The sequence below is a fragment of the Anomaloglossus baeobatrachus genome, unplaced genomic scaffold, assembly GCF_048569485.1.
Source record: "Anomaloglossus baeobatrachus isolate aAnoBae1 unplaced genomic scaffold, aAnoBae1.hap1 Scaffold_165, whole genome shotgun sequence".
Taxonomy (NCBI): domain Eukaryota; kingdom Metazoa; phylum Chordata; class Amphibia; order Anura; family Aromobatidae; genus Anomaloglossus; species Anomaloglossus baeobatrachus.
Genome location: NW_027441935.1, coordinates 328,441 through 400,529, shown reverse-complemented (window position 1 = coordinate 400,529; position 72,089 = coordinate 328,441). Strand labels below are relative to the sequence as shown.

Genomic DNA, 72,089 nt, shown 5'->3' with positions numbered 1-72,089 from the left:
ACAATAAAAGAGTTCTCGACTATGCCACTTGCGGTGTGCGGCCAGGTTATTGAGGCCGCCGCTGCAGGGTCCCGCTGGGGCTGATGGAGTAGTGCAGCTTAGGTGTTTTGGGCCCTCCGCAAGCAGGGACAGGCCCCAGCAGTGGATGATGAAGGGACAATGGTGGGGGACAGTCAGTATATGTGTGCAGAGGCGAGAAGGAAACAGTCCACACTGGTATTGCAGTTTCAACTTGCCTTTACTTGAGGCTGCTACCTGGAGACTCTGGTGCCAGTTACAGGTGTTCCCGCTCCCCTTGTTCTTTGTGCCAGCTGGGACCTGGGTTGGCTGTCCTCCATGCACACTTGGTGGTGGTGGGCTCCCGTGGCCTAGAGCTTCTGAGGAGCCCCTCTGTTTCAGTTTTATAGGCAGCCTGGACTATTTAAGGGGTTCAATCCCCGGTTCCCTATTTGCTGCTGATGCTTCAGACTCTTTGGATTAGTGAAGGACCCTGGAGATTCCCTCACATAGCAGAATTAACAGTTGACCATAAAGTGTCCTGCTGTCCTAGGGTCTGCACCCCGCCTTGTGCTGAGTCCTGTGAGCCTTGGTTCCAGACTTCCACAGGCATCCCACGGTTCCTGAAATATTACACTTCCAAAGGTAACCCACAGTTCCTGGAGTCCTGGTTCCTTACTCCACAGTCCATCACTCCTGTTACAGCAGTCCGTTCTCACTGCAGGTCTTTTTCTTTCTTTCTGTACTTTCACTCTCAACTCTCTACTTCCACCTCTCCTCTCCTTGACTTCTTCCTCCACACTCCTTGACGTCTTCCTCCACATCCCGCCAACTGACCACTGGGCCCTCCCCCTCGCTGGGTCTCTCCCTACAGATTGGGTGGTAACTAGCCAATAAGTGCCCATCCATTTTACCTGTTGCTAGGCAGTCTCCCAGTCTGGAATTGGAGTTGTGTATGTGGCCTGAGGGTGCTGGTGTGTTGACTGGCACGGATATTCCGGGGTTTGGGTTTCAACGGGTTACATTTTGTGGCACCTGATACTTCAGGGGTGCTACAATTAATAATAATAATAATTATTATTATTATTATTACTATTATTATTATTATTATTATGCCATTCATTCCATGGCGCTTTACATGTGAAAAGGGGGAAACATACATAGACAAGTAAATTAATCATGAACAGTACAAGGCATAGACCGGTACAGGAAAAAGGACCCTGCCAGCAAGGGCTCACAGTCTACAGGGGATGGGTGAGGATACAGGAGGAGAGAGGACCCTGCCCACAATGGCTCACAGTCTACAGGGGATGGGTGAGGATAAAGGAGGAGAGAGGACCCTGCCCACGAGGGCTCACAGTCTACAGGGGATGGGTGAGGATACAAGAGGAGAGAGGACCCTGCCCACGAGGGCTCACAATCTACAGGGGATGGGTGAGGATACAGGAGGAGAGAGGACCCTGCTCGCAAGGGCTCACAGTCTACAGGGGATGGGTGAGGATAAAGGAGGAGAGAGGACTCTGCCCACGAGGGCTCACAGTCTACAGGGGATGGGTGAGGATACAAGAGGAGAGAGGGCCCTGCTCGCAAGGGCTCGCTGTCTACAGGGGATGTGTGAGGATACAGTAGGTGAGAGGACCCTGCCCACGAGGGCTCACAGTCTACAGGGGATGGGTGAGGATACAGGAGGTGATGGGACAGCTGGTTGGGTAGTGGTATAGTGGTCTGAGGGTTATTGCAAGTTGTAGGAGTGTTGAAAGAGGTGGGTCTTCAAGTTTCTTTTGAAGGTTTCCACGGTAGGCGAGAGTCTGATATATTGTGATAGAGAGTCCCAGAGTATGGGGGAGACACAGGAGAAATCTAGTACTGTATGTGGTTGTGGGTAAAGGAGAGAAGAGGGTAGGAGAGAGGGAAATCTTGTGAAGATCAAAGGTTATGTGCAGGTAGGTAATGGGAAACTATGTCACAGATGTATGGAGGAGATAGGTTGTGGATAGGTTTGCAGATAATGATTAGTGTTTTGAAACAGAGTCTTTGGGCAATGGGAAGCCAGTGAAGGGATTGGCATAGTGGCAAGGCTGGGGAATAGCGAGGGGAGAGGTGGACTAATCAGGCTGCAGAGTTTAGGATAGATTGTAGGGGTGCAAGAATTTTAGAAGGGAGGACAAAGTGCAGGAGGCTGCAGTATTCGAGCCGGGAGATAATAATGGCATGCACTAGAGTTAGATGGGGGAAAGATAATGAAATCTGTTTTGTCTATGTTCAGTTTTAGAAATCGAGCAGAGAAGAGGATGAACTAGCAGAGGCTTTTGGTTAGTAAGGAGGTGATATCGGGTCCAGAGAGGAAGATCTGTATATCATCAGCATAAAGATGATACTGGAAGTCATGGGACTCTATCAGTTGTCCCAGGCTAAAGGTGTGAATACAAAAGAGGAGGGGTCCAAGAACTGAACACTTGGGATCACCGACAGACAGGGGGCGAGATGAGGAGGTAGTTTGAGAGTGGGAGATGCTGAAAGTCCGGTCTGTTAGATAGGAAGTGATCCAGGATAGGACCAAGTCTGTGATACCAAGAGCTGAGAGAATCTGTAGCAAGAGGGAATGGTCCACTGTGTAAAACGTAGAAGACAGGTCCAGGAGGAGGAGGACAGAGTAGTGTCATTTGGCTATAGCGGTTAGTAAGTCATTGATAACTTTAGTTAGGCGGGCTTTGCACACTGCGACATCGCAGGTGCGATGTCGGTGGGGTCAAATTGAAAATGACGCACTTCCGGCATCGCATGCGACATCGCAGTGTGTAAAGCCTAGATGATACGATTAACGAGCGCAAAAGCGTCGTTATCGTATCATCGGTGCAGCGTCGGCGTAATCCATGATTACGCTGACGCGACGGTCCGATGTTGTTCCTCGCTCCTGCGGCAGCACACATCGCTGTGTGTGAAGCCGCAGGAGCGAGGAACATCTCCTACCGGCCTCACTGCGGCTTCCGTAGGATATGCGGAAGGAAAGAGATGGGCAGGATGTTTACATCCTGCTCATCTCCGCCCCTCCGCTCCGATTGGCCGCCTGCCGTGTGACGTCACAGTGACGCCGCACGACCCGCCCCCTTAACAAGGAGGCGGGCCGCCGGCCACAGGGACGTCGCACGGCAGGTGAGTGTGTGTGTGAAGCTGGCGTAGCGATAATTTTCGCTACGCCAGCTATCACCACATATCGCTGCTGTGACGGGGGCGGGCACTATCGCACTCGGCATCGCAGCATCGGGCTGCGATGTCGCAGTGTGCAAAGCCCGCCTTAGGGCAGTTTTAGTGGAATGATGGGATCATCCATTGGGAATAGAGACTGAACTTTAGGCCTCGCTCACACTTGCGATTAAAAACAGCCAATGCAGTCTGATAAAAAAAAAATCACATTGCCCTCCCAACAATGTTATTTAATGAGGCAGTGTTCATTTGCAAGTTTTTCTTCAGCTGAAATAGGACTGAAGAAAGAAACTGCAGCATGGTGTGCACGGTCATGTATTTCGAACAAGACTTGCCAATGCAAGACAATGGGTGCGAGAACAAAAATGGACGCTAGACGGACCATCCTTATGCCATCTGTTTTTTTTCTCACACACATCTCAAAGGAAAAAAAAAGAATATAAAGCTATAGATAGGTGACAAAAAGATATTAGATAGATAGAAGATAGATATCCTGCAGCTATATATTGACACAACCCCCGACACATTATCAACTTTCATGTGGCACTAAAGGGTGTTTAGCCTGGTTTAACCTAATAAATAAATACTTGGAAAAAAACACCGACATGGAATCCCCCTATATTTAATAACCAGAAAAGGTAAAGCAGACAGCTGGGGGCTGATATTATCAGGCTGGAAAGGTCCATGGTTATTGGGCCCTTCCCAGCCTAATAATAACAGTCTGCAACCGCCCAAAGAAGTGACGCATCCATTAGAGGGCCCAATTCTGGCCCTTTGACTCTGCTCATCCTGATTTGACTCGCCCACCCCAGGGCTATGGGACACCCGGTGCCGGGCCGGACTAGTCCGGGGGTCGTCAGTGGTGGCGGGGCCCGACTCCATGACCCTGGTGGGTGTCAATTAAAGTGGCTTCAGTGGGGGTGATTGTTGGAGTTTATAATTGTCGTTACGCCACCTGTGGTTTGCGGCTATTAAGCCGCTGCTGCTGTATGAGGCCTCCGGGGCTGGTGATAGGGCAGCTTGGGTGGTCCTGCTCCCCACAGGTGGAGCGGTACCCCGGGGCACAGTTAGTGCTCGTAAGAGTCTATGGTGTGATGGAAGTCTATGCAGATGAAATAACAGAAGCAACACCAGGGACTGCAGTTTCAAGATGTTTACTCAGTTAGTTATCTGACACGGCAGCTGTCCGGTTGCCCACTGGTGTGCTGGAATCCCCTGTCAGGGACCTCCGCCGATCCAGGGTAGATCTGGGGGTAAATGCCAGTGCACCCCTCTATGTGTTCCTTTCTCAGCTGACTTCTCAAGCCTTGCCCTTGTTGGCTGAACCTGGCTCAGCCTCCACTGCAGCCTCTGGGCTGGGAGCTCGCCTGTCGGTTATTTGCCCCTTTTCTAGAGGTTCTGCTGTGGGCTGTGGTCCGGGGAGCATGCAGCTTCCCAGGACCTCGGTTGTTAACCTTTGGAGCTGACTTCGCCTCCTCCAGTGACTAGGGACCGTCCCCTGGATGCAGCTTGATCCCTTCACCGATGTTCCTGTGGAACAGGCCACCAGCTCAAAAGCTATCTGTGGCCCTGGAATCCTTTCGTTCCCTGCTTGGTGTCACCTGGACCCTCTGAGTCCCAGGGTCTTCACCAGGAAGCGTCACTTTCTTCTCCTTAGCTCCTGACTGACTAGAGCTTTCTTTCTCTCTCTCCTTCTCCTCTGTCTCCCGCAGACCTCGTCCTCCTTCTCCCCTCTCTCTCAGACTGCCCAAACTTGACCTTCCTTTCTCTGTCTGCTCTCTGGTGGCTCCTCCCACCTCCCCAGTTGCTAAGCTAACACCCAATCGGATAGGGGATGGGACTTACCGGCCCTCCGAGGCGAGCCAGCCACGAGGGTTGCTGCCACAGTCCCCTGTCCCTGTGTGTGCCTACCAATGGGTGCAGTGCAGGTTTACCTGGGAACTGGCATGTACCTCTTTCCCTACCCAGGATGGGACATCACATCTCTGGATGGGGTGCAATGTCTCTGTGGCGACGGAAGCCTCAGGGGCGCCACACTCCCCCACAGCGAATCCCAGCACATCCTCGGGCTGAAACAACAAAACAATGGTGGAAACTGCAAAAACATTTTTGTTATGCATAACATTAAAACAATAAAAATTTTCTTCCCTTTATGGGAGGTGCTTTCTCTTTAACGTTGCAAACATTCTTATAAAGAAAATTCCAAATGTGTACTTCCAGTCCATTGCACGGTTTGGCACTTCTACCATAATTCTGGTAGGGGGCACAACAGGTGCAACTATTTACATGGGGATCTTCTGACCACACAGTCCAGTGGCCCAAAACGTCTTTTAACTTTCTTAACTTAGGGGGGTTGCAAAGAAAACGAACCAGCCACTAAGTCCAGTGGCCTGGTAACACAGGACACATAACACACTCACATTCACCGGGGACCACATTCCAGTCCGGTGGCCCGGTAACATATAAACAAGGGGGGGTGACATCATCAAAAAGCACAGGGGGGCAGTAAGGCAGGAAAGGGTGTCATCTTCAAAAAGAACGTAAGGGCAAAACAAAGGGGACGTCTTCACAAAGGGGTAAGGGGCAGACAGGGCTATTTACAGTTCAGTTCTTCTTCCTTTTCATTCTTACTTGCGGGGATAGATGCGGGGGTCCCACTCCGGCATTGCCTCAGGCAACAAGTAGGCCGAGGAGATCAGGGTTTGGGTCTCCTGGGTGTTGGTGGCCAGCCTGCTGCGGGGCGCTGCAGCCTGGGTTGGAGTGGGGCTGCTCGCCGAAGTGGGGCTGCTGGGTTGCAGAGGGTTACTGGCTGGCGCAGGGCTGCTGGCCTGCAAGGGGTTACCGGCGGTACGGCGCCACTCTGGCTCCTCCAGGGATGTTTCTTCCCGCACGATATGGATGCCCAGGGCATACCAGCCACGGCTCCCCATCAGCCTGGTGTACTCCAGCACATCACCCGGCTTCACATCACGCCCTGGGTGGCCTTTAGTGAGGTGCTCTTCTATGTCGCGGCGCGCGACAAAGACGTTCTTTCCTAGCCCGGACTGATGAACCCCCAACCTTCCTTCATTTTAAACTCAATCACCTGGCCTCTCCGCACTGGGCCCTGGTGTTCCTTGCGGAACCGCTGGATCCGGGCCTTAGCAGCCAGGTTGGACGCCTCCTCCGTACGGCGTCTCTCCTCCCGTCTTTCCCGCTCCTGCTGGTATTCCTCCAGCATTTTCTGGCAGGCCACTTCAGTGGCCATCTGGGTCTCCTTGGGGCGCAGGGGCTGCTGCAGTCTCCTGCTGTCGATGGGCGCAGCGTCCTATTTCACTTCCGGTGATGTGGCTCCCAGGAGGCTAACAGGGGGACTCGGAAGGGGGCCCACCAGCGGCTCAGGGCCCAAGTCGCACCAGGCGCCATCTTCGGGGCCCTCTGGAAGGGTTCCGGTGCCCCTTGGAGTGTCAGCGGGGCTGGTGAGGAAGCCCAGCAGGGCTGTGGAGGGGCTGGGCGCTGGCGCTTGGTAGGGCCGGGGGTCTGGACGGGTCAGATTAGTGCTTTGCTCACCCGGGTACTGCTCCGCGGCCTCCATCCTGTGGCCCACGTACTCAGGTGCCGTCCGGTTTCCTCCCCGCCAGTCCACCTCCATCTGCAGCGCGCTCAGCCTCCGGGCGAGGTATCCCATTTCTTCCCGGATCAGGTGCATTTCGGTGTCCATCTCTCGGGTCCCTGGTGTGCTTGGCCGCTGCTTCTCCGACATGCTGCCTTCCTGGGGAATGCTCGCTGCTGCACTGGTCGGGTGCTCGACCACGCCACTCGGCTGCACCCTTTCCATTCTTGGAGGCGGGGCCGGGGGCTGCAGCAGCATCTGGCGCCAGACTGGCGCCCAGCCCATCATGGCCGGCATCACTCCCCTTACTATCAGGTACATTCTTGCACTTGTCTGGTCTGGCATTTAGACTCGTTCTGCCAGCCAGCTTTTCTAGGCGCCATGTCTTCTTCTTCCGCTTTCCATAGCGGGCACCGCTTCGCGCTTCTTGGACAAGACCAAGGGGGCGGGGCTTCTTTTTGCACCCTTTCTTCTGGCACGCCCCCCTTCTTCGCGCGCTTTGCTAGCTGTAATGACTGCGGTTTTCACAATAACACAGTCTTTTAAGCACAATTCTTCAGGCGCACAGTACCCGGTGGGATCGGGCATGAAATCCTGTTCATGACGCCAAAGTTGACTCACCCACCCCAGGGCTATGGGACACCCGGTGCCGGGCCGGACAAGTCCGGGGGTCGTCAGTGGTGGCGGGGCCTGACTCCGTGACCCTGGTGGGTGACAATTACAGTGGCTTCAGTGGGGGTGATTGTTAGAGTTTATAATTGTCGTGACGCCACCTGTGGTTTGCGGCTATTAAGCCGCTGCTGCTGTATGAGGCCTCCAGGGCTGGAGATAGGGCAGCTTGGGTGGTCCTGCTCCCCACAGGTGGAGCGGTACCCCGGGGCACAGTGGTGCTCGTAGGAGTCTATGGTGTGATGGAAGTCTATGCAGATGAAATAACAGAAGCAACACCAGGGACTGCAGTTTCAAGATGTTTACTCAGTTAGTTATCTGACACGGCAGCTGTCCGGTTGCCCACTGGTGTGCTGGAATCCCCTGTCAGGGACCTCCGCCAATCCCGGGTAGATCTGGGGGTAAATGCCAGTGCACCCCTCTATGTGTTCCTTTCTCAGCTGACTTCTCAAGCCTTGCCCTTGTTGGCTGAACGTGGCTCGGCCTCCACTGCAGCCTCTGGGCTGGGAGCTCGCCTGTCGGCTATTTGCCCCTTTTCTAGAGGTTCTGCTGTGGGCTGTGGTCCGGGGAGCATGCAGCTTCCCAGGACCTCGGTTGTTACCTTTGGAGTTGACTTCGCCTCCTCCAGTGACTAGGAACCGTCCCCTGGATGCAGCTTGATCCCTCCACCGATGTTCCTGTGGAACAGGCCACCAGCTCAAAAGCTATCTGTGGCCCTGGAATCCTTTCGTTCCCTGCTTGGTGTCACCTGGACCCTCTGAGTCCCAGGGTCTTCACCAGGAAGCGTCACTTTCTTCTCCTTAGCTCCTGACTGACTAGAGCTTTCTTTCTCTCTCTCCTTCTCCTATGCCTCCCGCAGACCTCGTCCTCCTTCTCCCCTCTCTCTCAGACTGCCCAAACTTGACCTTCCTTTCTCTGTCTGCTCTCTGGTGGCTCCTCCCACCTCCCCAGTTGCTAAGCTAACACCCAATCGGATAGGGGATGGGACTTACCGGCCCTCCAAGGCGAGCCAGCCACGAGGGTTGCTGCCACAGTCCCCTGTCCCTGTGTGTGCCTACCAATGGGTGCAGTGCAGGTTTACCTGGGAACTGGCATGTACCTCTTTCCCTACCCAGGATGGGACATCACACCTCTGGATGGGGTGCAATGTCTCTGTGGCGATGGAAGCCTCAGGGGCGCCACAGATTTTCCTGGTGCAATTAGGGTAATGTTTTTTAGAGTTGATGTCAGCGGTGTCCAAAAACATAGCTGTCATCAAACCCAGGGGTTAGTAATGGATAGGCGTCTATCAGACAATTCCATTACTAACTCAAAAAGTGAAAAGAAAAAAACACATTGTTTTAAAAAACACTCCCCGACTCTTTTCCTGGTTCACTAATTTATTGAATAAAAAAGCCATGCAGGGCAAAATTGTTGAACATTAACCGACCAAACTACTTTAAACTTCATAAGTGAAATACATTTTTTTAGAAATATTTTCCAAAATTGTTCAGAAATGTATTGGGCAGTGGAATTACCATATTACAGGAAAATGTTCCCTAATCAGTGTAGCTTTTGACGAATGGTTCCTGACCATATGTCTTACCAGGAGATCACTTTCCTCTCCCTGCAAAGTCAACACTTCTCCATTTGCGCGATCCTTGTGAAGAGCAGGTTAGAAAGGGAAAAATTGTTATTAAACTAAATTTTTGAAACTTCTTAAATAAAATTTTTGGAAAAAAATAAATCATTTTTTACATAAATATTAAAGTGATTGTCTACTACATGGACGACCATTTCTCATTCCATATGACTGACCCTATTAAAATAATAACACTTAAGGGTGCTTTAAACGCTGCGACATCGCTAATGATCTCGTTAGCGATGTGACACGCCAGATCGCAGATGCGATCTACCGACATCGCACATGTGACCGGCGCTATAGAAACGACCTATGTGCGATCTCGGCAGCTCACATCTGCGATCTGGCGTGTCACATCGCTAACAAGCTAGCGATGTCGCAGCGTGTAAAGCACCCTTTACACTCGCTGATCATCTACAATTCCCCTTGGGTTTAAATTCTCTCATTTTCCTTGGCCTTGTGCTGGTGATATCTAGTTCCTTCACAAGCTCTGGATGCAAGCAGGTGGAATCTGTGGGATGGTTGCTGTTATTTGCTGAACTTCTTCCTGAGGCATCTGTAGATAAGTTGCTCATGGGCTTTCACCCTATGTGTGCTCCGTGTGTCTTCTATAGTTGTTTAGTGGGGTTAATGAAGAGCTCATCCCACCCATTTCTTCTCTAGGGCCCAGCTCTAGGGTCATCTTAGGGTCAGGTATCCAGCTCAGCGCATAGCTGCAGAACCTATCTAGGGTGTTGAGGGACCCAAGGAGCCAGTGGTAGGTTTGGTCAGTGGTCACCATCTTCCCCTTCCCTAGACGCAGGGTTTCCCTTCCCTTACCTTTCACCTTTGCTTGGTACTTAACCCATACTTTGCATTACAGAAGCCAGCATTGATTGGCTGCAGTGATGTCACGCGAGTCCTGGAATTTCCTCCATTCATCTCCCTTATACTTCCATGTTATTTTCTCTGTTGCTTATTTTATTTTTGTTTTTTTGGGGGTTTTTTTCAACTCATATCATTTTTTTTCTATTTTCAATTTTTTTTCATTTTGATCTCACTTGTCTTATTTTCATTTCTTCTTCTTGTTCTTTCATTCTTCCATTTTTTCATTTTTCTAATTTTGTTTTATCCCTCCTTTTTTCATTTCATTAATTTTTTTATTTTTTCTCTTTTTTCATTTCTCTCATTTTTTCATTTATGCCATTTGATACTTAATTTTTTTCCACATTTTTCTTTCTTTCGCATTTTTTATTTCATCAATTTTTTTATATTTTTTTTCTAGAAAAATAACTTTTTCCTATCTTCAATCTTTTGATCTCAGATACTCAAGCAGCATATTTTAATTACTAAACTACTTGCTTTATTTTGATGAATTATATATTGTGTACATATATAATTTGTTATATGATGACAATAAGAATCATGTTTTTATTTCTTTATTGCTATATTTGTTTTAATTTTAATCATGCTATTACAGTTGTTCTCAAAAGTTTACATACCACGGCAGATTTTTTGCTTTCTTGTCCTTTTTACAGAGAATATGAATGATAGCACAAAAACATTTTTCCCACTAATGGTTAGTGGTTGGGTGAAGCCATTTATTGTCAAACTACTGTGTTTTCTCTTTTTAAATCAAAATGACAACCAAAAAACATCCAAATGACCCTGATGAAAAGTTCACACACCCTGGTGATTTTGGCCTGATAACATGGGCAGAAGATGACACAAATGGGTTTGAATGGCTAATAAAGGTAACATCCTCACCTGTGACCTGTTTGGTTGTAATCAGTGTGTGTATAAAAGCTGAGTGAGTTTCTGGAATCCAGACAGACTCTTCCATCTTTCATCCAGCCACTGTGATTGCTGGATTATGAGTCATGGGGAAAGCAAAATAATTATCAACGAATATTTGGGACAAGATAGTTGAACAGTATAAAACTGGAAAGGGATACAAAAAGATAATGCCAGTCAGCAGTGTTCACACTGTGATTATCAAATGGAAAATCAGGGGCTCTGTAAAAACCAAACCATGATCAGGTAAACTAGCAAAAATTTCAGCCACAACTGCCAGGAAAATTGTTCTGGATACAAAGAAGAACCTGTTGTGAATACATTTGGACTAGGTTCCAGTTTGGGGCTCCTTCTTGTGGTCAGTGCTGGTAGTGAAGTTTGCTTGCTGAATAGAAACCAGACAGCTGGGGATGATTGGCAATCAGGTTATTCTGATAGGGCCTATATAACTGAGTAGTGTTCTCTTGTTCCTGGCCGGTGCTCAATGTTGTTTCCTCTGTGCTAAGGACATTCTGAAGCCAGCCCTTGCTTCTGTGTCTACCAGAACTCCTTTCAGATAAGTTTGGTCTTTGTACCTCTCCTGGTGTTTTCTACCTTCTTGTTGTTTTTTCTGTTTAGGTACTAAGTCTTATTTTCTATTTTCCCTGTGTGGAGTTCTGGGAGGAGTTGGATCATTCCCTGCTGGGAATGTCTGTGTACTTTGCTCCATATTCTGCTATGTATTTTGTTTTGTCATGCTTGGTACTAATTTCAGTTCCTCCACTATATGCGTTTTGTTTGGATCCCAGTAATACCGAAGTACTGATATAGTGGGGGAGAGTCCATGTGGGCTCAGTATTTTTCCATATCAGGCGTGTTGTTTTTTTTTCTAGGGTATTGCACGGCTGCAGGCAGTGTGCTTTTCTGTCCTTTCCTATTTAGAGATTTTGGGCCTCATCTTTGCTGAATCTGTTTTCCTGTGTATAGTGTTTTCTTACATCACAGTTATCTATATATGTGAGAGGCTATCTATATCTTTGGGAACTGCTCCGAGGCAAATTAGCCTTTCCTGTATTTCTCTCTGTAGAAATAATTAGTTCTCCGGCTGTGTCAAGGCGAGAAGGTCATCGTAGGCACGTCCTAAGGCTACTTCTAGTTGTGTGTTAGTGTTACGTCTGCAGTTTGCTGAGATTCCAACCACTCTTGTAACATTCTGGGTTTCCTAGTTTTTGTCCTTTTTCGGATCCTTTTCGGTCACTGAATCATAACAAGAACCCACAAATAACATTAGTTGAAATACAGGACTCACTGAAAACTAGCGGTGTGGTGCACTTGAAGAAAAAGGGCTGCATGGTGGAATCACCAGAAGAAAGCCATTACTGTGCAAATACAACAAAGTATCCACCTACATTATGCCAAACAGCTCAGAGACAAGCCTCCAAACTTCTGGAACAAGAAAATTTACTTCTGGAACAAGGTAATTTGGAGTGATGAGACAAAAATTGAACTTTTTCACCAAAACCATAAACGTTAAGCCCGCTACACACGCTTCAATATATCTCACAAGCCGTCGTTAGGGTCAAGTTGTAAGTGACGCACATCGGGCATCGTTTGTGAGGTATCTGCGTGTGACATCTACATGCGATCAGGATTGAACGCAAAACTGTTGATCGCAAACACATCGTATCTTTGTCTAGAATTGAGCGTTTTGTTGCACGAACCTAGTGAATTGTAACGTGTGACATCCCTCATACGATTTTGATGTCTGAGGCTATGTGCGCAGGTGTGCGCTCTGCACCGCAGCTTAAAAAAGGTCCGCTTCACAGCGCAGCTGAAAAGCTGCGTTCTGAAGCGCCTCACAATGTCTGTCATTCACTAATCTCTGTCAGTCGGTCACTATCTCTGTCCCTCACTCTCTGTCCATGTCAGTCTATCCCCCTCTCATATACTCACCGATCCCTGGCGCTGCACGGCGTTCACACTGCTCCAGCGGCTTTTACTGTTTTGAAAAAGTCGGCCGCCCATTAAACAATCTCGTATTCCCTGCTATCCCCGCCCACCGGCGCCTATGATTGGTTACAGTGAGACACGCCCCCACGCTGAGTGACAGGTGTCACACTGCACCCAATCACAGCAGCCGGTGGGCGTGTCTATACTGTGTAGTGAAATAAATAATGAAATTATTAAAAAAAACGGCGTGCGGTCCCCCCCAATTTTAAAACCAGCCAGATAAAGCCATACGGCTGAAGGCTGGTATTCTCAGGATGGGGAGCGCCACGTTATGGGAAGCCCCCCAGCCTAACAATATCAGCCAATGGCCGCCCAGAATTGCCGCATACATTAGATGCGACAGTTCTGGGACTGTACCCGGCTCTTCCCGATTTGCCCTGGTGCGTTGGCAAATCGCGGTAATAAGGAGTTATTGGCAGCCCATAGCTGACAATAAGTCCTAGATTAATCATGTCAGGCGTCTATGAGACACCCTCCATGATTAATCTGTAAATTACAGTAAATAAACACACACACACCCGAAAAAATCCTTTATTAGAAATAAAAAACACAAACATATGCCCTGGTTAACCACTTTAATCAGCCCCAAAAAAGCCCTCCATGTCCGGCGTAATCCAGGATGCTCCAGCGTCGCTTCCAACGCTGCTGCATGGAGGTGACCGGAGCTGCAGAAGACACCGCCGCTCCTGTCACCTCCACACAGCAACTGAAGACAGCCGTGCGATCAGCTGAGCTGTCATTGAGGTTACCTGCTGTCACTGGATCCAGCGGTGGCCGCGGGTAACCTCAGTGACAGCTCAGCTGATCGCGCTACTCACCTCAGTTGCTGCGTGGAGGTGAGAGGAGCGGCGGTGAGTAGCGCGATCAGCTGAGCTGTCACTGAGGTTACCCGCGGCCACCACTGGATCCAGTGACAGCGGGTAACCTCAGTGACAGCTCAGCCGATCGCGCGGCTGTCTTCAGTTGCTGTGTGGAAGTGACCGGAGCGGCTGTGTATTCTGCAGCTCCGGTCAACTCCATGCAGCAGCGCTGGAAGCGACGCTGGACCATCCTGGATTACGCCGGACATGGAGGGCTTTTTTGGGCTGATTAAAGTGGTTAACCAGGGTATATGTTTGTGTTTTTTATTTCTAATAAAGGATTTTTTCGGGTGTGTGTGTGTTTATTTACTGTAATTTACAGATTAATCATGGAGGGTGTCTCATAGACGCCTGACATGATTAATCTAGGACTTATTGTCAGCTATGGGCTTCCAAAAACTCCTTATTACCCCGATTTGCCAACGCACCAGGGCAAATCGGGAAGAGCCGGGTACAGTCCCAGAACTGTCGCATCTAATGTATGCGACAATTCTGGGCGGCTGTTGGCTGATATTGTTAGGCTGGGGGGGCTCCCCATAACGTGGAGCTCCCCATCCTGAGAATACCAGCCTTCAGCCGTATGGCTTTATCTGGCTGGTTTTAAAATTGGGGGGGGGGACTGCACGCCGTTTTTTTTAATTATTTAATTATTTATTTCACTACACAGTATAGACACGCCCACCGGCTGCTGTGATTGGGTGCAGTGTGACACCTGTCACTCAGCATGGGGGCGTGTCTCACTGTAACCAATCATAGGCGCCGGTGGGCGGGGAAAGCAGGGAATACGAGATTGTTTAATGGGCGGCCGGCTTTTTCAAAATAGTAAAAGCCGCCGGAGCAGTGTGAACGCCGTGCAGCGCCGGGGATCGGGGATCGGTGAGTATATGAGAGAGGGCCTCTCAATTCAGTTACTCAGGAGTTTAGCGGTCACCGGTGAGTCCTTCAGGGGTGACCGCTAATCAGGACGCGACACAGACAGAGCCGCAGCATGACAATGAAGTCGGGTGAAGTTCACCCGAGTTCATTCTGACAGTGCGGCTCTGTCTGTGTCTGCTGTCATCTGCCATTCAGCTCTGCTGCATGGCTGTCTGTGTCTGCTGTCAGCGGCCATGTAGCAGAGCTGAATGGCAGATGACATAGTAAAAACGCATCCCTACACATTACACACGCTTGTCAAGTCAATAAATAAAAAAAAAAAAGGTGCCCAATGCATACGTCACAGAACACATGATCTAAAGTATCGCACACAAAATTGATCAATTTAACATAGACTACTAACGCACGTGTGACAGCAAATGAACGACCTACGTGCAATCTCATAGGATCCCGTATGCAACCTGGGCGTGTCACATCGCAAATGCGATTGTACAACTAATTGCAACGTGTAAAGCAGGCTTTACATTTGGAGAGGTGTCAACAAGGCCTATGACGAAAGGAACACCATTTCTACTGTAAAGCACGGAGGTGGATCGCTGATGATGTGGGGATGTGTGAGCTACAAAGGAACAGGAAACTTAACCAAAGATGAAGGAAAGATGAATGCAGCACGTTATCAGCAAATACTGGCGACAAATTTGCTCTCATCAGCCCGGAAGCTGCGCATGGGAGGTACTTGGACGTTCCAACATGACAACGATCCAAAACACAAGGCCAAGTTGACCTGTCATTGTCTACAGCAGAACAAAGTGAAGGTTCTGGAGTGGCATCTCAGTCTCCTGACCGCATCAGTGAGCCACTCTGGGGAGAACTCAAGCACGCAGTTCATGCACGAAAGCCAAAGAATTTACAGGAACTGGAGGCTCTTTCTATTTTCTAGGCCATGAACAAGGTTTGTGTACCAAAATGTTGGCCTCTTTACCTATACACATATACTGCAGCTTTTGTTTCAATAAATGCCATATTTCATGCATCTGAGTGTCGTGATAACCTACTTATCCCATCGCGAGTCCTGAGACTTTACTGGAATGGCCCTGGCATTAGGGGTGAGTATAAGTGTTATTATTGTAATGGCGCACATATAGGGTTGAGAAGGGTTGTCTGAGTAGTGGACAACACCTTTAAGAATTTTTTGGGGCTGTGGAATCGACATATTAACAGGTAAATATGAGTTTTCTAATTGGTGAAGTTCTTGCACAGTGGACGGTTGCCGATTGCATGGATGACCGGGTAATTACTATCTGCTTCCTTTAGAGTTAACATTTCCCCAAGTACCATAGTTTTCGTTTCATAAGACGCACTGTATTATAAGACGCACCCCAAATTTAGAGGAGGAATATAGGAAAAAATAATTTTTAATGTTGAAATGAGGGTCCGTCTTATAATCCTAGTGCGTCTTAATCCCAATGCTCACCAAGGGGGACAAGCGGTGGTGGAGCGGCTCAGGAAGATCACAGAAGGCTGGGTAGGCGATGCTGAAGTTCAGGAGGGTCAGCGATACTGCGGGCTCGGGGGGTAGTGGCGGGCACAATTGTATAACCCGGGTATGAATTACCAGGGCGACGGTGGTGGAGCTGGGTCATTGGAGGCAGATTACAGGACACGCTCAGGGGTGTCGTGGTGGGCGCCATTGATCTGCAGGTGGGCAGTCTGTGGAGGTGTCACAGCACAGGGTCTCTCGGTGGCGGGTGCATTGATTAGCGGTTGGGCGGACTGTGAGGGTGTCTCGGTGGCAGGCGCTTTGAGCTCACTGCTGGCTCCATTGAATCACCCGCGGTTGACAAGATGGACTTCAAGAAAATGGCTGCGGAGTCCTATCTGAGCACGCGCCGCCTCCACGGCCATTTTCTTGCAGTTCATCACGTCAACCGAGGGCGATTCAATTGAGCAGGGAGTCAGCTCAATGCACTTGCCAGCAAGACAGCCTCGCAGACCACCCGTAGATCAACACACCCGCCGCCGAGAAACCGTTGTAGCCCACCCACCTGCAGATCAATGCCGCCTGCTGCAATACCCCTAATTGCGTCCTGAGAGCTTATCTCCTATGACGCCACTCGATCATTGCCATGCCAGTAAGCCATATCCATTTTGGAAGACGCACCCCCATTTTATCCCTAGTTTTGGGGAAAAAAGTGTGTGGCGCCACAGGGTACTGCACCCGCATTAGGGTGTAGTACTTTTCTTGGGTTCTGGGAAGGTCAGTACCGGTTTTCACCCACACAAACATACAGTAACACTGGGTTGTCCTCCCCAATGGGGACCAGGCCAGGGTGGGATCACAGTAGAGGGTTACTACAGCAGTGGGTTTACAGGACGCCACCGCACCAGGCGCTCCCCAGATCCACTGGACTGGGGACTCAGGGACAGGGAGAAGCAACCATCAGGGAGAGTCAGGAGCACACAGTGGGAAGAGCAGGTTGACCTAGTGAGAGTAGTGAACCAGCCGGTGGCAGCGACTGGGGGCAATAGCTTGGAACACACAACACAACAACCAGAGAGTAGAACAGCTTCAGACACAGAGCAGAGTGGATGTGACACAAGCGGCTCTGTGGGCCAAGGCGTTCAACACAGTCGCTGGGGAGAAGCAGGGAAGCTGCTTCCACAGGACCGGTGCTGTCGGGATACAGAATCCTAGGGCAGGCATACTTCACGTTGCCTACCAACTCTGCAAGGGTCACGGGGAATGGCTAGAACAGTTACTGGACCCGTCCCACGAGTTCTGCAGCAAATAGCATATAGGATCTGGGGTTGAGGACCGGCCCCATAACGGAACCATGCTATCAGCATACAGAATGGGACACTTTACTGACACCGGATCCCTCAAGGGCTTCATGCCAAGGGGGTCCAATACTTAGCGCATCAAAGGAGGAAAGGGCTCACAGGCTGACACACACACACCGGACCTGACCTTTCACGGATCCAGGATCGGCTGGAGCCCATCGTGGCAGAGAACAGTACCCTGGGTAGCATCTGAAAGACTTGTGAGTAAAAAGACCTGAAACTGCAGCCCCTGTCTCTGCCTCTCCTTTTTCGGCGTCGTTGCCCAGCGCTGCGGCACCAACGGGGACTAACACCACCCCGCCATCCTCCCCAGGGTAATCCTGCTCCGCCTGTGGACAGCGACACCATCCCGGCTGGACCCCAACATCTGCCCCAGTGACAGATCCTGGAGCGGTGGCCCATCCCTGGCCGCGTACCACAGGTGGCGTCACGATCATCCTAAAAAGACTTTCCTAACAGTCACTACCACCCCCATCCTCCATTACTGCCTCCTGTCCACCGCCATCTTTCCCTTCCTGAACGCCTTGGGGCAACGGAACCAGGCCAAGGCCCCCGTCACGACGCAGAGGATCTGCACCCCCAGCCCGGCTGAGAGTAGGTTAAAACACCTGCCCCGTGGGGCTCTACAAGTGTGTCTTACAAAGCGAAAAATACGGTATTTATCAAAAAAAAAGCAACAAAAAGAGGAATATAATTTCCCCCAAAAATTCAACAATTACTTACAGAAACAAGAGGGCAACAGTTTTAACCTTCCCAGGCCAAAGGATTTAATGTACTGACAGGATGCAGCAAAGCCCCCAATTAAGATATAGATATCACAGGTGCAAAACACTAATAAAGTAACCACACACACTGCCAATGCATGGAGGTGGGGGTTGCTTCTGGATAAAATTGCACACAAATGGCTTGTATAGACTGCTGTTTACATATGTAGGTGCACAGTGCGTGGCTTACAGCCTATTGATGATGCCCATACTATTAGACTAGGTGGGATGCCCAGCACTATATAAGTGTGTACCGCTACGTAGCAGCAGCCGAGCCACTTGGATCCGGAGTCGCGGTGGCTCGAGGGGTCTCTGGACCCGTGGGGTCCACGCGGACACTCGAATCAAAAAGTGGGGGGGTATATATGTCGCGGGCGGGGAGGAGGGTGTCAGCACACCACGCTCACCCCTTCTGCTCGGGTCCGGCAGCTGCTCAGTGGTGGCTCGAGCCGTAGGCCGGATCCCGGGGGTTTTTCTCGAGCGGCACTCCTCGCCCGTGAGTGAAAGGGGGGTTTGGGATGTTGGGATAATGTCCGTGACGCCACCCACGGTTGTGGTGATGTGTAGCACCACCGCTGCTTAATGCGGGGATCCCGGGGATGGTGATGGGGAGCAGCCAGGTGTTGTGTTGCCCCTCCGTGGGTAGGGGTTGGTGATCCCGGGGCCCGGTGATGGCTTGGGAGGTGCAGGGCTTGGTGGGCGCAGGGACGCGGGGACAGCGCTGTGCCTTGCGGCACTGTGGTACTCACTCAGCCTGAGACGTGGACACAGTTTGTACGGTAAACCAAACGGCTGGTAGGACGGTCCCACAGACGGCTGCTTCGCTTCCCCGGTAGGTGACGGTAATGTCCCTCTTCCTTGCACCTGTATGTACGGTTGGTTGCGATGGGTCCCCACCGGTAACCCGCTCCCCGGCTTCAAGCTGGGCCGGAGGAGCACTACACTTTGCCCGCAGGCGCTGGCCCTCAGAGACTGGTGCCCTGGCGGTGGCGGTGCCTCTGTTCTACGGGTTGGGCTGTTGCCTTCAATCGGGACTTGGTTGTTGGGGGAATCTACGTCCCCTTCACTGACGGATTCGGCAAATTGGGCGACTCCTAGCCTTTCCGGGGTCCGAGAGGCCCCTGCCCTGGTGCTGACTGTCCTTCGGAACACTGCTCCAGACCACCGGGCACACAGCCAACGGGGTCCTTCCAGGAACTTCCAAATGGTCCCCCTCCGGACAGTCACCGCCGTCGCTGACCTTGCTGTTCTGGCCCTACACAAAGCTGGGCTCTCAGGCTTTGCACACTCTCTGCTCTGTCACCACTTCTTGCTTTCCTCCTTTTCAACTTTTCTTTCCTTCACTTTCACTTCTCTTATCTGCTCCTCACTCAACTCCGTTGTTCACTCTTGCCCTACCCGGGCTAAACTGCCTGGTTTTCCCACCTCCAGAGTTGTGAGCTCATCGGTGGGCGGAGCCAACCGCCTGGCCCACCCCCTGGTGTGCATCATCAGACTCCTGGAGGAAGGCAACAAGGATTTTTGGTTCAGCTTAGGTGTGCCTACCTGGGGTGTGGGGTGTGGTGGTGTTGTGACCTGTGACCCCTGGCTTGCCCAGGGCGATACATTCCCCCTTAGCAAAATGCAGACCGTCCGCGGGCTGCCGTCTTACACCGGTTTTATTTTTCTGTAAAAAGGGGATAACAGGGTTAAACAAACATAAATAACATTTTTAATAACTTCTTCCCAAGACGGGAGGCACATTTACTTTTAACGTTGCAACGGTTTACGGTCACGGTTTCCGCTCTCTCCCACCCAAGTAACCTGGCCCTGATGCTGCCCCTAAAACCCAGGCAGCACCCCTTGACCCACAGTCCAGCACACGGTACCCGAGCGGGATCTGTCCTTTCCCTCCAGAGGGTAGCCACCGGTTCCTTTGGTGGCTGGGCCCTGGCCTGCTCTGCTCAGGGCCCTCCCTCCAACCTGCCTCTCCGGAGGCGGCACTGCGGAAAACGGTAACGGTAACCAACATATTTACAAGCCACTAACGTCTGTGGTTGCCCTGCAAGTTCACGGGCTTGTCCATGGATAGTTCCCATGCATTTTAAACGGTCCCCACAGGGACAACGGTGCCGGCTCCAGCCGGTTGCAAATCACACGGTGAATCAGGTGAACTTCGGATCATTTTCACTTATCATTTTCAACTTCAGTAGAACTTTCAAACAAACAACAACTCCTTCACATTTGCGGACCCCTTTTACTCATAGAACGGTCTCCCTGTACCTAAGTGGGGGTCTACCTAGGTTAGAACGGGTGGACCTTCGGGGCCCGGTGTCAGTGTTGCTAGACAGTGGGGTAGAGGTAACAAGCGGTTCCTCCTCCCTGCTATAGTGTGGAGCAGGCGGAGGTGTAGGGGGGCTGGGTACAGGTTCATCCCTGGGCACTGGCACTGGTTCTGGCTCACGGTTAACCGCTTCCACTACTTCTTCATCCACGGGTTGTGGGAACAGTATCACTGGAAGTATCACCGCGCCGTTCTGTGTAGGCCAGTTTGCTGGGAAGTCACCCATTACAGTGTGGATTACCTCTGCTGCCTTCTCCACGGGTGGAGGAACCGGTACTTCAGCCTCTGCCTTCAACGCTGGGGGGCATTTTTTTAGATGGTCCCGGGAAACTGTGGCCAGGGTGCCCCCTTGGTCACGACTGATCTGATAGGTCTTCCCATCTCCCCATTCTGTGGGTTGTATGACGTAAGGGACTTGCTCCCACTGATCATCCAGCTTGTGGGCTTTTCTCTTCCGTTTCAGCACCACATCTCCTGGCTGGAAAGGACCTGCGGGCGCCTTCTGATTGAACCGGTGCTCTTGCTGTTCTCGACTTCAACTGAGGTTTTTCTCCACATACTCCTGGATTTGCCGGTACTGTGCCCTCCTCCGACTTTCCCACTCTGCCGTTGAAGGGAGTGCTTCCGGGGCCTCCAACCCCATCTCCAGATCCACCGGCAGGCGGCCAGGCCGAGCCCTCATCAGATACGCTGGGGTGCACTTCGTCGAGCTGGACGGGATATTATTGTACATGTCGACCAAGTCGGGCAACTTTTCCGGCCACATGTTCCGTTCTTCCAGCGGCAGCGTCTTGAGGAGCCCCAGGACCAAGTGATTCATTTTCTCGCACATGCCGTTGGTTTGGGCGTGGTATGGAGTGGTCCGGATCTTCTTGCAGCCGTACAACTGACAGAATTCGTGAAACACTTCTGCTTCAAAAGCCGGGCCTTGGTCAGTCAGTACCTTCTTGGGGTACCCATGGGGTCGGCAAAAATAAGCCTGGAACGCTCGAGCAGCGGTTCGACCAGTCAGGTCCTTAACGGGGACTACCACCATAAATCTTGAGTAGTGGTCTACCATGGTCAATGCGTAGGTGTACCCACTTCGGCTAGGGGTAAGCTTGACATGGTCTAGGGCGACCAGCTCCAGCGGCTGATGGGTGACTATGGGATGTAACGGTGCCCTCTGGCTAGTCTCGTCCTTTCTCCTCAGCGTACAAGGACCGCACTCTCGGCACCAGGCTTCCACCGATTCACGCATCCCACTCCAATAGAACCGCTCCCTCAACAGCATCTCCAGCTTCTTCCACCCGAAGTGGCCAGCACCATCATGGTATGCCCGCAGTACAGTAGCGACATCAGCTTGAGGAACGATTAACTGGCATATTTTCTCATGGGTCTTCGGGTTGATCAGCTCACGGTACAGCCTCCCTTGGTGTAGGTAAAGCCGTTTCCGTTCTTTCCACAAGCGTTGGGCTTCGGCTGGAGCGGCAGGGTCTATTCCCATAGCACCTTGTTCCACCAGAGTCTTGACAAGGCGGACAGCCGGTGCTTGGTCCTGGGCGTCCTGCCACTCTTGACTGGGCCGCGGGTCCAGATCCACCCTTTGCTGACATACTTGTACCCTCTCAGTAGGCGGCTGGTGAAACGCAGGCAACTCGATCTCCTCGAGGTCGTCGTCCTCGCACCCCTCTTCTGACAAATGGGGCATCTGGGAGAGTGCATCAGCATTTATGTTGACACGACCAGCTCGGTACTTTATGGTGAAATCATAGTTGGCTAGCCGGGCTACCCACCGCTGCTCCAGCGCGCCCAACTTGGCCGTGTTTAGGTGAGTCAGCGGATTGTTGTCCGTAAACGCGGTGAATTTTGCCGCCGCCAAATAGTGGCGGAACCGCTCCGTGATAGCCCACACCAACGCCAATAGCTCGAGCTTGAAGGAGCTATAGTTCTCAGGGTTCCTTTCGGTCGGCCGGAGTTTTCGGCTGGCGTAGGCAATCACCTTCTCCTTTCCATCCTGGACCTGGGATAGGACCGCTCCTAGCCCCACGTTACTGGCGTCCGTGTGGAGGATGAACGGGCGCCCATATTCAGGGTACGCCAGGACCTCTTCTCCGGTCAAGGCCGCCTTCAACTGACAAAAGGACTCCTCATGCTTGTCCTCCCACGACAGTGGGGCTCCAATGGATCTACCACCTTTGGTCTGTCCCATGAGGAGATCTTGCATGGGGGCAGCCATCTTCGTGTACCCCTTTATAAAGCGCCGATAGTACCCCACCAGACCCAGAAACTGCCTTACTTCCCTCACTGTAGTTGGTCTCGGCCAGCTCTGGATGGCAGTGATCTTCTCAGGGTCAGGGGCGACACCATCCGCACTCACCACATGCCCTAGATACTGCACCCTGGGTTTCAACAGATGGCATTTTGAGGGCTTCAACTTCATCCCGAACTTGGCAAGGGACGCGAACACCTCGGCCAGGTGCTCCAGATGGGCTTCATACGTCTGGGAATAAACAATCACATCATCCAAATACAGCAGGACGGTCTCGAAGTTTAAATGTCCCAGACAGCACTCCATCAACCGTTGGAAGGTCCCGGGGGCATTGCACAGCCCAAACGGCATGCTATTGAATTCGCAGAGCCCCATCGGGGTGGTGAAGGCGGTCTTCTCCCGGTCCTCGGGGGCCACGGCCACTTGCCAGTATCCGCTGGTGAGGTCAAGGGTCGAGAAGTAGTTTGCAGTTCTCAGTGCAGCCAAAGACTCTTCAATACGAGGTAATGGATAGGCATCTTTATGGGTTATCTGGTTGATCTTCCGGTAGTCCACACACATCCGCATGGTACCATCCTTCTTCTTAACCAGTACCAACGGAGCGGCCCAGGGACTACAGCTGTCCCGAATAACCCCTGCCTCCTTCATATTCCTCAACATATCTTTGGCACACTGGTAATGTGCAGGGGGAATAGGTCTATACCTCTCCTTGATAGGGGGATGTTCACCTGTGGGAATGTGGTGTTGGACCCCCTTGATCTGCCCAAAGTCTAGGGGGTGCTTACTGAAAACCTGTTCGTACTCCTGCACCACCCTGTGTACCCCTGCCCTGTGATGTGTAGGGGTATCATCAGTGCCTACGTGTAGCTGTTGATGCCACTCCTTTGTCTCCTCCCGGAGTGGGGAAGTGCTGGTGGTAGGTGGAAGTGTGGATGGACTGGCTTCATGGATAGTGTGAGGGTCCAGGGTGAGCAGCTTGGCAATGGTGGCATACCGGGGAAGCCTGACTTCTTCCTCTCCACAGTTCAGCACTCTCACAGGCACTCTCCCTTTCTTCACATCCACCACCCCTCGGGCGGCCATCACAGTGGGCCAGTGCTCAGAAGGCATGGGCTCCATCATCGCAGGGTAGTCACGCCCCTGAGGCCCTACTGCTGCCCTACACCAGATCATCATCTCACTCCTAGGGGGCACAGTCAATGGAGCAACATCCATCACTCTTACTCCACCAATCTCCCCTCCTGTTGAGCTTACATGCTGGCGGTACATCAGGGCTCGGATCTCACGCTGCACAGCCCTCTGCCGGCTCCCTGCTGCGGTGGCGGCTAGCTGTTGTAATAGGGTTAACACATCAGCCATGCAGTGCTCCATCACATTGGTTCCCAGCACTATTTTCGGGTTATGATCACTGGGCTCATTCATGATCACAATCATACCCTGGTGTTGCAGTTCGGCTTGCCCCACTGTCATAGCCACTTGCTTATACCCCACCTGGGTCAATGGGAGTCCATTAGCGGCAATCAATGTTATACTATTGTCTGGGGGCGCCAGTTCGTCTACGGCCCAGTACCGCTGGTACAACGTGTACGGTATGGTAGTTACCTGTGATCCAGTGTCCAAGAGAGCCATCACTGGTATGCCGTCCACAGCCACGGGGATGATAGGGCGGGCCCCGATATATCGGTCTCGCCAGTCCGGGGGGCCACGATGTTCTACTCCTGAGGATTGGCCCGGGGCCCCAGGGGTTGCTCGTTTAACGGGCACTGTCGGTAGTAATGACCCGGCTTATGGCACTTGTAGCAGATTGGGGGTCTGCTCCGCGGGTTGTCGGCACTTCTCCGCTGCATCCAGGGAACGTCCTCGGGACTGTCAGCAAGCTGTATCTGCGCCGGAGGCTGAGGTCTGGTCAGAGGTTGTAGGGCAGCCAGGATTTTGGCAAGGTCTCCGTCCATGCGACGGACCTGGGCTGCCAGTTCTTCCACTGTGCTGCTCGGGGCTGCAGGTGTTGGAGAGGTAGATTTGGCTGAGGCCGCCATAACGGGAGCCGTCTCGACGGGCCACGGGGCGGGTTCCAGAACTTCGGTTGCTGGAGGCTGTAGTGCTTTAATGGCCCGCTCCTTTAACACAGCAAAGTCCACATCAGGGTGTTCCAGGGCCCACAGCCGGAGTTGTTTACGATCCTCAGGGGACCTCATCCCCTGCGCAAATTGCTCTACTAACATCTTGTTGCTATCCGCCTCATTAATAGGGTTCACCCGCTTCAGCGTGCGGAGGGCGGTCTGCAGACGTAGAGCGTAGTCCCGAATGCTATCCCCAGCTCGTTGCCGGCACTGGTAAAACTGCATCCTCAGCTCGGCTTCAGTCCGGGTCTCAAAGGCAGTCTGTAGCTTCTCAAAGATGGTGGCTACAGAGAGCCGGTCCCCCTCGGCCCAGGTCTCCGCTTCCTGCTCCGCCGCACCGGTTAACTGGCCTAGCACTATCGCTGCACGTTGCTTATCAGTCAGGGGGTACAGCTCTAGCAACGGGTTAAGCTTTTTCCGGAAGGCCTGTAGGGCATCCGGTTTCCCGTCATACTGCGGTAGCCAGGCAGCTCCGGGCGCATAGGGCAAGGAAAACGGCATGACCTGAGCGAGCGCGGGGGCCGCGGCACCTCCCGCCGGTACGGCCGGGACCTGGGCAGGCCCATTCCCATCCGCGGGTGCCGCTGCGGCTGCGACCACCGCTCCTCCAGCGGCTCCGTCGGGCGCAGACATCTTGTTTCCGTCCCCCTTAGCTCTTTCCGGCCCCTCCTCTCTCGGGGCGGGGTTCTGGCCTTCGCGCCTCTACTGCTCGAGAAGACGCTCGAGCGGGAACTTTTCGCGCCAAAGATGGCGGCTTCTGCAATTTTTCTGCCGGACACCTCCGGCGGTAACAAGGCGCACCTCTACCAGACGGCAGAGCGGTAGGATCCTGTTCGTGACGCCAAGTTGTCGCGGGCGGGGAGGAGGGTGTCAGCACACCACGCTCACCCCTTCTGCTCGGGTCTGGCAGCTGCTCAGTGGTGGCTCGAGCCGTAGGCCGGATCCCGGGGGTTTTTCTCGAGCGGCACTCCTCGCCCGTGAGTGAAAGGGGGGTTTGGGATGTTGGGATAATGTCCGTGACGCTACCCACGGTTGTGGTGATGTGTAGCACCACCGCTGCTTAATGCGGGGATCCCGGGGATGGTGATGGGGAGCAGCCAGGTGTTGTGTTGCCCCTCCGTGGGTAGGGGTTGGTGATCCCGGGGCCCGGTGATGGCTTGGGAGGTGCAGGGCTTGGTGGGCGCAGGGACGCGGGGACAGCGCTGTGCCTTGCGGCACTGTGGTACTCACTCAGCCTGAGACGTGGACACAGTTTGTACGGTAAACCAAACGGCTGGTAGGACGGTCCCACAGACGGCTGCTTCGCTTCCCCGGTAGGTGACGGTAATGTCCCTCTTCCTTGCACCTGTATGTACGGTTGGTTGCGATGGGTCCCCACCGGTAACCCGCTCCCCGGCTTCAAGCTGGGCCGGAGGAGCACTACACTTTGCCCGCAGGCGCTGGCCCTCAGAGACTGGTGCCCTGGCGGTGGCGGTGCCTCTGTTCTACGGGTTGGGCTGTTGCCTTCAATCGGGACTTGGTTGTTGGGGGAATCTACGTCCCCTTCACTGACGGATTCGGCAAATTGGGCGACTCCTAGCCTTTCCGGGGTCCGAGAGGCCCCTGCCCTGGTGCTGACTGTCCTTCGGAACACTGCTCCAGACCACCGGGCACACAGCCAACGGGGTCCTTCCAGGAACTTCCAAACGGTCCCCCTCCGGACAGTCACCGCCGTCGCTGACCTTGCTGTTCTGGCCCTACACAAAGCTGGGCTCTCAGGCTTTGCACACTCTCTGCTCTGTCACCACTTCTTGCTTTCCTCCTTTTCAACTTTTCTTTCCTTCACTTTCACTTCTCTTATCTGCTCCTCACTCAACTCCGTTGTTCACTCTTGCCCTACCCGGGCTAAACTGCCTGGTTTTCCCGCCTCCAGAGTTGTGAGCTCCTCGGTGGGCGGAGCCAACCGCCTGGCCCACCCCCTGGTGTGCATCATCAGACTCCTGGAGGAAGGCAACAAGGATTTTTGGTTCAGCTTAGGTGTGCCTACCTGGGGTGTGGGGTGTGGTGGTGTTGTGACCTGTGACCCCTGGCTTGCCCAGGGCGACACATATACACGAGATTAGGAAAGTTCGTGACGCCACCCACGGTGTGTGGTAAGTTAGGGTACCACTGCTGCTGTTGGGGACGCCCGGTGGCGATGGTGTGGCAGCAAGGTGTTTTAACCCCTCCGTGGGTGGGTGGGGGTTTGCCCCGGGAGCCCGATGATGGTGATGTAGGGGTGGACTGGACTGTGTAGGGAAAGTCCTATCCCATCGGTGCGCTAGTACCCCGATTTTGGAGTGGGTTAGGGATGACACTTGAAGTCTTCACCCCCGTCGGGTAAATTGCCAGGACGCGTGAAGCTACTTCCTGGCCTAGGGTCCACGTACCCCGTCGTGCCCTGGCCCCTGCCCGGTGATAGCTCAAGGCCTCCGGCTGCCCTCCTTGGCAGTCCGTGCCCCCTGACACTATCCCCTGTGACCGGGGTTCCAGCTCCTACCAAGCCCAGACCAAAGGTCTGCCACCTAGTACACAGGAGCCCTGCTCCGTGACCTCTCCTCCCGAGAGTCACTTCACCTCCTTCCTCTACCACCTCCCTTCTCAACTCCCTTAACTCAACTCAGCTGCCACTTTTTCACTTCCCCTACCAACCCCCCTTGTGGGCGGCCCTATTCCCTTCAGGCCCCCCAATGGTGTGTCTGGTGGGTTTAGTGTAAAGTGTTCCTAGGGTTTTGATTGGCTCAGTTGTTAGCAACACCAAAGGACCAGGACCCGTAACCAAGGAGGGTGGATACTGTGCTGAAGGGCAGATAACACAATACCCTGTGACGACCTGATAGGCCAGGGCGTCACAAGTGCACCACCCAGGAACGGAGACCCCAGTTTACAAGGCCTGCATTAAAGGGCCTGGCTACATCATGTATAAAAATATAATGTGCAGAAAAATATATATGAGTTAGTGGTTAATTTTTTGGCCAAAATACACAAGCTCGCAGCCCAATGTCAAGGGTAGAGTTCAGCGATGTTCGATTCGAACGGTTCGCCAATTTCAAATTCGAGTGATTTTGGTCGGTGTTCGAGTCGTTCGACGAACTCGAACGATTTGCTTCAACTTCGGCAGTTCGAGTTATGTTCGATAACTGTTCGATCACGAAAAGCGTGGCTTTTCACAGTAAGGCTATGTGCGCACGTTGCGTATCTGCATGCGTCCTGAGTCCCCAGCACAATCCCTCTCTCTCTCCTACTCACCGATCACGGGCGCCTCGCTGCACGGCTGTCACAAAGCTCCGGCGGCTTTTCCTCTTTTGAAAATGGCTGCCACTTCATTATTCAATCTGGTATTCCCTGCTTTCCCCGCCCACCGGCACCCATGATTGGTTGCAGTCAGACAGCTGTCTCACTGCAACCAATCACAGCCACCGGTGGGCGGGTCTATATCGTGCAGTAAAATAAATAAATAAATTTAAAAAAAATACGGTTCCCCCAATATCGTTACCAGCCAGGATAAAGCCACATGGCTGGAGGCTGGTATTGTCAGGATGGAGAGCGTCACGTTATGGGGAGCCCACCACCCTAACGATATGAGCCAGCAGCTGACCCTTGACTCAAGGGTCCTCATGTTTTGCGAGTCGGTATACTGATATATAAAAAATAGCAACAAAAAGAGGAAACATGTGAATGGTGCCCCATACAAGTCTATTACCCCGCTGCGTCGCCAAGACCGCTCCCTCATACCAGCAAGCCAGGTACATCCGGTCTATAATACTCAAATTTTAGAGAAAAAGTACATCTTATAGTCCAAAAAATATGGTAAGTCTGTTAACATAGGATCCCATGTGAAGAGATTGACTTGTCATTGACAGATAGGCTCACACAATTTCATCACCCATATTAATTATTGGTCACATCGATACTATGTTGAGAATCAAGGTTCCTATCAAATACCTTGTGTTGTCAATAGTGCCTGTGAGTGGCGCTATTCCACTCTTCCCCATCACCTGACCCCCGGGCTCCGTGACCTCTGGGATCCGGTGATGTCATGTCAACTTTCTGTTCACCTGACATCACCACGGCCGGCCCCGGTCTCTGAGTCATTGGGTTTTGGGCAGCGTTTCACCGCTCGTCACAGCCCAGCGTGTCGTCTGCTTGCAGCACTCTGCTGTGGAGGAGGAGAGAACAGGGAGATAATGGTCTGTGATGCTGAGCTGTGCTGAGCAGTGAAACTTAACCCACAGCCCAGTCACTCACGGAGACTGCGGCCAGCCTCAGTTGACGTGACATCACCAGATCCCAGAGGTCACGGAGCCCGGGAGCACAATAACTCACAGGCACTATTGACAACACGGGGTATTTGAGAGAAACCTTGTTTCTCAACATAATATCGATGTAGCTAATAATGAATATGGGTGAACCACCCCTTTAACTATAGTCTTTGTGGCAGAATTGCAATCCGAAATTCAAATGCAAAACCGATTACTTGACCCTCCGCATTTGAACGGCTACTACACAATGTGTGGAGCTGTGCTGCTGTGACGCCCTGGCGTATCAGGTCGTCACAAGGGTGCTGTGCAATCTGCCCTTCTGCATGGTACCCGCTCCTCCTTGGTTACAGGTCCTGTCAACTTGGTGTTGCTACCAACAGGTATACAAAAATCCTGAGGAACACTCTGCACCACACCCACCAGTCACCCATTGGGCAGCCTGAGGGGAATAGGGCCACCCAGATGGGGGGATGGAAGAGGGGGGTCAGAGATGTCAGTACAGTTCAGTTGAGTGGAGGAGTTGAGCAGCGGTGACAGGACAGGTCACGCTGTGGAGCTGGGCTCCTGTACCCGTCCCAGGTGCCAAATGTTGGCCTCGCCAGTAGGAGCTGGAACCCTGGTCGCAGGGAGTAGTGACAGGGGGCACGGTGCTGCTACAGAGAGCAGGCCGGCTGCCTTGTACTACAACCGGGCAGAGTCCAGGGCACGACGGGGTACGTGGACCCTAGGCTGGGAAGAAGATTCACGCAGCCCAGTAATTCACCCGATGGGAAAGGTGTCTTCAGGAACCGTTCCCCAGCCGCTCCAGAATCGGGGTACTAGTGCAACGAGGGGGATAGGACGTCCCAAAACCGTCCAGAAAATCCCAAGCGTGAACCCTGAGCGCAAGCTCACCTTGCTAGTCACGCAGGTGAGCGGGACCTGAGTAGTTCTAGGCGAAAGGGATCCACCTAAGAGACACACTGTGCCAAGGAACAAGGCTTCAGACAAACCAGCAACACCAAAGGGGCACGGACCCAGCGTGCTCGTCCAACAGCAACGGAGCATACAAGAGTTTGGTTTACCTGGTGTCAGCGTCAGTGACTTTGGACTGTGTAAGTACCTGATATCCCTCTACTCCCGACGGGTCCCCCTGTTCAATCCATCAGCGAGTCCCGGGACACCACTCCCCTGCCCTTGGAGGGGTTAACATCTCTAGCTGCCACACCATCGCCAGCGGGCTCCCCAAACAGCAGCGGTGGTCCCTCACGTTACCACGCACCGTGGGTGGTGTCACGAATATTATCCCGTTCACTATCCACAAACAATCCCCCCTTTTTATTCCGGGTAGCCGCGCGACCCCGCCTCGGATCCGGAGACCCCTCGAGCCACTGTGGATCCAGTCTGAGCAGCCCGTCGGCTGTCGCGGGGGCGGCACACAGTTCCAGCTCCATACACTGAATGAATTCTGCTATCAGGGACCTACTAACATCTGACCACTGGAGGTCTCTGATGTCGGACCCCACTAATCTGAAATCGATGACCTGAATTAATATGTCATCAATATCCAGGACCTGGAACAGGCAGATTAATCAAGACAGTGCTGGATCATGACCTGTAGTTGTCTATCACCAAAATATATGTATAAGGTAGAGATGAGCGCATCAGGCACAATTTGAAAGAATTATCAGCAAATTTAATGTCCCTTATTATGCTCTGGGATCTGATAGGTAAAAAATAAAGAAAATTCCTATACTTGTGTAGAAGGGACGGTGGGTTGCGGTGGTGGTCGCAGCGGGTACTGCTGTATGGCCGCCGCGCAGCCCTGGATCAGCACTTTCCATTCCATTCCACGGGAAGGGTTGCTGGGACTTGTGGTGCAAGACACTCACTTCCAGGCCGAAGGCCAGGACTGGTTTTGGCTTCTTCGGGGCCGTCTCGCAGCTGCCGACTGCAGCAGGCGCCAGTGTCCTCAAACACCACACACAGACGAGATTCTTCTGAACCAAAACTTTCTCTTTACTGAACATAGTCATAAACGGTCTTATATCTCACCAGCTATATAAAGTGAAAGCTGCACACCAAATTAAGAGAAATATGAATAAGCATAACTGCTCTATAATACATAAAGAAATTAAAACACAATTAGCGATATGAAAAATTGGAAAACATGAAAAATATGACATTGCATGACTGCTAAGGATCATTTGAAAAAAAGAGATATTTTGCTAATATATTGATCAACTCATTACTGCCCGATAACCACTTCATGGTAATCTCATAGAGGTAACATTTGGTTAGGGACCCGATAAATAAGAGATTACCATGAAGTGGTCATCAGGCAGTAATGATTTGATCAATACATTAGCAAAATATGTCTTTTTTTCAAATAATCCTTAGCAGTCATGCAATGTCATATTTTTCAATTCTTCATATGGCTAATTGTGTTTTTCATTTCTTTATGTATTACTAGCTATACTACCCGGCTTCGCCCTGGTTAATAACTGCTGTTAACAAAATAGAATGTATTAACACAAATGTATTCTGCACACAAAAACCACAAAACAAATAGATTTAAATGTAATTATAATGTCTGTCTCCCCCTCTGTATATATCTCTTGGTCTAGCTGTACTACCCGGCTTTGCCCGGGTTAATAACTGCTGTTAACAAAATAGAATGTATTAACATTCCCGGGATAGAATGTATAATAAATAGAATGTATTAACGCCTGGGATAGTAACTGTCTCTCTGTTTCTCTCCCATTCTCTGTCTATATCTCTCTGTCTTTCTCTCTATCTCTTTGTCTGTCTGTCTCTTTGTCTGTCTGTCTCTGACTGTCTCTGTCTCTTTCTCCGTCTGTCTCAATCTCTTTCCCTGTCTGTCTATCTCTTTCCCTGTCTGTTTATCTCTGTCACTTTCCCTGTCTGTCTCTTTCCCTCTCTTTCCCTGTCTGTCTCTTTCCCTGTGTCTGTCTCTTTACCTGTCTGTGTCTGTCTCTTAACCTGTCTCTCTCTTTCCCTGTCTGTCTCTTTCCCTGTCAGTCTGTCTCTTTTTCTGTGTCTGTCTCTTTTTGTCTGTCTCTTACCCTGTCTGTGTCTGTCTGTTTCACTGGCTGCATTGTGACACGCCAACATTCCATTTAAGGGCGTGGCTGCGCATTCTTCTTATGTTCTGGCTGCACTGTATCTCCCAGCTCCATTCGCTTTAATGGAGACAGGTTGTTTGGTGAATAACTGTAAAGCGCGGGGTTAAAATTTCCCCTCAAAACATAGCCTATCACGCTCTCGGGGTCCAGAAGTGTGAGTGTGCAAAATTTTGTGGCTGTAGCTGCGACGGTGCAGATGCCAATCCCGGACATACACACACACACACACACACACACATTCAGCTTTATATATTAGATAGAGCAGTTAGGCTAATGTATTGATCAAATCATTACTGCCCAATAACCAATTCACGGTAATCTCTTATTTATCGGGTCCCTAACCAAATGTTACCTTTATGAGATTACCATGGAGTGGTCATCGGGCAGTAATGACTTGATCAATATATTAGCAAAATATCTCTTTTTTTCAAATAATCCTTAGCAGTCATGCAAAGTCATATTTTACAATTTTTCAAATTTTTCATAAGGCTAATTGTGTTTTTCATTTCTTTATGTATTATAGAGCAGTTATGCTTATTCATATTTCTCTGAATTTGGTGTGCAGATTTCACTTTATATAGATTGTGTATTTTTTAGCTAGCACCCTGTTCACATTTGCAATGATGTTCCAGCAGTCTTTTTGATTGTTACATCTCACCAGTGGCATGCACATCTTATTTCTGTTACAGCGGGTAGACACGTCAAATTACACAGTCCTCTGGATTTCTACTCCAGTTCTTCACTGTGGTCGCCATTAGCAACCGGAGTTACTCTCAATTTACCGCCAAGCCACTTCCCTGGTACTCTGTTCCTAGAGCCCCTCATCCCCTCCCTCATCTTCATACTTTTGGACAGATTCATATTGCCGCACGGGTGTCCGTCTCCCACCCACAGGGATAGCTATAAGCCGTGACAAGGGTCCCTGGGGATGGCACTCTATTGTCCCAGTTTATCAGGATCTACGCCTCCTGCGGAGCCCACTGACCTTTAGCCTGGAGAGGGGGTTCGTTTGGTATATGCCAGGGGCAGCCACCATCCAAGCCATCCGGACTTTACCCTTTTGGGACGTGGTTCGGTCAGCCCACCTCTCACCAGGGTCCCACGTGTCTGGTGCCGGGATACGACCCAGAGGGTCAGAATCACCTCTCCTGGGGGCTTCTCCTCACACAGGTGTGGGTCTCTCTACACTGCTCTCTGGGACTCTCCTGTCATTTCATGTATTCCTAGGTTTTTTACTAACTAAGCTCCTCCCAGCCATTAGCTCTCCCTAGCCTGAGAGCACCAAGGGAAGTAGCTTATCCCATGTGGCCATCTAGTGGCCGCACACAGAATATATCATAAACCGTATCTACAGTATTATATCAACATTAAACAGTACATTTACAGGCACGGGATTTGCAGGTCTTGGGCGGCAGAGCCTTACACCCCCTTACAGTTGCCTCACCGCTCACCTCTCCGGCCACTACCTCCTTACCGTCACCCATCTGCTCCTCGTTGCATCTTCAGATTGCCACCATTTGTGTTGAATTCATTTGGTCTCTCATGTTGGGCCAGGACTTCGTGGTCTAATGAGTCCTTGGAAGGTTATTCGCAAGTGTGTGTCATGACGTCATGGTATATGCCAAAATCTAGAATTTATGCACTGAAGATTCCCGAGGAATTAATTGCAAGAGTTGCTGATCTGAAGATGTGACGAGGACTGGAAGAGTGATTGTGAGGAGTGGAGGAGCTGGAGATGTGAGCGATAAAGTGAGTATAAGGATTTTTATTTTAGAATTTTGATGGACATTTTGCTTAATACGTGTGGAAGTGAAATATAAAAAGTCTGCATTTTGGTGAATGTAAATTTTTGGCGAACTCCAGTAGAATTCCATTTGAATGTATTCGCTCAGCTCCAGTATGGGAAGTGTTTAGAAATGCGAAAAATGTACCGCCAGTTACTAACAGCAAAAAACAAAATAGAGTAGGAGTTTTGTTTATTAATCTTTATTGCAGTTCTATGAATTTAGGTGAGAGAGAGAGCGCTGCTCAAACCCCGCTCAACACTACTCGTGAAATATTGATTCTATTCTTCGGTTTTTATGTAGGTACCTTTTTTAACCACTTTAACAGTTCCAATGCTTTTCCACTTCTTAGCCAGGATGTCTATGGCACGGTTAATTGCCTCCTTCAATTTCGGAGGATACCGTTGATGCAATTTAGTGAGGGCCCTCAACTCTTTAAACACATGACATAATGCCGTCGGATAGAGTTCTTCATAGGGTAAAGCGTCTCTTATCATAGTGAGGTGCTCCAGGAGAGCGTCCAAATCATGAACCATAAACAGTAATTTAAAAAAAGTGAATATCATCTTCACCAGATAAACCGGTTCTTTTTGCCCAAGTTGTTCATATATCTTGCAGTATTTTCCTCTATTTAACAGCTCTTCTACATTTTTACATCCGACGTAAGGAAGACAATGCAACAAGGCTGCAATACTGGCTGCCTTAACCTGCTGGTTTTTGCTGTGTAACATTATCAGTAAGGCTGCTAGGTAACTCCTGATGTGTTGGCTGAAGTCTTTCTTGCTCTGGTTACAGTTCTTGGCGAGATCAGCAAATAGTGAAGCGGCGTATACCTGGACCAGAGGGTTCGAGTGGTTTAGATAGCAAGTACAAAGATTGACAATCTCCCCAAAAGTATTACCAAGTTTTGATCTTTTCAGCAAGGTGACTAATTTTGACAGGACTTGTAAGATGTTGATGATATCTTTTGGATTCTTACAACCATATAATTTCCTGCGCAGGCAGTCAAATATGAAGTCTTTCAGTTGATGCACCTCGGTAGGGGCACCTTTACAAGCATTACCAATAGCTTCTGTAACATGGCAGACCTCAAGCTCATCCGAGCTGTAAGTTTTTAAAGCCATTAATGAGATTAAATTTTTTGCCACATTCTTCTCCAGGTTAGGATGGTGTAGGAGCTCCGAGACGAACATGACACTGGTGATTCTGCTTGTTCTGAATGAATATCTCATTGGTATACGCAGGTAAGGGATGAGTTTCCTCCTTTCCTCATCAGTTAAGACACAAGTAATATAATGACACATCGCAGCCTGCGTAGTGTCTGTGTCATGGAAGAGAACAAAGTCATCCTGGTAGTTTCTGAACCCATACATGGGGTGCAGAAGGTGATAGAAAAAATCATAGCTTCTCTCTTTCCAGTCTCTGCTGGATTTGGTGGAAATCAGGTCCAATACCTTGAACGAGCTGCTTGGTGGATGCTCTTCATCCTTTTCCAAACGCTCCATGACTTCTTCACCGCTATAAATTGCAATATTAGCCAGGAGCGTCATAGCTGCGCCAGTTATTCCGGGTTGTCTCTTACTTTCCGCTCTCCGCATGTGGCGGTAGGTCTGATCGATAAGTTCACTAGTCAGAAAGCTGGCAGTCTCCACTCCGACAGAGCTTACAGTTGACAAGAACAGGAGGGCATTCATCAAATCCTGTCCATCCAGATCACGCAGATGTTTGATTAGATCGCTGGTCATTGTCTTTATTACTCCAAGCTCAAATGATGAGACAATGCCTGGAATACTGTCCTCCAGAAGAGGGACACTGAGCAGGTCCAGCGAGGCCAACAGCTTTTTACAGCGATTGCTGGATCCCATGCTGCAATGTTTACAGCGATCGCTGGATACCATGATGCAATGATTCATCATAAATAATCAGACGTAATCTGCCAAAAAATTCAAAATGATATTAGAGGAAACATCAGGTAAATTATAAGTAATAGAAGATAAATGCAAAAAAATAAAATTATATTTCAAATTACAGAATTACAGTCCTCAAATTTCAGTAATTTTTTATACTGATGTGTAATGGCCTAAGGAACTCTCAGATGTTCCAGGACTGACGGCACCGGACCCTACAGGGTGGTCTCACCGGTGCCCATGGGTAACACAAGGAAAAAAAGGGTGTCCATGGCTCAGATACAGAGAATCTGCTGTTATCTTCAACTGTGGAAAACAGATGGCGCTTTTATTTTTACATATGTTACCCATGGGCACTGGGGGTGTCACCGTCCCGGGTAAGGTAAGTCCTGAGGTGGTTTAGCCTTTTTATGCCATTGCCCGTCAATGTACAACATTCCTGAAGATGGAGATAACTTTCAAGACCCAAAACAAAAGTCTGAATCAGCCCCCTCTCCACCCCAAAAAATTAATAATCAACCTGGACTCCTAAATCCAGACATTCATGTATTAGTTATAGGCCAAAAGTAAGAGATTTAGTAAAATAAAACTCCTCTAACCTGATCTGTTCCTGGTAATAGTCACAATAAGTCGTATGACAGGATTGAGCTGATAAAGCAGGAGGACAACCTGAAACAGCAGAATTTAGAGAAAGTATTCACTACATGAGACCTCTACCTCCAACAAAGCGCATAAATCAATAGTATAAGTGACTATAAGTAGCTTTGTCTTAAGGGTACTTTACACGCTGCGATATCGGTACCGATATCGCTAGCGAGCGTACCCGCCCCCGTCGGTTGTGCGTCCCGGTCAAATCGCCGCCTGTGGCGCACAACATCGCTAACAACCGTCACACGGATTTACCTTCCCTGCGACGTCTCTCTGCCCAGCGATCCACCTCCTTTCTAAGGGGGCGATTCGTGCGGCGTCACAGCGACGTAACACTGCAGCTGTCCAATAGCAGAGGAGGGGCGGGGATGAGCGGCCGGAACATGCCGCCCACCTTCTTTCTTCCTCATTGCCGGTGGACGGAGGTAAGGATATGTTCGTCGTTCCTGCGGTGTCACACGTAGCGATGTGTGCTGCCGCAGGAATGACGACCAACATCGTACCTGCAGCAGCAACAATATTTTGAAAAGGAGCGACGTGTCAACTAGCAACGATTTTCCATGTTTTTGCGCTCGTTGATCGTCGCTCCTTGGTGTCACACGCTGCGATGTCGCTAACGGTGCCGGATGAGCGCCACTAAAGACGTGACCCCGACGATATATCGTTAGCGATGTCGCAGCGTGTAAAGCACCCTATATATCTTATCAGAGAAATCAACGTCATTGTATCCTCAGGAGTCGATTCTTCCCTTCCTTTGTCTCCTGACCTCATTACCTCTGAATAAACTGCTCAGCACAGAGATATCACAAGTTGGGAGTGAGAGGAGGAGCGCAGCCCGGAATAAGCACAGAAACATGGTCCGGCAGGTTCCTAGCAGGTGTATTCGCTTATACCAGAGCTGCAGTCACAGCTACAATGCTCAGTACTGCTGTATAATCTCCTCCATGCCTCTGTGCTGGCTAAGGAAAGAGCTGAAAATACTTATTGTATGGGAGACACTAGATCAAAGCCAATGGCAAATTACACATAGTGCCTGTAGTTAGAAAACTGGAAAATGACGCAAAATACCATGTAATGGGCAGAAATAGCGCCGCTCCTCACATCATACACACAGTACAACTTATTCCTAAGTGTCACATAAAAGTCTAGTTACCCTTTTCCTACTTTACTCTTCTAGTTGATCCCAGTAATCTGTTCTCAATAGTAATACTAGAGGATTTAGCTCGTATTTCAGTAACAGAAAGGATCTTCTGGTCACGATTTCAGCTCTGTAATCTATATATATAATTGCCTTATTCTGTCTGTCTGTCTGTCATGCTCCAAAATTGTGTCACGGTGACATTGTGTCACCGTGACATGTCCTTACGGTGACACAAAGCTGATTGGCCGCTGGGTTCGCCATGGCCCCGCCCCCCCACACGGATTGGCCTCTCGCCCCGGCTGCGCCCCCACACGGATTGGCCAGCCGCTCGCCCAGGCTCTGCCCCCTCCACAGATTGGCCTCTCGCCCCGGCACCCTGCAGGCATTGGCAACTCGCCCACGCCACGCCCCGCCCCCTCACGCAATAGACGTTAGCTCTCGCCCCCCCCCCCCCGCATTGCCCAAACTGACACGGTCACGGAGCCACGGATCCCAGGTGAGTACTGTACTCCCCCCCCTTTCCCCCCTCACCAACGGGAGCCCACATCAGCGTACGCCGCCGTATGCTGGTGTGGGCTCCCGTGCGAGCGGGGGACGTGTTGCGCTGGTAACCATGCTTGCATAGTTACCAGTAAATCAAGGTCCTGCAGCGGCGGGACTTCCACACGCACAAACATAACAGCACACACACACGCATCATCAGATCATCACTCACATCAGATCGCACTCACTCTCACAAACACCTCACACACACCTCACACACACATCGCATCCACACACTCACAGCATCCGGCGATATCGCTTGCTTCTCGGCCTCGATACTGTGCTGTGAGCTTCCAGGACCTGCCGGAGGATCACATGGCCAGAAGCATGTGATATCTCCCGGATGTTGTGACTGTGAGCGCGTATGTGCGATATCGTCAGTGTCTGTGTGTGTGAGTGTATGCGATCGGGTGTGTGTGAGTGTATGCGATCGGGTGTGTGTGAGTGGATGCGATCGGGTGTGTGTGAGTGGATGCGATCGGGTGTGTGAGTGTCGGCAGAGGAGCACGGCGTGCTGGAGGAGGCTGGGAGCAAAGAGGCTGATCATGGGGGAGGCTGGAAGGAGAGAGGCTGATGCTGGTGGAGGCTGATGCTTGGGGAGGCTGATGCTGGGGGAGACTGGGAGCGGAAGGCTGATGCTGAGGGAGGCTGGGAGGGGGAGGCTGGGAGGAAGGAGGCTGGGAGGAGAGAGGCTGATCCTGGGGAAGGCTGGGAAAGGGAGGCTGATGCTGAGGGAGGCTGGAAGGAGAGAGGCTGATGCTGGGGGAGGCTGGAAGGAGAGAGGCTGAGGCTGGGAGGAGAGAGGCTGATGCTGGGGAAGGCTGATGCTGAGGGAGGCTGGGAGGGGAAAGCTGATGCTGGGGAAGGCTGGGAGGAGAGAGGCTGATCCTGGGGAAGGCTGGGAGAGGGAGGCTGATGCTGGAGGAGGATGGAAGGAGAGAGGCTGATGCTGGCGGAGGCTGATGCTGGGGGAGGCTGGTGGAGGCTGATGCTTGGGGAGGCTGGGAGAGGGAGGCTGATGCTGAGGGAGGCTGGGAGAGGTAGGCTGAGGCTGAGAGAAGAGAGGCTGATGCTGGGGGAGGCTGGTAGAGGGAGGCTGATGCTGGGGGAGGGTGGGAGGAGGGAGGCTGGGAGGAGAGAGGCTGATGCTGGGGAAGGCTGGGAAGAGAGAGGCTGATGCTGGGAGGAGAGAGGCTGATGCTAGGATGAGAGAGGCTGATGCTGGGAGGAGAGAGGCTGATGCTGGGAGGAGAGAGGCTGATGCTGGGGGCAGAGAAGCTGATGCTGGGGGCAGAGAAGCTGATGCTGGGGGCAGAGAGGCTGATGCTGGTGCAGCATGGGGGATGGAGCACGATGGGGGGGTGCGCAGCATCGGGGATGGAGCATGATGGGGGGGTGCGCAGCATCGGGGATGGAGCACGATGGGGAGTTCACAGCATGGGGGATGGAGCACGTTTGGGAGTGCGCAGCATGGCGGGTGGAGCACGTTTGGGAGTGCGCAGCATGGGAGATGGAGCACGATGGGGGGTGTGCAGCATAGGGGATGGAGCACGATAGGGAGTGCGCTGCATGGGGGATGGAGCACGATGGGGAGTGCGGAGTATGGCGGATGGAGCACGTTTGGGAGTGCGCAGCATGGCGGATGGAGCACGTTTGGGAGTGCGCAGCATGGCGGATGGAGCACGTTTGGGAGTGCGCAGCATGGGAGATGGAGCACGATGGGGGGTGCGCAGCATAGGGGATGGAGCACGATGGGGGGTGCGCAGCATAGGGGATGGAGCACGATGGGGAGTGCGCTGCATGGGGGATGGAGCACGTTTGGGAGTGCGCACCTCCCCCCAACACACACACACACACACACACGCACGCACGAGCGCGCACTGCACAACACACCACACACCACACACACACACACACACTGGGAACCACAAACAACTGCCCTACACAGACACCCACACACACAGACAACGCTGCACACACACAACAACCAACACACAAACACCGCGGCACACACAAATATACGCACATACCGCACAACACACACATTGCACAAAACATACCTCCCCCCAAAACACACCACACACACACAAACCGCACAACACACACACAACGCTACAGACACACAGCGCTCCACAAACAACGCAACACACGCAACACACATACAACACCGCTCTCACCCCCCGTCACACCCAGACAACACCCAGAACATGTACAGCCCCTACACAAACACTTGGTAACTACACACAACAACATTATATATATATAACAAAAATCATACATGAACTACACAATACGTAAATTCTAGAATACCCGATGCGTAGAATCGGGCCACCTTCTAGTAGATTAATAATGTTATAATGAACGATGGATCAGTCAGATATTATTCTTGTATTTTTATACAGGACGTGTTATTATATTACACTCAGAATACTTACACTAATAGCTGGTGAATGCTCCAATACAAACAGAACTGTGACACCGGTCACACAGTGGAGTGTTTATTCCAACCTATAATATAATATGATATTGATAGTCGTTAGATGGAAGGAAGAAAAGGACCCAGGAGCCCCGCGCCTCGGCCATTCTACTCACTGGAAAGATGTCTGGTGTTCCGCTCCGATCCCGTACGCGCTGAAGGTCTCTTCTCAGCTGGTGCAGGGCGTCCACTGACTTCCCCTCTTGGAGGTGATCATCAACCAGGAAAAATCAGGATGAAATCTGAAAAAGACAAAAAAAATTAATGCCATAATGCATGGAGCCATAATACATAGATGCATAATATATGGTGCCATAATACTTGGAGCCATAATACATGGTGCCATTCTACATGGAGCCTTAATACGTGGAGCCATAATACGTGGAGCCATAATACTTGGAGCCATAATACTTGGAGCCATAATACATAGAGCCATAATACATAGAGCCATAATACGTGGAGCCATAATACTTGGAGCCATAATATTTGGAACCATAATACATGGAACCATAATACATGGAACCATATTACATGGAGCCGTAATACATGGAGCCGTAATACTTGGAGCCGTAATACATAGAGCCATAATACTTGGAGCCATAATACTTGGAGCCATAATACTTGGAGCCATAATACTTGGAGCCATAATACTTGCAGCCATAATACTTGCAGCCATAATACTTGGAGCCATAATACTTGGAGCCATAATACATGGAGCCATAATACTTGCAGCCATAATACTTGCAGCCATAATACTTGCAGCCATAATACATGGTGCCTTAATACATGGATCCATAATACTTGGAGCCATAATACATGGTGCCTTAATACATGGATCCATAACACATGGATCCATAACACATGGATCCATAACACATGGAGCCATAACACATGGAGCCATAATACTTGGAGCCATAATACTTGGAGCCATAATACTTGGAGCCATAATACATAGAACCATAATAAATAGAGCCATAATACATAGAGCCTTAATACGTGGGGCTATAATACTTGGAGCCATAATATATGGAGCCACAATATATTGTGCCATAATACATGGAGCCTTAGTACATGGAGCCATAATACTTGGAGCCATAATACTTGGAGCAGTAATACATGGAGCCTTTGTCTCCTGACCTCATTACCTCTGAATAAACTGCTCAGCACAAAGATATCACAAGTTAGGAGTAAGAGGAGGAGCGTGGCCCGGAGTAAGCACAGAAACATGGTCCTACAGGTTTCTAGCAGGTGTATTCGCTTATACCAGAGCTGCAGTCACAGCTACAATGCTCAGTACTGCTGTATAATCTCCTCCATGCCTCTGTGCTGCCTAAGGAAAGCTGAAAATACTTATTGTATGGGAGACACTGGATCAAAGCCAACGGCAAATTACACATAGTGCCTGTAGGGAGAAAACTGGAAAATGACGCAAAATACCATGTAATGGGCAGAAATAGCGCCGCTCCTCACATCATACACACAGTACAACTTATTCCTAAATGTCACATAAAAGTCTAGTTACCTTTTTCCTACTTTACTCTTCTAGTTGATCCCAGTAATCTGTTCTCAATAGTAATACTAGAGGATTTAGCTCGTATCTCAGTAACAGAAAGGATCTTCTTCTGGTCACGATTTCAGCTCTGTAATAGATTAATAATGTTATAATGAACGATGGATGAGTCAGATTTTATTCTTGTATTTTTATACAGGACATGTTATTATATTACACTCAGAATACTTACACTAATAGCTGGTGAACGCTCCAATACAAACAGAACTGTGACACCGGTCACACAGTGGAGTGTTTATTCCAACCTATAATATAATATGATATTGATAGTCGTTAGATGGAAGGAAGAAAAGGACCCAGGAGCCCCGCGCCTCGGCCATTCTACTCACTGGAAAGATGTCTGGTGTTCTGCTCCGATCCCGTACACGCTGGAGGTCTCTTCTCAGCTGGTGCAGGGCGTCCACTGACTTCCCCTCTTGGAGGTGATCATCAACCAGGAAAAATCAGGATGAAATCTGAAAAAGACAAAAAAAATTAATGCCATAATGCATGGAGCCATAATACATAGATGCATAATATATGGTGCCATAATACTTGGAGCCATAATACATGGTGCCATTCTACATGGAGCCTTAATACGTGGAGCCATAATACGTGGAGCCATAATACTTGGAGCCATAATACATAGAGCCATAATACATAGAGCCATAATACGTGGAGCCATAATACTTGGAGCCATAATATTTGGAACCATAATACATGGAACCATATTACATGGAGCCGTAATACATGGAGCCGTAATACTTGGAGCCGTAATACATAGAGCCATAATACTTGGAGCCATAATACTTGGAGCCATAATACTTGGAGCCATAATACTTGGAGCCATAATACTTGCAGCCATAATACTTGCAGCCATAATACTTGCAGCCATAATACATGGAGCCATAATACATGGAGCCATAATACTTGGAGCCATAATACATGGAGCCATAATACATGGAGCCATAATACATGGAGCCATAATACTTGGAGCCATAATACATGGTGCCTTAATACATGGATCCATAATACTTGGAGCCATAATACATGGTGCCTTAATACATGGATCCATAACACATGGATCCATAACACATGGATCCATAACACATGGAGCCATAACACATGGAGCCATAATACTTGGAGCCATAATACTTGGAGCCATAATACTTGGAGCCATAATACATAGAACCATAATAAATAGAGCCATAATACATAGAGCCTTAATACGTGGGGCTATAATACTTGGAGCCATAATATATGGAGCCACAATATATTGTGCCATAATACATGGAGCCTTAGTACATGGAGCCATAATACTTGGAGCCAGAATACTTGGAGCAGTAATACATGGAGCCTTTGTCTCCTGACCTCATTACCTCTGAATAAACTGCTCAGCACAAAGATATCACAAGTTAGGAGTAAGAGGAGGAGCGTGGCCCGGAGTAAGCACAGAAACATGGTCCTACAGGTTTCTAGCAGGTGTATTCGCTTATACCAGAGCTGCAGTCACAGCTACAATGCTCAGTACTGCTGTATAATCTCCTCCATGCCTCTGTGCTGCCTAAGGAAAGCTGAAAATACTTATTGTATGGGAGACACTGGATCAAAGCCAACGGCAAATTACACATAGTGCCTGTAGGGAGAAAACTGGAAAATGACGCAAAATACCATGTAATGGGCAGAAATAGCGCCGCTCCTCACATCATACACACAGTACAACTTATTCCTAAATGTCACATAAAAGTCTAGTTACCTTTTTCCTACTTTACTCTTCTAGTTGATCCCAGTAATCTGTTCTCAATAGTAATACTAGAGGATTTAGCTCGTATCTCAGTAACAGAAAGGATCTTCTTCTGGTCACGATTTCAGCTCTGTAATAGATTAATAATGTTATAATGAACGATGGATGAGTCAGATTTTATTCTTGTATTTTTATACAGGACGTGTTATTATATTACACTCAGAATACTTACACTAATAGCTGGTGAACGCTCCAGTACAAACAGAACTGTGACACCGGTCACACAGTGGAGTGTTTATTCCAACCTATAATATAATATGATATTGATAGTCGTTAGATGGAAGGAAGAAAAGGACCCAGGAGCCCGCGCCTCGGCCATTCTACTCACTGGAAAGATGTCTGGTGTTCTGCTCCGATCCCGTACACGCTGGAGGTCTCTTCTCAGCTGGTCCAGGGCGTCCACTGACTTCCCCTCTGGGAGGTGATCCTCAACCAGGAAAAATCAGGATTAAATCTGAAAAAGACAAAAAAAATGAATGCCATAATACATTGAGCCATAATACATAGATGCATAATATATGGTGCCAAAATACTTGGAGCCATAATTCATGGAGCCATAATACATGGAGCCATAATACATGGAGCCTTAATACATGGAGCCATAATACATGGAGCCATAATACATGGAGCTATAATACATGGAGCCATAATACATGGAGACATAATACATGGAGCCATAATACTTGGAGCCATAATACATGGAGCCATAATACATGAAGCCATAATACATGGGGCCATAATACTTGGAACCATAATACTAGAAGCCGTAATACATGGAGACATAATACATAGAGCCATATTACTTAGAGCCATAATATATAGAGCCATAATACTTAGAGCCATAATACATGGAGCCATAATACATGGAGCCATAATACATGGGGCCATAATACATGGAGCCATAATACTTGGAACCATAATACTAGAAGCCGTCATACATGGAGCCATAATACATGGAGCCATAATACATGGAGCCATAATACTTGGAACCATAATACTAGAAGCCGCAATACATGGCGCCATAATACTTGGAGCCATAATACATGGAGCCACAATACTTGGAGCCATAATCTTTGGAGCTATAATCCTTGGAGCCGTAATACATGCAGCCATAATACTTGGAGCCATAATACATGGAGCCATAATACTTGGAGCCATAATACATGGAACCATATTACTTGGAGCCATAATACATGGAGCAATAATACATGGAGCCATAATACATGGGGCCATAATACATGGAGCCATAATACATGGAGCCATAATACATGGAGCCATAATACATGGAGCCATAATACATAGAGCCATATTACTTGGAGCCATAGTACATGGAGCAAGAATACATGGAGCCATAATACATGGTGCCATAATACATGGCGTCTTAATACATGGAGACATAATACATGGAGCCATAGTACATGGTGCTATACTAAATCGAGCCTTAATACATGGAGCCATAATATTTGGGGCTATAATACTTGGAGCCATAATACATGGAGCCATAATACGTAGAGCCTTAATATATAGAGCCATAATACTTAGAGCCATAATACATGGCGCCTTAATACATGGAGACATAATACATGGAGCCATAGTACATGGTGCCATATTAAATAGAGCCTTAGTACATGGAGCCATAATACTTGGAGCCATAATACTTGGAGCCATAATACTTGGAGCCATAATGCTTGGAGCCATAATACATGGAGCCATAATACTTAGAGCCATAATACATGGAGCCATAATGCATGGAGCCATAATACAGAGAGCCATATTACTTGGAGCCTTAATACATGGCGCCTTAATACATGGAGCCATAATACATAGTGCCATACTACATGGAGCCTTAGTACATAGAGCCATATTACTTGGAGCCATAGTACATGGAGCAAGAATACATGGAGCCATAATACATGGTGCCATAATACATGGCGTCTTAATACATGGAGACATAATACATGGAGCCATAGTACATGGTGCTATACTAAATCGAGCCTTAATACATGGAGCCATAATATTTGGGGCTATAATACTTGGAGCCATAATACATGGAGCCATAATACGTAGAGCCTTAATATATAGAGCCATAATACTTAGAGCCATAATACATGGCGCCTTAATACATGGAGACATAATACATGGAGCCATAGTACATGGTGCCATATTAAATAGAGCCTTAGTACATGGAGCCATAATACTTGGAGCCATAATACTTGGAGCCATAATACTTGGAGCCATAATGCTTGGAGCCATAATACATGGAGCCATAATACTTAGAGCCATAATACATGGAGCCATAATGCATGGAGCCATAATACAGAGAGCCATATTACTTGGAGCCTTAATACATGGCGCCTTAATACATGGAGCCATAATACATAGTGCCATACTACATGGAGCCTTAGTACATAGAGCCATAATACTTGGAGCCATAATACTTGGAGCCATAATGCTTGGAGCCATAATACATGGAGCCATAATACTTAGAGCCATAATACATGGAGCCATAATGCATGGAGCCATATCACAGAGAGCCATATTACTTGGAGCCTTAATACATGGCGTCTTAATACATGGAGCCATAATACATAGTGCCATACTACATGGAGCCTTAGTACATAGAGCCATAATACTTGGAGCCATAATACATGGAGCCGTAATACATGGCGCCTTAATACATGGCGCCTTAATACATGGAGCCATAATACATGGTGCCATACTACATGGTGCCATACTACATGGAGCCTTAGTACATAGAGCCATAATACTTGGAGCCATAATACATGGAGCCGTAATACATGGCGCCATAATACATGGAGACATAATACATGGAGCCATAATACTTGGAGCCATAATACATGGAGCCGTAATACATGGCGCCATAATACATGGTGCCTTAATATATGGAGCCATAATACTTGGAGCCATAATACTAGAAGCCGTAATACATGGAGTCATAATACTTGGAGCCATAATCCTTGGAGCCATAATACATGCAGCCGTAATACATGGAGCCATAATACATGGAGCCATAATACATGGAGCCATAATACATGGCGCCTTAATACATGGATGGAGCCATAATACTTGGAGCCATAATACAGAGATACATAATACATGGAGCCATAATACTTGGAGCCATAATACATAGAGCTATAGTACTTGGAGCCATAATACTTGGAGCCATAATGCTTGGAGCCATAATGCTTGGAGCCATAATGCTTGGAGCCTTAATACTTGGAGCCATTATACATGGAGCCATAATACTTGGCGCCATGATTCATGGAGCCATAATACATAGAGCCATAATACTTAGAGCCATAATACATGAAGCAATAATACTTGGAGCCATAATACAGAGAGCCATATTACCTGGAGCCTTAGTACATGGAGCCATAATATTTGGAGCCATAATACTTGGAGCAGTAATACATGGAGCCTTTGTCTCCTGACCTCATTACCTCTGAATAAACTGCTCAGCACAGAGATATCACAAGTTAGGAGTGAGAGGAGGAGCGCGGCCCGGAGTAAGCACAGAAACATGGTCCTGCAGGTTTCTAGCAGGTGTATTCGCTTATACCAGAGCTGCAGTCACAGCTACAATGCTCAGTACTGCTGTATAATCTCCTCCATGCCTCTGTGCTGACTAAGGAAAGAGCTGAAAATACTTATTGTATGGGAGACACTGGATCAAAGCCAACGGCAAATTACACATAGTGCCTGTAGGGAGAAAACTGGAAAATGACGCAAAATACCATGTAATGGGCAGAAATAGCGCCGCTCCTCACATCATACACACAGTACAACTTATTCCTAAATGTCACATAAAAGTCTAGTTACCCTTTTCCTACTTTACTCTTCTAGTTGATCCCAGTAATCTGTTCTCAATAGTAATACTAGAGGATTTAGCTCGTATCTCAGTAACAGAAAGGATCTTCTTCTGGTCACGATTTCAGCTCTGTAATAGATTAATAATGTTATAATGAACGATGGATCAGTCAGATTTTATTCTTGTATTTTTATACAGGACGTGTTATTATATTACACTCAGAATACTCACACTAATAGTGAATGCTGGTGAATGCTCCAATACAAACAGAACTGTGACACCGGTCACACAGTGGAGTGTTTATTCCAACCTATAATATAATATGATATTGATAGTCGTTAGATGGAAGGAAGAAAAGGACCCAGGAGCCCGCGCCTCGGCCATTCTACTCACTGGAAAGATGTCTGGTGTTCTGCTCCGATCCTGTACACGCTGGAGGTCTCTTCTCAGCTGGTGCAGGGCGTCCACTGACTTCCCCTCTGGGAGGTGATCCTCAACCAGGAAAAATCAGGATTAAATCTGAAAAAGACAAAAAAAATATTAATGCCATAATACATGGAGATATTATACATGGAGCCATAATACATGGAGCCATAATACATGGAGCCATAATACATGGAGCCATAAAGCCATAATACTTGGAGCCATAATACTTGGAGCCATAATACTTGGAGCCATAATACATGGAGTCCTAATACTTGGAGCCATAATACATGGAGTCATAATACTTGGAGACATAATACTTGGAGCCAATACATGGAGCCATAATCCTTGGAGCCATAATACATGGAGACATAATACTTGGAGCCATAAAACATGGAGCCATAATACTTGGAGCCGTAATACATGGAGCCGTAATACATGGAGCCATAATACTTGGGTGCCATAATACATGGAGCCGTAATACATGGAGCCGTAATACATGGAGTCATAATACTTGGAGCAATACATAGAGCCATAATACATGGAGCCGTAATACATGGAGCCGTAATACATGGAGCCGTAATACATGGAGCCATAATATATGGAGCCATAATTCTTGGGTGCCATAATACATGGAGCCGTAATACATGGAGCCATAATACATGGAGGCATAATACTTGGAACCATAATACATGGAGCCATAATACATAGATCCATAATACATGGAGCCGTAATACATGGAGCCGTAATACATGGAGCCATAATACATGGAGCCATAATACATAGAGCCATAATACATGGAGCCGTAATACATGGAGCCATAATACATGGAGCCGTAATACATGGAGCCATAATACATGGAACCATATTACATGGAGACATACAGTGCCTACAAGTAGTATTCAACCCCCTGCAGATTTAGCAGGTTTGATAAGATGCAAATAAGTTAGAGCCTGCAAACTTCAAACAAAAGCAGGATTTATTAACAGATGCATAAATCTTACAAACCAACAAGTTATGTTGCTCAGTTAAATTTTAATACATTTTGAAGTTAAAAGTGTGGGTCAATTATTATTCAACCCCTAGGTTTAATATTTTGTGGAATAACCCTTGTTTGCAATTTCAGCTGATAATCGTCTTTTATAAGACCTGATCAGGCCGGCACAGGTCTCTGGAGTTATCTTGGCCCACTCCTCCATGCAGATCTTCTCCAAGTTATCTAGGTTCTCTGGGTGTCTCATGTGGACTTAAATCTTGAGCTCCTTCCACAAGTTTTCAATTAGGTTAAGGTCAGGAGACTGACTAGGCCACTGTAACACCTTGATTTTTTCCCTCTGGAACCAGGCCTTGGTTTTCTTGGCTGTGTGCTTTGGGTCGTTGTCTTGTTGGAAGATGAAATGACGACCCATCTTAAGATCCATGATGGAGGTGCGGAGGTTCTTGGCCAAAATCTCCAGGTAGGCCGTGCTATCCATCTTCCCACGGATGCGGACAAGATGGCCAGGCCCCTTGGCTGAGAAACAGCCCCACAGCATGATGCTGCCACCACCATGCTTGACTGTAGGGATGGTATTCTTGGGGTCGTATACAGTGCCATCCAGTCTCCAAACGTCACGTGTGTGGTTGGCACCAAAGATCTCGATCTTGGTCTCATCAGACCAGAGAACCTTGAACCAGTTTGTCTCAGAGTCCTCCAAATGATCATGAGCAAACTAACTGTAGACGAGCCTTGACATGACGCTTTGAAAGTAAAGGTACCTTACGGGCTCGTCTGGAACGGAGACCATTGCGGTGGAGTACGTTACTTATGGTATTGACTGAAACCAATGTCCCCACTGCCATGAGATCTTCCCGGAGCTCCTTCCTTGTTGTCCTTGGGTTAGCCTTGACTCTTCGGACAAGCCTGGCCTCGGCACGGGTGGAAACTTTCAAAGGCTGTCCAGGCCGTGGAAGGCTAACAGTAGTTCCATAAGCCTTCCACTTCCGGATGATGCTCCCAACAGCGGAGACAGGTAGGCCCAACTCCTTGGAAAGGGTTTTGTACCCCTTGCCAGCCTTGTGACCCTCCACGATCTTGTCTCTGATGGCCTTGGAATGCTCCTTTGTCTTTCCCATGTTGACCAAGTATGAGTGCTGTTCACAAGTTTGGGGAGGGTCTTAATTAGTCAGAAAAGGCTGGAAAAATAGATAATCCAAACATGTGAAGCTCATTGTTCTTTGTGCCTGAAATACTTCTTAATACTTTAGGGGAACCAAACAGAATTCTTGTGGTTTGAGGGGTTGAATAATAAGTGACCCTCTGAATAAACTTTTCACAATTTAAAAAAAAATAAAAAAATAAAAGAAATAACATTCTTTTTTGCTGCAGTGCATTTCACACTTCCAGGCTGATCTACAGTCCAAATGTCACAATGCCAAGTTAATTCCGAATGTGTAAACCTGCTAAATCTGCAGGGGGTTGAATACTACTTGTAGGCACTGTAATATATGGAGACGTAATACATGGAGACATATTGCATGGAGCCACAATACATGGAGACATGTGCCTTACATGGTGCCAAGTGTTTTAATGTTGCACATATTGCCATAATACATGGCGCCTCTTTAATTTCAGAGTGTGGTACATTTGCAGAGGGTTCACATACATATATAAAATAGCTGGATATACCTTTGCTCATTATCCCCACCCCTTGTAAAAAGCTGGATTTACATGTTGCCCATTAGTGTCCCCCCTGTAAATAGCTGGATATACCTTTGCTCATTAGTGTCCCCCCTGTCCCCCCTATGAATAGCTGGATGCACTTTTTGCAAATTCTCCACCTCCACTTTAGTTGGACGCACATTAAACTTATGGTGAAGCTGCTGTATGAATACCGCTGTGTGCCCCCCCTCCAGCAGCCATTAGTGAGGGATGTCATCTGCTCATCACTTATGCCATACATATGATATTACTCAGCTAAATACAGTGACTCCTATCTATATATATAATTGCCTTATTCTGTCTGTCTGTCTGTCTTGCTCCAAAATTGTGTTCTTACGGTGACACAAAGCTGATTGGCCACTGGGCTCGCCATGGCCCCGCCCCCCGCACGGATTGGCAGCTCGCCTCGCCTCGGTTCCGCCCCCCCCACGGATTGGTCTCTCGCCTCGGCCTGGCCCCGCCCTTCGCATGGATTGGACACTCGCTCCGGCCCTCCGCACGCATCGCCAGACATAACCTTGCGCTGCTGGGATCGTGACGGAGCCGGTGAACGCTGGTAACCATTATACACATCGGGTAACTAAGGTCCCTTAATTACCCGATGTGTATCATAGTTACCAGTGTACACCGGCTCCGTCACGATCCCAGCAGCGCCAGACATAACCTTGCGATGCTGGGATCTTGACGGAGCCGGTGAACGCTGGTAACCATTATACACATCGGGTAACTAAGGTCCCTTAGTTACCCGATGTGTATCATAGTTACCAGTGTACACCGGCTCCGTCACGATCCCAGCAGCGCCAGACATAACCTTGCGATGCTGGGATCTTGACGGAGCGGTGAACGATGGTAACCATTATACACATCGGGTAACTAAGGTCCCTTAGTTACCCGATGTGTATCATAGTTACCAGTGTACACCGGCTCCCGGTACACATGTGCAAGGAGCCGGCATTATACTCCTCTCCCCCCAGGACTACTCCTCCTATTATATTCCTCCTATTATACTCCTCTCTGAGTATAATAGGAGAACTATTATAGCATGGGGGATGGAGCACGATGGGGTGCGCAGCATGGGGGATGTAGCACGATGGGGGGTGCGCAGCATGGGGGATGGAGCACGATGGGGAGTGCGCAGCATGGAGGATGGAGCACGATGGGGAGTGCGCAGCATGGGGGATGGAGCATGATGGGGGGTGGGCAGCATGGGGGATGGAGCACGATGGGGAGTGCGCAGCATGGGGGATGGTGCATGATGGGGGGTGCGCAGCATCGGGGATGGAGCACGATGGGGAATGCGCAGCATAGGGGATGGAGCACGATGGGGGGTGGGCAGCATGGGGGATGGAGCATGATGGGGGGTGCGCAGCATGGGGCACGATGGGGGGTGCGCAGCATGGGGGATGGAGCACGATGGGAGGTGCACACCTCCCCCCAACACACCACACACACACACTGGGAACCACAAACACCGCCATACACAGACACCCCCACACACAGACAACGCCGCACACACACAACACCCAACACACAAACACCGTGGCATACATAAATATACGCACATACCGCACAACACACACATTGCACAAAACATACCTCCCCCCAAAACACACCACACCCACACAAACCGCGCAACACACACACACACAACGCTACAGACACAGCGCTCCACAAACAACGCAACACACGCAACACACATACAACACCGCTCTCACCCCCCGCCACACCCAGACAACACCCAGAACATGTACAGCGCCCTACACAAACACTTGGTAACTACACACAACAACATCTATATATATATATATATATATATATATATAACAAAAATCATACATGAACTACACAATACGTAAATTCTAGAATACCCGATGCGTAGAATCGGGCCACCTTCTAGTTTTTTATAATTACTGATGGTTGGCAGAAAACACACAAAGACGTGTCTTATTCTGGTCTGTTTCATGGACAAAGCTCACCCATTCAGAGAATGGCTCAGTGACCACACGTGCCGCCATCCTCCTCACATCTGGGTGCTGTCAGTGTTTCGCTGACTGGACACCTGAAGAAGCTTCGGAAACCTTCATTAATTTTTTTTTTTCCATTTGAGAAAATTTGATGATACATGGACGGTAAAAATGAACATTCTGACCAAAAATTAATGAAAAGCAGACCCAGCGGGCCGGATCTTACAGAAAATAAAATAAAATGGTGTCTAATTCTCCCCTAAACCTGACATTGATATTTGCTACCCTGGATTTCTACTTTAATATCGGATCATTGAGGACCGGATTTGTGTCATGAATTGTAATTAAGAAGCAAAATTCATGAAAACGATTTATCTGTTGTATTGTGCCAGGATTTGTGCAGGACGAGTTACTCATCTCTAGGGGCAATGGCGGCTTCCCATACATTAGAATACATGATAAAATAGTAATAGGATAAAAACTTCTAGTTTTATACAAAACAGCCCAAATTAGACTTACCTCCAAATATAGAAGATTCTACAGTCAATGATGTTAAAAAAATGCAGAAATAATCTGCAAATTCACAAGTAATCCGCAGGTAAACTGCTAATTCACAAATAATCCACAAGTAAACTGCTAATTCACAAGTAATACACAAGTAAATCGCTAATCCACAAGCAAAAGATCTAAGTACGTGCTGTCAGGAGACAAACAAATACCAAGTCTGATCCAGTGAGAAAGTACGGAATGTTAATAGGCTGCACTCCATTGTGACATCACTCACCTGTGTGACATCACTCACCTGTGTGACATCACTGTGTGCTTCCATATATGGCAATGTTTTTTTCATGTAATGTATTATAATCATTGTGATTTGAATTTCAGCTAATATGTCCTATGTAAACAGTTCAAAATATAACAATGCAGTTTTTTGATGTAACATATTGTACCAATTAACCCCTACCTTTGGCGGAAGGTGAGGGAGTAGATTAAAGGATGTAAGCAGGTGTTATCGACTAGGCAAAGACTAAAGCGGACTTCACACGCAACGACATCGCTAACGAGATGCCGTTGAGGTCACGGAATTCGTGACGCACATCCGGCCACGTTAGCGACGTTGTTGCGTGTGAAACGCACGAACGACCATTACACGATCAAAATTACTCACCTAATCGTTGACGAGTCGTTCTAATCCCGATTATAGTTGCTGTTGCAGGATGTAGGATGTTCGTTGTTCCTGTGGCAGCACAAATCGCTACGTGTGACACCGCAGGAACGAGAAACATCACCGTCCCTGCCGCCGCCGGCAATGAGGAAGGAAGGAGGTGGGCGGGATGTTCGGCCCGCTCATCTTCGCCACTCCGCTTCAATTGGGAGGCCGCTTAGTGACGCCGCTGTGATGCCGCACGAACCGCCCCCTTAGAAAGGAGGCTGTTCGCTGGACACAGCAACGTCGCTAGGCAGGTAAGTACGTGTGACGGGTGTAAGCAATGTTGTGCACCACGAGCAGCGATTTGTCTGTGACACACAACCGAAGGGGGCGGGTCCTTTCACCAGTGACATCGCCAGCGATGTCGCTGTGTGTAAAGCCTGCTTAAGAGCAAGGGAGTCCAAAACATGTCTGCTGACCAGGTGCCCGACGGGGCTTATTCTGCGCATTGAATGCTGTGATTTTATATTTTTCTAAATAAATTCAAGGTTTTAAGGAATTTGGTTGCTGGAGATTACACATTTTTTGTACAAGTTTTAGCACACAGACTTACCTCCAAATATAGAAGATTCTACAGTCAATGATGTTAAGAAAATGCAGAAGTCTGATCCAGTGAGATGTGACGGAATGTTAATAGGCTGCACTCCATTGTGACATCACTCACCTGTGTGACATCACTGTGTGCTTCCATATATGGAAAGTAATGATGTCACAATACAGCGTAATCACCAACACTTTCTCTCTTACTTCCTGTCCCTTTACAAGGCACACAAAAGCAAAAAATGTGATAATTAAAATATACCTTTTAATTCCTAAAATCCTAGAAAATTGTGAACATACACGTGATTAATAAAATTATAGACTGTACCACATCATAGAAATTTGTCCCTATATCCTGCTGTGGTAACTATAGCCGATTACACAGTATCTTAACCTACCAAGGTCATGATATATATATATAAGTGCATCTCAATAAATTAGAATATCATCAAAAAGCTAATTTATCTCAGTAATTCAATACAAAAAGGGAAACACATCTATTATATAGAGTCATTATACACAGAGGGATGTATTCCTATATATTATATAGAATCATTACACACAGAGGGATCTATTCCTATATATTATATAGAGTCATTACACACGGATCTATTTCACGTGTTTATTATATATTATATAGAGTAATTACACATAGGAAACGTGATCAAAGCTGAAGGAAAGATAAATGCAGCAGGTTATCAGCAAATGCTGGAGGCAAATTTGCACTTATCAGCCTGGAAGCTGCACATGCGACGTACTAGGACATTGTGTGAAGCCCCACGGGTGTTATGTTGTGGTGCATTACCTTCAGGGACTCCACGTGGAGGAACAGTCTGGTCACAGGTAAGTTGTCTTCTTAGGATTCGTGACGCCACTCTCGGTATTGCGGTCAGGGTGACCGCCACTGCAGATTAGGGGACCCCTAGGGCTGATGTTGAATGCAGCTAGATGTAGTGGCTTCCCGAGAGTGAGGCAGGCCCCATGGCCCTGTGTAAGTGTGTGGAACCACAAGTCGCAGAATGACTCAGGCACAGTCCAAACAGTCTTTCAGGGTTTTTACTCACAATTGATGGCAGGGTGAGTCCCCGGGCGTAGCTAGGATTAACCAGAGGAAACCAGGCTCCTTCAGGCTGACTGTTGAGGGTGACTACCGACTCGCCTTCCTAGCCCTGGTGTCTTTGGGGTGACCCCGACTTGTATTCCTGCTGGGGTCGCCCAGGGAAGTTGCTGCTGCTTACTCTCCCCTCTTTTCGGCCCGTTTGCTTGTAGCCTGGACCAGGTCACTCCGGCTGCTTGCCTCCTGTGAGCTATGGGCCCTCTCTTTGCTACGTGGCTGCGGACTCTTGTGTTATGGTGAGGGTCTGAAATGCCCCCTCCGGCAGGTGTGGCAGGGAAAACTGAATGAATCTCTGCACTGGGAACTGTTACCCTTACGGACCTGGTACCTCCATGGCAGTCCCCGTACTCAGCCACCCCTTTGCTCTCTCTCGCCTTGGGTGAATTTCGGGTGGCACTACCAGGTGATTTCCCCCGTCGATAGTCACTGCATGTACGTTGTCTGACTAGTCGCAGCCTCAGGTCTCCTCTTTGCGTCTGCTCTCCCTGAACTCCACTTCAGACTGGCCCACTACTTCCTCCCCACTGTGCCTGCCTAAGCAACATAGCAACCAGGCTCTCTACCACACCCCTTGAGTGGAGATGAAGGCCTCGCCCCCTCCTGGATTCCCCAGGGGTCCACTCAAAGGTCCATGTGGGAGACCTGATTACTATGCGCCTGTGTAATCACACCTCGGTCAGCCTTCTGGATTACCTGTATTGTACTGCTCCCAGCATGGGTGCAATACTCAGTGGTGCCTGACCAGGTCAGGGGCGCCACATTTGCAACATGACAATGATCCAAAACACAAGGCCAAGTCGACCTGTCATTGGCTACAGGAGAACAAAGTGAAAGTTCTGGAGTGGCCATCTCAGTCTCCTGACCTCAATATTAGTGAGCCACTCTGGAGAGAACTGAAGTGTGCAGTTCATGCACGAAAGCCCAGGAATTTACAGGAACTGGAGGCTTTTTGCCAAGAAGAATGGGCAGCTTTACCATCTGAGAAAATAAAGAACCTCATCCACAACTACCACAAAAGACTTCAAGCTGTCATTGATGTTAGAGGGGGCAATACACTGTATTAAGAACTGGGATATGTGAACTTTTGACCAGTGTCACTTGAATGTTTTTGGTTGTCATTATGATTTTAAAAAAGAAACATAGTAGTTTGACAATAAATGGCTTCACCCGACCACTAACCATGAGTGGAAGAAAAAGATTGTGTTATCATTCATATTCTCTGAAAAAAAGCCAAGAAAGCAAAAAATCTGCCAGGGTGTGTAAACTTTTCAGTAGAAATGTATATCTGGAATTTGTTTATTATACATTTTGTTATATTCATTCTTTCTATATTCTAGGCCGTGAACAAGGTTTGTGTACCGAAACGTTGGCCTCATTACCTATACAGATATACTGCAGCTTTTGTTTCAATAAATGCCATATTTCATGCATCTGAGTGTCGTGATAACCTACTTATCCCATCGCGAGTCCTGAGACTTTACTGGAATGGCCCTGGCATTTAGGGGTGAGTATAAGTGTTATTATTGTAATGGCGCACATATAGGGTTGAGAAGGGTTGTCTGAGTAGTGGACAACACCTTTAAGAATTCATGTGTGCCGCCCCCATGCCCACAGCCTGCCGCTGCTCGGGTCCGGGCCTTCCGGTGGGTGGTTTGAGGGTCTCCGGACACGAGGAATGCCGCGGACACTCCGAATGAATAGGGTTTGGGGGTGGTGGATCTAGGGTAAGTTTTAAGTTTTAAGTGTAACTAAAACGGGAACATCAACAGGGTCCCAACGGGGACTTGCAGAAAGGTAGCCGGTAACCACTACCTCTAACATTCTGAATCAAACTTAGGACCAGAGGATGGCGGAGAGGGGCGGACGTGTAGCTGGGCTCCCATGGTCACCCTTCTTCTTACATCCAGGGCAAACCACTCCCTCTCGCCGCAGTGCCGTGTGTAGGTCACCAGCTCTCCAGGCTCCAGGTCCTGGTCGGGATAGCCGACGGGCAGGTGTGGGTATACATCCCTCTGGGACACAAATATTTCGGCCTCCATGCTCGGCTCAAAGATGAAACCCCATCCTCTTCGGGGGTTAAAGTGCCGGACCTGGCCTTCATGTGTGGGGCCCCTCACCCGGTAGGTGGCGTTCCTAAGATTGTCCTTCTCCTGGATGGTTCGGGATAGGACTTCCGCTTTTCTTTTTTCACGGGCCGCAATTTCTCGGCCCAGCTGGCGCTGCTGCCGCTCCCAATATGGAGCACCTTCGGCAGTGGAGGGCCTCGCTGTGACGTGGCTCGTACGGCTGCCCCGCAGGCACATTTCCGCTGTGTGCCGCCCAGGGATAGGGGTACTCAGATCCGGGCCAAGGGTCACTTCAGTAAGTATCAGTATCACCCGGCTGGTGGTCTCTGTCTTTCTCCTGCACTTTTGTGTGATGGTGGACTGCCTGTGCTTGCAACTTCAGGAGTCCGCTCCCAGCTGGATGTGGCCTAAGGAGCCCTTGCCCGCAAATGTTGGCCTGTGGGATCTCTGAGCCCTAGCAGTGACCTGTTCTCGCCCTCGGTGGTCTTTTGCCTTCAATCGGGACTTTGGGTGGGACAGGACCTCTAGTCCTGGCCTCAATCAGTTAATTAACCAGTTCCAGTCGCTTCTGGACCTAGCTTCAGGGTCTGCGTACCCCCCTGTGTGCTCCGGTTTCTGGGTCGGTTCCCCGAGTCGGTACCGGCGGGCCACTACCCTGTCCCAATCCACCTCGGTTCCACCGAGCCGTCTTTCCAGCTCCTGCAGACAGAGGCCTCCGTCTGCCTCCTAGCTAGCAGTACCAGGGCTCCTACCCTGGCACTGGTTCAGTTTGGGTCACTCCTGTGCTGGGGCTGCACACAGTTCCAGCCCACGCACCTCTCATCCTGACCTCTAGACTTGAACTTTAGGACTAGACTAAACTTTCCCACCCCAGCCTGTCTGAGACTCCTTGGTGGGCGTCTTTCAACCACCTGGTTCCGCCCCCTGGTGTGTCCATCAAGCATTGGGGGGGTGACTAGGGTTTTAAATGTTTGGCTGTGACACCTTGTTAGGGAACGGTGTAGTGCGGTGCCCTATCTGTGACTACCTGGCTGGCCAGAGCGTCACACTCCCTCTTGGTTAACCACAGACCGTCCGCGGGCTGTTCAACCACCACCGGTTTATTTTTGCTTTAACTCAAAAAGATAAGAACATATTTACAAGCATAATAACATTTGTACAATCAAGCATATTTTAGATTTCTTCCCTTGCGGGAGGCTGGTTGCTTGAACGTTGCAATATGAAAAACATTTTTATTAACCGGGAACGGGACGGGACCGGAACCCTTTCCATTTTGCCCACCCAAGCAAACCTAGCCCTGATGCTGCCTCTAAAAACCAGGTCAGCACCCCTTTTTCCCAGTCCAGGAAACGGGTTCGGGTCCGGGTGTTGCCCACACGGGCCGGGTAATAAGTTCCTTACCCGGCAGTCTCTCTCAGAGGCCCCACGTCCAGGGGACCTCTGGCCTGGAGGTAAGTCACCAGTCTCAATGGTGACAAGACCTCGGCCTTCAATTTCCCGCAGGCCCTTCCTCCAACCAGCCTCTCCGGAGACTGCAGGACAATGAAAAAGGGTGGTCAGGGAGTATTTACAAAGCCCAATAGTTTTTGGGGTTGGCCTGCAAGTTCTCGGCCTTCTCTTTTTGTATAAATGGGGGTAAACAACAGGAATCAACAAGGTCCCAATGGGGGCAGGAGGAAGGTAGCTGGGAACCACTACCTATTCAGCAGTCTTCTTCTTAATCAGGTGAGAATCTCGGTTAATTGGCATTCATTCACGCATATGTACACAGTCAACATGCAACACCCCTAGATTGCGGTCTCCCTGTATTTAAGCGGGGGCTGACCTAGATTAGGGTGTGTGGACCTCCTGGGCCCAATACTCTCAGGTGGGGGCAATGGGGCAGAGGGGACGACAGGTCCCTCTTCCCGATCGTCAGGTATGGCGGGCAGAGACCTGCGGGGGCGTGGTATAGGTGCATCCCTGGGCGCTTGCTCGAGTGGCTCGCTGACAGACACCTCTGGCTCCATTTCTTCCACGGGTTGTGGGAACATTATCACGAAAACAATCACCGCGCCATTCTGCATAGGCCAGTCAGCTAGAAAGTCACCCATCAATGTATCGATCACCTCTTTCTTCTTTTCCACGCTCGGCGTGGGAACGGGGACCTCGTTTGTCAGCTTCAGGGGACCTGGGCATCTCTTCAGGTGGTCCCTGGAAAGGGTGGCTGTGGTCTTCCCCTGGTCGCGACTAATCAGATATGTCTTCTCATTTTCCCATCCGGTAGGCGGTATGACGTAGGGGGTCCTTTCCCATTGATCGTCGAGCTTGTGCGTCCTCCTTTTACGCTTCAGCACCACATATCCAGGTCCGAAAGGGGCAGCCTGAGCCCGCTTGTTGAAGCGCTGTTCTTACCTCTCCCGGCTTTGACGCAGATTCCTTTCCACATACTCTTGGATCTGTCGGTACTGCGCCTGTCGCTTGGCATCCCAATTGGCAGTGTGGGAAAGAGCTTCAGGTACCTCTACGTCCATTTCTAGGTCCACTGGCAGCCGCCCCAGCCGAGCTCTCATCAGGTACGTAGGTGTGCACTTGGTGGAGCTTCAGGGGATGTTATTGTACATGTCCACCAAGTCGGGCAGCTTCTCAGGCCACAAATTCCGCATTTCCAAAGGTAGTGTCTTGAGGAGATTAAGGACCAGATGGTTCATCTTCTCACACATCCCATTCATTTGGGCATGGTAGGCTGTGGTCCGGATCTTCTTGCACCCGTAAAAGTGACAGAACTCTTGAAACACCTCTGCTTCAAAGGCTAGACCCTGATCTGTGAGCACCTTCTCTGGGTAGCCATGCGGCCGGCAAAAGTAGGCCTGGAAGGCCCTGGCTGCAGTGCAGCATGTTAAATCTTTGACGGGGACAACCACCATGAATCTTGAGTAGTGGTCTACAATGGTCAAGGCGTAGGTGTACCCGCTCCGACTGGGCGTGAGCTTGACATGTTCAGAGCGACCAACTCCAACGGCTGGTGGTTGACAATCAGCTGCAGCGTTTCCTTCTGACTGGTTTCGTCCCGTCTTTTCAGCGCACAGGGACCACACTCTCGGCACCAGGCTTCTACGGACTCCCGCATCCCACTCCAGTAGAAGCGCTCCCTCAGCAGCATCTCTAGCTTCTTCCAGCCGAAGTGTCCTGCGCCGTCATGGTAGGCCTGCAGGACCTTGGGCACACAGGCCTGGGGCACCACCAGCTATCGGACTTTTCGTGTGTCATCGGGTTGACTAACCCCCTATAAGCTTCCCTTGATGCAGGTAGAGGCGGTCTCTCTCTTTCCACAACCGCTGAGCTTCAGAGGGGGCTGTAGGGTCCAGCCTGGAAGAGCCTTGGGCAATCATCATTTTGACCAGCTGAATTGCGGGCTCCTGGTCCTGGGCTTCTTGCCACCCCTGGCTGTGCATCGGGTCAAGGTTCGCCTGCTGTTGGCCAACACAGGGTTTCTCGTCCTTTGGATGATGGAATTTGGGTAGCTCAATCTCCTCCAGACCGTCTTCCTCTATTCCTTCATCGGGCAACTGTTGCATTCAAGACAGTGCATCCGCGTTGGTGTTCTTACGGCCAGCCCTGTATTTGATGGTGAAGTTGTAGTTGGATAGTTGAGACATCCACTGCTGCTCCAGGGCACCCAGCTTGGCCGTGTCCAAATGTGTCAATGGGTTGTTGTCCGAGTAAGCAGTGAACCTCGCCGCCGCTAGGTAATGTTTAAACCTTTTTGTTATTGCCCAAACGAGGGTCAAGAACTCCAGCTTGAAGGAGCTATAATTCTCGGGATTCCTCTCCGTCGGTCGGAGCTTCCTGTTGGCGTAGGCGATCACCTTCTCCCTTCCATCTTGTACCTGGGACAGGACCGCACCTAGGCCCACATTGCTGGCATCAGTATAAAGAATGAACGGAAGGCCATAGTCAGGGTAAGCCAAGATTTCCTCTCCTGTCAGGGCCGACTTCAGCTGCTGGAAGGACTCCTCATGCTTCTCACCCCAGACAAACGGGGGGCCAGGAGTCCTACCATTCTTGGTCTGTCCCAGGAGGTCTTGCATGGGCGCGGCCATCTTCGTGTATCCCTTGATAAAGCGACGGTAGTAGCCCACCAGGCCCAGGAACTGTCTCACCTCCTTCACGGTGGTCAGCTGCGGCCAGCTCTGGATAATGGTAATCTATTCGGGATCCGGGGCCACGCCTTCCGCACTCACCACATGCCCGAGGTACTGCACTTTGGGTTTCAACAGGTGGCACTTAGAGGGCTTAAATTTCATTCTGTACGTGGAGAGGGCCGCGAACACTTCTAGCAGGTGCTCCAGGTGAGCTTCATATGTCTTGGAATACACAATCACGTTGTCTAAATACAGCAGAACAGTCTCGAAGTTGAGGTGTCCCAAACAGCATTCCATGAGCCTCTGGAAGGTCCCCGGGGCATTGCACAGCCCAAACGGCATACTGTTGAACTCGCAGAGTCCCATTGTAGTAGCAAATGCAGTCTTCTTGCGGTCTTCTTTTGCAACCGCCACCTGCCAGTAGCCACTAGTAAGGTCAAGGGTAGAGAAATAATTAGCAGTCTTCAGCGCAGCCCGTCACTCTTCAATGCGGGGGACAGGGTATGCATCTTTATGCGTTATCTGGTCAATCTTCCGGTAATCCACACACATTCTCATGGTACCATCCTTATTCTTCACCAGCACCAACGGAGCTGCCCAGGGACTATAACTATCCCGGATGACCCCTGCCTCCTTCATGTTCCTCAACATGTCCTTGGCGCACTGGTAGTGTGCAGGTGGGATTGGCCTGTACCTCTCTTTAATGGGTGGATGTGTTCCCGTGGGGATGTGGTGCTGAACCCCTTTAACTCTCCCAAATTCTAACGGGTGCTTGCTGAAAACCTGCCTGTACTCCTGCACTACCCGGTATACCCCTTCCTTGTGATGCAAGGGTGTGGACTCGGTGCCGACATGCAATTCCCGGCACCTCTCCTCTAACTGTTTGGGTGGAGGGTCGCTTCCCAAAAGTGATGTGGTGGTCGTGGGGGTTGTTTCGTGGATAGCATGTGCCTCTACAGTGAATAATTTGGCTATGGTGGCGTAGCGGGGGAGCCTGACCTCTTCCTCTCCACAATTCATCACTCTCACAGCCACTCTCCCCTTCTTGACATCAATCACCCCTCTGGCTGCCATTACTGTGGGCCAATGCTCCGAAGGCAAGGGCTCTATCATCGCCGGGTAATCCTGGGGACCTACTGCTGCCCTACACCAAATCATCATCTTGCTCCACGGCGGTACCACCAAAAGCACTGCGTCCATCACCCGTACGCCACCAATTTCTCCATCTGTCATGTTCACCTGCTACCGCTGAAGGAGGGCCCGGATTTCACGTTGCAGAGCCCTCTGCTGACCCCCTTCCGCAGTGGCAAACAATTGCAACAGGCTCAACACCTCCCCCATGCAGTTCTCAATCACGTTGGTCCCAAGGACCACCTTTGGGTTACGATCACTGGAATCATTCAGCACTACAATCATCCCCTGATGTTTCAGCTCCGTTCGCCCCATGGTCAAAGTCACTTCCTTCAACCCCACCTGGGTCATAGGGAGTCCATTGGCTGCAATAATGGTTAAACTATCGTCCGGAGGGGCAAGTTCTCTATCAGACCAATACCGTTGGTACAACATGTAAGTCATAGTCATTACCTGCGATCCGGTGTCGAGAAGGGCCACGGTCGGGATACCATCCACCGTCAGGAAGATGATGGGGCGACCTCCAACATACTGATCCCGCCAATCAGCTGGGCCTTGAGGATCTACTCCTGAGGATTGGCCCTTGGCCTCAGGGGTTGCTCGTTTAACGGACACCGTCTGGAGTAGTGGCTGGTCTTATTACATTTGTAGCAAACAGGCGGTCCATACCGAGAATCGTTCCTCCTCCGCTGCATCCAGGGGATGTCCTCCGGGCTGTCGGCGAACTGTATCTTCTCCGCTGGCTTGACTTTCGTCGATAGCTGCAGGGCAGCGAGGATCCTGGTGACATCATCGTTCAGGCACCGGACTTGCGACGACAGGTCTTCCGGAGCTCCGGTGGCTGCAGCAGGGGCTGGCAGGGCCAACAAGGGGGGCACTACCGAGACGGGAGCGGTGTCAGCCAGCCAGGATGGTGGATCGGGGGCACCAACATCCGGTGCCTGTAGGGCTTTGATGGCCCGCTCTTTGAGTACTGCAAAGTCCAGGTCGGCGTGCTCTAGAGACCACAGCCGCAGTTGTTTGCGATCTTCAGCGGACCCCAGTCTCTGCAGGAACTGCTCTACTAGCATTTTGTTACTGTCAGTCTCGTTGATGGGGTCCACCTGCCTCAGTGTATGCAAGGCCGTCTGCAGCCGCAAGGCATAGTCTTGGATACTGTCCTTCGGCCGCTGCCGACAGTGATAAAATTGCATCCGCAACTCTGCTTCTTTGTGGGTTTCAAATGCGATCTGGAGCTTTTAAAAAATGGCGGTTACCGAGGCCCGGTCCGCGTCTGCCCAGGTCTCCACCTCCTGCTCGGCGGCGCCGGTCAGCTGCCCCAGCACTACCGCTGCACGCTGCTTGCCGGTCATGGCATATAAATCGAGGATCGTGCATATTTTCTTCCGGAACACCTGCAAAGCATCAGGCTTCCCATCGTACTAGGGTAGCCAGGCAGCACCGGGCACGTAGGGCAAGGAGATTGGCATTACCTGGGTGACCCACGGAGCCACGGCCTCTCCCGCTTGTGTGACCGGAGTGGCCGCCGCCACATTCCCATCATCAAGCGCATCCGCAGGCGCCGCCGCTCTCGCAGCCGGCGCCGCTCCACCGTCGGGGTTAGGTGCGGACATCTTCCTGCTTCTCCCCCTTGGTCTTTTCGCGGCACTCCTCTGGCCGGCCGGTAAGTTTCGTTTTGCGACTTCCGGCTTTCCTTTACGGCCGTGTTCCCAGGGGGCGGGGCCTCAGCTTTCGCACTCTTTTTGCGGGGAAGAAGACTCTGGCGGGAATCTTCGCGCCAAAAGATGGCGGCAAGATGGCAGATTTTGAAAACTTTACAACGGATCACCGCTGACTTCACTTCAAGGCGCACTTCCACAAGGTAAGTGGATGGGTAAGTATCCTGTTCGTGACGCCAGAAATCGAGGTGTGCCGCCACGGGCTCAGCAGCCGAGCCGCTCGGATTTGGACCTTCAGTGGGTGGCTCGAGGGTCTCCGGACCCGTGGGTCCTGCGGTCACGTCGATCAAAAAGGGGATTGGCGGTTCGGGGATGTAGGTGAACGGCCGGAGCCATGTTTTAAGTTTGTGACGCCACCCACGGGATGTGGTGAATGTGAACACCATTGCTGCAGTTACGGGGCACCCGGAGGAAATGTTGCACAGCAAGTTGTTAACCCCTCCGTTGGCAGGGATGTTGACCCCGGGACCCGTTGGGGGGTAGTTGGCGGTGCAGGGAGAAGGGCGGTCGGAGGGCACTGTTGTACTCACGATTAGTAAACACACACGAGTCTGTGGTAAATCAAGGTGATGGTGGTCGGTGCCCGCAGCCGGCTGCAGTCTGGATCCCCACCCGGCTGGTGGGCTCTGTCTTTCTCCTGCACCTGTTTGTGATGGTGGACTACCTGCGCTTGCAACTTCAGGAGTCCGCTCCCAGCTTGTGGTTGCCTTAGGAGCCCTTTGCCCGCAGATGCTGGCCCGTGGGATCTCTCTGTCGTGGCGGTAGCTTTCTATCGCCCTTGTTGGGCTGTTGTCTTCAGTTGGGACTTTGGGTGGGACAGGACCTCTAGTCCTGGCCACAATCAGTTAATTAGCTAGCCCCCAGTAGCTGCTGGACCTAGCTACAGTTTCTGAGTACCCCCCTTTGTGCTCCGGTTTCCGGGTCGGTTCCCCGGGTCGGTACCGGCGGGCCACTATCCTGTCCCGGTCCACCTTGGTTCCACCGAGCCGTCTTCCCGGCTCCTGCAGACAGAGGCCTCCGTCTGCCTCCTAGCCAGCAGTACCAGGGCTCCTACCCTGGCACCGGTTCAGTTTGGGTCACTGCTGTGCTGGGGCTGCACACAGCTCCAGCCCACGCACCTCTCATCCTGACCTCTAGACTTGAACTTTAGGACTAGACTAAACTTTCCAGCCCCAGGCTGTCTGAGACTCCTTGTTGGGCATCTTCCAACCGCCTGGTTCCGCCCCCTGGTGTGTCCATCAAGCACTGGGGGGATTGACTAGGGTTTTAAATGTTTGGCTGCTGACACCTTGTTATGGAACGGTGTAGTGTGGGGCCCTATCTGTGACTACCTGGCTGGCCAGGGCGTCACATACTCACTCAGTACAGCAATAACCACACCGACAGCTTGTAAACCAGAGTTCTGAGCACCACTGCAGCTTAGAGGGAGCACGCTTGGGTCTGTGTCCTTGGTGTTGCGGTTAGTCTGTGGCCCTTTCCTTGGCAGCTCTGTTTCTCTTTGGACCCTCAAGTCTGAAATTTTTCAGGTCCCGCTCACCCATATGGCTAATGGAGTGAGCTTGCTCTCAGGGTTCACACGTAGGATTTCTTTGGACTGTATTGGGAAAGTCCTATCCCATCGGTGTGCTAGTACCCCGATTTTGGAGCGGGTTGGGGATGACACTTGAAGTCTTCACCCCCCGTCGGGTAAATTACCAGGACGCGTGAAGCTACTTCCCGGCCTAGGGTCCACGTACCCCATCGTGCCCTGGCCCCTGCCCAGTGATAGCTCAAGGCCACCGGCTGTCCTCGGCAGTCCGTGCCCCTTGACACAATCCCCTGCGACCAGGGTTCCAGCTCCTACCAGGCCCAGACCAACGTCTGCCACCTAGTAACTACAGGAGCCCTGCTCCCTGACCTCTCCTCACGAGGGTCACTCTCCTCCACCTCTCCTTTCACTCTGCTCTGCTCGACACCTTCTGCTCGACTCTCACTTTTTCCACTTTCCCCTACCAACCCCCCATATGGGCGGCCCTATTCCCTTCAGGCCCCCCAATGGTGTGTCTGGTGGGTACAGTGTAAAGTGTCTCTAGGATTTTGATTGGCTCAGCTGTTGGCAACACCAAAGGACCAGGACCCGTAACCAAGGAGGGTGGATACTTTGCAGAAGGGCAGATTGCACAATACCCTGTGACGACCTGATAGGCCAGGGCGTCACAAGTGCACTACCCAGGAACAGAGACCCCAGTTTACAAGGCCTGTATTAAAGGGCCTGGCTGCATCGCGTATAAAATATAATGTGCAAAAAAATATATGAGGTAGTGGTTAATTTTTTGGCCAAAATACACAAGCTCGCAACCCAACGCCAAAGGTCCCTCATGTCTTGCGAGTCGGTATACTGATATAAAAAATAGCACCAAAAAGAGGAAACGTGTGAATGGTGCCCCATACAAGTCTATTACCCCGCTGCGTTGTCAAGACCGCTCACCCCCGACCAGCTAGCCAGGTACATCCGGTCTTTAATAATCAAATTTTAGGGAAAAAAGTACATTTTATAGTCCAAAAAATATGGTAAGTCTGTTAATGTAGGATCCCATCTGAAGAGATTGACTTGTTATTGACAGATAGGCTCACATAATTTGATCACCCATATTTATTATTGGCCACATCGATATTATGTTGAGAATCAAGATTTCTCTCAAATACCTTGTGTTGCCAATAGTGCCTGTGAGTGGCGCTACTGCAGACCGCTCCACCCTATCACCTGACCCCCGGCTCCGTGACCTCTGAGATCAGGTGAGGTCACGTCAACTTCCTGATCATGTGACATCACCGCGGCCGGCTCCAGTCTCCGTGAATCACTGGTCTGTGTCTCCTGCTTGCAGGGCACTGCTGTGGAGGAGGAGAGGACAGGGAGATGATGGGCTGTGACGCTGAGCTGTGCTGAGCAGTGAAACTTCGCCCACAGGCCAGTCACCAACGGAGACTGCGGCCGGCCTCAGTTGACGTGACATCCCCGGATCCCAGAGGTCACGGACCCCGGGAGTCACACGAAGGAGGTGAGTGGAGCACAATAACTCACAGACATTATTGGCAACACAAGGTATTTGAGAGAAACATTGTTTCTCAACATAATATCAATGTGGCTAATAATAAATATTGGTGAACCAGCCCTTTAAGTATAGTCTTTGTGGCAGAATTGCAATCCGAAATTCACATGCAAAACCGATTACTTGACCATCAGAATATGAACGGCTACTACACAATGTGCGGAGCTGTGCTGCTCCAGCTCCATACACTGAATGAATTCTGCTATCAGGGACCTACTAACATCTGACCACTGGAGGTCTCTGATGTCGGACCCCACTGATCTGAAATCGATGACCTGAATTAATATGTTATCAAAATCCAGGACCTGGACCAGGCAGATTAATCAAGACAGTGCTGGATCATAACCGGTAGTTGTCTATCACCAAAATACCTGTATAAGGTAAAGATGAGCGCATCAGGCACAATTTGAAAAAATTATCAGCAAATTTAATGTCCCTTATTATGCTCTGGGATCTGATAGGTAAAAAAATAAAGTAAATTCCTATACTTGTGTAGAAGGGACGGTGGGGTGCGGGGGTGGTCGCAGCGGGTACTGCTGTATGGCCGCTGCGCAGCCCTGGATCAGCACTTTCCACTCCATTCCACTACAGGGGAAGGGTTGCTGGGACCTGTGGTGCGGGACACCCACTTCCAGGCCAAAGGCCAGGACTGGTTTTAGCTTCTTCGGGGCCGTCTCACAGCTGCCGACTGCAGCAGGCCCCAGTGTCCTCAAACACCACACACAGACGAGATTCTTCTGAACCAAAACTTTCTCTTTACTGAACATAGTCATAAACGGTCTTACATCTCGCCAGCTTTATAAAGTGAAAGCTGCACATCAAATTAAGAGAAATATGAATAAGCATAACTGCTCTATAATACATAAAGAAATGAAAAACACAATTAGCGATATGAAGAATTGGAAAAATTGAAAAATATGACATTGCATAACTTCTAAGGATTATTTGAAAAAAAAAGAGATATTTTGCTAATATATTGATCAATTCATTACTGCCAAATCACCACTTCACGGTAATCTCTTATTTATCAGGTCCCTAACCAAATGTTACCTCTGAGATTACCATGAAGTGGTATCGGGCAGTAACAAATTGATCAATATATTTGCAAAATATCTCTTATTTTCAAATAATCCTTAGCAGTCATGCAAAGTCATATTTTTCAATTTTTCCAGTTTTTCATATGGCTAATTGTGTTTTTCATTTCTTTATGTATTATAGAGCAGTTATGCTTATTCATATTTCTCTGAATTTGGTGTGCAGATTTCACTTTATATACAGTACAGACCAAAAGTTTGGACACACCTTCTCATTCAAAGAGTTTTCTTTATTTTCAGGACTCTGAAAATTGTAGATTCACTTTGAAGGCATCAAAACTATGAATTAAAACATATGGAATGAAATACTTAAAAAGGTGTGAAACAACTGAAAATACGTCTTATATTCTAGGTTCTTCAAAGTAGCCACCTTTTGCTTTCATTACTACTTTGCAGACTCTTGGCATTCTCTTGATGAGGTTCAAGAGGTAGTCACCGGAAATGGTTTTCCAACAGTCTTGAAGGAGTTCCCAGAGATGCTTAGCACTTGTTGGCCCTTTTGCCTTCACTCTGCGGTCCAGCTCACCCCAAACCATCTCGATTGGGTTCAGGTCTGGTGACTGTGGAGACCAGGTCATCTGGTGTAGCACCCCATCTCTCTCCTTCTTAGTCAAATAGCCTTTACACAGCCTGGAGGTGTGTTTGGGGTCATTTTCCTTTTGAAAAATAAATGATGGTTCAACTAAACGCAAACCGGATGGAATAGCATGCCGCTGCAAGATGCTGTGGTAGCCATGCTGGTTCAGTATGCCTTCAATTGTATATAAATCCCCAACAGTGTCACCAACAAAGCACCCCCACACCATCACACCTCCTCCTCCATGCTTCACTGTGGGAACCAGCCATGTAGAAACCTTTTCTACAAAGACATGGTGGTTGGATCCAAAAATCTCATATTTGGACTCATCAGACCAAAGCACAGATTTCCACTGGTCTAATGTCCATTCCTTGTGGTCTTTAGCCCAAACAAGTCTCTTCTGCTTGTTGCCTGTCATTAGCAGTGGTTTCCTAGCAGATATTTTACCATGAAGGCCTGCTGCACACAGTCTCCTCTTAACAGTTGTTTGGACACACCTTTTCATCTCTAGAACTTTTGATCTGTACTGTAGATTGTGTATTTTTTAGCTAGCACCCTGTTCACATTTGAAATGGTGTTCCAGCAGTCTTTTTGATTGTTCATCTCGCCAGTGGCAGGCACATCTTATTTCTGTTACAGCGGGTAGACACTTCAAATTACACAGTCCTCTGGATTTCTACTCCGGTTCTTCACTGTGGTCACCATTAGCAACCGGAGTTACTCTCAATTTACCGGCCAGCCACTTCCCTGGTTCTCTGTTCCTAGAGCTTCTCATCCACTCCCTCATCTTCATACTTTCAGACAGATTCATATGGTCCGTACGGGGGTCCTTCTCCCACCCACAGAGATAGCTATAAGTCGTGACAGGGGTCCCTGGGGATGGCATTCTATTGTCCCAGTTTATCAGGATCTACTCCTCCTGCGGAGCCCACTGACCTTCAGCCTGGACAGGGAGTTTATTGGGTATACGCCAGGGGGCAGCCACCACCCAATCCATCCGGACTTTACCCTTTTGCATACCTCCCAACTTTTAAAGAAGGAAAAGAGTGACAAAGTTTGCGGCGCGCGTTTTTAGGCCACGCCCCCTAACCACACCCATTTCCACTCCCCATCCACACCCATTCAGCATGGACACGCAGGCAACCTGCGGGCCTCCAGCATGGACACGCAGGCAGCCGGCGGGCCTCCAGCATGGACACGCAGGCGGCCGGCGGGCCTCCAGCATGGACACGCAGGCGGCCGGCGGGCCTCCAGCAGGGACACGCAGGCAGCCGGCGGGCCTCCAGCACAGACAGGCGGCGGGGGGCGCCCGCACAGACAGGCGGAGGGGGGCGCCCGGACAGACAGGCGGCTGGGGGCGCCCGCACAGACAGGCGCGGGCCGCCCGAACAGAGAGGCGGCCGGCCGCACGCACAGTGAGAAGGCGGGCCGCCCGCACAGAGAGGCGGCCGTCAGCCCACAGAGACAGGCGGCCGGCCGACCGCACAGACAGGCGGCCGGCCGACCGCACAGACAGGCGGCCGGCCGCACGCACAGACAGGTGGCCGGCCGACCGCACAGAGAGGCTCTGGCCGGGAGGGGAGGGGAGGGGAGGGGAATCAGCGCTGGGGAGATTCTACATACGTTAGCAGCAGCACAGAGACAGAGACTAGTTTCGGGCAGCGCGCTCCTCTCTGTTCACGTGTTAGGATGGTAGGAGGGAAAAGCAGGGAGGCGGGGAGAGAGTGGGTGGGCGGAGCCCGGGAGACGGCCGTCCCGCTCGTGGCAACGGGACAAACAATGCAAAGCGTGATAGTCCCGCTGTATCCGGGACGGTTGGGAGGTATGCTTTTGGGACATGGTTCGGTCAGCCCGCCTCTCACCAGGGCCCCATGTGTCTGGTGTCGGGATATGACCCAGCGAGTGTGACACCCTGGACATCCAGGGGTCACAGATCACTACATTCACCACATACACCCCCCCACACTAGGAAGGTACCACCCGTCAACCACAAAGACCTCATTGCCTCCCTCAGAGTCAGACAGGCACACCAGGTGGGCGGAGTCAGGCAGAAAGACACGCCCTCCGAGGAGTCTGCTGGCTGGAGGCAGGAAAACAGTACAAAGTTGGTGGAGTACAGTGCAGTGGAGTGGAGAGTAGTGAAGCACAGTTCTTCGCGGGGCCTGGGTTGGAGCCTAGGACCCCCCAAACAGTCAGGCAGGCAGACGGCAGTGGCCGCCTGCAGGAGACCGGGAACACGACCAGTGGAACCGTAAGGGACCGGGACAGGGTAGCGGCCCGCTGGAACCGAACCGGGGAGCCAACAGGATACCGGAGCACCAGGAAGGGTACTCAGACCTTGAACTAGGCTATATGCCACCACCATAGTC

General features: G+C 50.0%; 1 protein-coding gene and 1 long non-coding RNA gene across 2 annotated transcripts; both read right to left on the bottom strand.

Annotated features, from left to right (window-relative positions):
* Positions 1-34,280: 34,280 nt before the first annotated feature.
* LOC142260689 (uncharacterized) lies at positions 34,281-44,369 on the bottom strand. The gene is made up of 9 exons (XM_075332054.1): positions 44,310-44,369; positions 44,090-44,207; positions 42,684-42,809; positions 42,527-42,599; positions 42,307-42,424; positions 40,901-41,026; positions 40,744-40,816; positions 36,576-36,645; positions 34,281-36,002 (listed from the first exon to the last, which is right to left on the bottom strand). The coding sequence occupies exon 9, from the start codon at positions 35,983-35,985 to the stop codon at positions 34,351-34,353; it is 1,635 nt and encodes a 544-aa protein (XP_075188169.1). The 5' UTR covers positions 35,986-36,002; positions 36,576-36,645; positions 40,744-40,816; positions 40,901-41,026; positions 42,307-42,424; positions 42,527-42,599; positions 42,684-42,809; positions 44,090-44,207; positions 44,310-44,369; the 3' UTR covers positions 34,281-34,350.
* A 110-nt stretch (positions 44,370-44,479) lies between these two features.
* Positions 44,480-48,277, bottom strand: LOC142260688 (uncharacterized). Its single transcript, XR_012728681.1, has 3 exons — positions 48,198-48,277; positions 47,978-48,095; positions 44,480-44,591 (listed from the first exon to the last, which is right to left on the bottom strand). It is a non-coding gene; the product is annotated as an uncharacterized LOC142260688 (long non-coding RNA).
* Positions 48,278-72,089: the final 23,812 nt, after the last annotated feature.

Excerpts from the sequence above, each read along its gene's own strand:
- LOC142260689 (XM_075332054.1), bottom strand. The coding sequence starts at position 35,985 with ATGATGAATCATTGCATCATGGTATCCAGCGATCGCTGTAAACATTGC.